The 70,787-nt window shown below is 51.8% G+C and overlaps 1 protein-coding gene and 1 long non-coding RNA gene across 7 annotated transcripts; one reads left to right on the plus strand and one right to left on the minus strand.

Moving 5' to 3' along the window:
• Positions 1-4,070: 4,070 nt before the first annotated feature.
• DNAJB5 (DnaJ heat shock protein family (Hsp40) member B5) lies at positions 4,071-33,916 on the minus strand. Of its 6 annotated transcripts, none has more exons than XM_073343329.2 (6): positions 33,810-33,866; positions 31,319-31,415; positions 29,925-30,249; positions 24,048-24,292; positions 16,272-16,870; positions 4,071-6,254 (listed from the first exon to the last, which is right to left on the minus strand). In XM_073343329.2, the coding sequence occupies exons 3-6, from the start codon at positions 29,990-29,992 to the stop codon at positions 6,021-6,023; spliced, it is 1,146 nt and encodes a 381-aa protein (XP_073199430.1). In that variant the 5' UTR covers positions 29,993-30,249; positions 31,319-31,415; positions 33,810-33,866; the 3' UTR covers positions 4,071-6,020. The 6 variants fall into 6 exon arrangements, with proteins under 6 accessions (XP_073199430.1, XP_073199431.1, XP_073199429.1 ...); XM_073343330.2 differs by lacking the exon at positions 33,810-33,866 and adding an exon at positions 31,858-32,042; XM_073343328.2 differs by lacking the exon at positions 33,810-33,866 and adding an exon at positions 31,858-32,042 and having other exon boundaries at positions 31,319-31,464.
• Positions 33,917-51,463: 17,547 nt separating this feature from the next.
• LOC140911998 (uncharacterized) lies at positions 51,464-52,554 on the plus strand. The gene is made up of 2 exons (XR_012159196.2): positions 51,464-51,585; positions 52,121-52,554. It is a non-coding gene; the product is annotated as an uncharacterized LOC140911998 (long non-coding RNA).
• The last annotated feature ends 18,233 nt before the right edge of the window (positions 52,555-70,787 follow it).

The raw sequence follows: 70,787 nt of genomic DNA on the forward strand, positions 1-70,787 counted from the left end.
TTGAGCCCAAGCCGCCTTCCGTCTGCACACAAAGCAGTCTGGTGCGGGTCAGCAAGCACTACGGACCCGGATCCCTGCTGGGGGCAGGGGGCAGAGCCCAAGTCAGACAGGCTGCGCCGTGCGAAGCGGACGCAGACCCAGACAGTGCGGACGCTCGAGCACGGGCTCGGAAACACTGAGTCCATACGCCTGGCTTGCACAGACCCGGTTTACAATGCCGTGTAGACGTACCCATAGCCTCTGTGGTGCTCAGCGCCCATCTGTACAGGGGGAGAAAGGCGCTGGAGAGATGCTCAGCCAGCCAAGGGGGCTGGATAAATACCCTGGGTAGATTCTGCTCTGTTTCCTCCCATCCCTTCCTGCTTGGCACCCAGGTATGTGCAGAGTTACCCTGCCCCACGGGCAGCTGAGGTCTCAGTAAAAGCTGGTGCCCAAGGAACTGGAGAGGTGAGTGGCCTGTGAGCTCCCTGGCTGAGGGGCTGGAGGCATTCGCTCTCACACTGGGGACCACACGGGAGCCGCCCACAGCGAGGCCAGAGCCGGGCTTTAGGGGCCACGCTGTGTCCCAGGGAACTAGGGTGACCAGACAGCAAATGTGAAAAATCAGGACGGGGGTGGGGGATAATAGGAGCCTATATTAGAAAAAGACCCAAAATTCGGGACTGTCCCTATAAAATCGGGACACCTGGTTGCCCTACAGGGAACAGAGCTCGCCAGGCAGCTGATGGGCAGGAGTCTGGGTTCCAGCAGCCGGAGCAGGGCACCATGTCAAAGGCAGTGCCAGCCCTTCACCCCCAGCCCATGTGCCCCACTTTGTGCTTCTGGCTGGGCCCCGTTGGCCAGACTGCCCCCCCCCAGTGACTGTCCTCTCTGTGGGCAGATCCCACCTGAAAACCCACTCCCCCTGCCCCGCAGCACTCCTCTCGGCTGGGGCTGGGGGGTGAAGCCTGGGGCGGAGCTGCATGGTGGTCTGGGGGACTGGAACAGAGCCAGCCCCGTGCACAGTGCCAGGTTTACACTGGCGCCATGGAGCCAGGCCCATGCTCAGAAGGGACCCCGGCCTGCTCTGCTTGCCCTGCACCCCAAGCCCCCGCTGGCTCCCCCCGCCCACCACTTGCTCCTCTCGGCCTGCCCGCCGACCAGCCGAGGGCTCCTCTCTGTCCCCGTCCCCGTCCCCATCCCCACCCCCACCCCCCTGCACCTCTCTGCCCCCTGGCCGGACCCCAGGGCACCTCCAAGCTCCGGGTAGTCTCTGCTTCCCACCGCCTGTGGGACCCCACCTGTCTCCCCGGCGCTGAGCTGCCTGGGACTGGGGCAGAAGCCCGGCCAGTCTGAGGTCCCAGCCAGTGGGGCGGACGACAGTGTGGGGGAGAGGGGGCTTGGCTGGGCCTCTCCAGGCAAGTGGGTCCTTAGGGAGCCCAGATGGGGCAGGCCCTGGCCTGACTGATTGTGCCACTCCCAAGAGGCCGGAGCGATTCCTGGCCCCGGGACCAACCCTGGCTGCGCTGCCGGCTCAGCCCGGCAGGGTCACCTCCCAGCAGGGCTGGGGAGTGCGGCCAGGAGGCAGAGCGTGCGGGAGAGGGTGTCGCGGCGTCCCCGGGCGATGCTCTGGATCTGCTCCCTACGAAGCCAGGCAGGACTCTGGGGAAGTCTCCTCTCTGTGAGCAGCCTGTCTTCAGGACACACAGGTCACACAGCTTCCCCCTTCCTGGGTCCGACCTCGGAGCATTCAGCCTCCTCTGCCCCTCCGTGCGCTTCCCACAGCGAGTCCGCCCAGGCGGGGTCCTGGGGAAGCCAGAGGGTCCTGCCCCACAACTCCGCAGTCAGACGGGACTCTCAGCCAGCCAGTAAAACAGAAGGTTTATTAGACGACAGGGACATGGTCTAACACAGAGCTTGTAGGTGCAGAGAACAGGACCCCTCAGCTGGGTCCATTTGGGGGGCAGTGAGTGTCACTGCACAAACACCCCCTCCCTTGACCCAGATTCCCGTGTTAAAGTGTGTTTGCCAGCAGCAGGAGAAACGCTTGGAGGGCAGAGCCTGCTCGCATTGCAGAGCTCCTGGTGCACATGCAGAGGCAGCCGGGCCAAGCCTGCGTGAGCCTGCCTCCCCCTGGGCCGGGTCACAGCGCCACTCAGGTGGGGGCCCTCTCAAACCGGGGCGGGGGAAACTGTCCCTTTGCCCTGCAGATGGGAAACGTTCACTTAAACGGGGACGGGGGTTTGGACCTCGCAACAGGACAGTCCCGACACCTGGGACTGGAGGGGGACCTGAAATTGCAGCTGGTCAGCAGCATCTCTGTCCGGGGGGCAAGGGGGTTAGTGGTTATGTCAGGGAACCAGGACTCCTGGGTTCCATTTGCAGCCCCGTTGCTGATTGGCTGCGTACCCTTGGGCAGATCATGTTCCCTCTCTACCTCCCCCATATTGTCCCGCGTGAAGGGGGCAGGAGTCTCTCATTCTTGTGCGCTGGCCGAGCCGGGCGCCAGGTGCCCTGGCACGTAGGCTGAGCTGCTGTGGGCACTGTGGGGGTCAGAGCCTGGGCTCCACGGCTTTGGGAGGTGCTATAGCGTTAGCACTCTCGGTCTACCGTCCGCACGCGCTGGGTTATCGGGGGTGTTACACGGGTCTGGCCCTAGCCCTTAAAATTCAGTTACACCACTACGACCCAGCTCGTGCACACAAGCCTCTTTCGGTCTTTTCAGCTCAGGATCAGGTAACGGCCTGTGAGATCGAGGCTCAGAGGAAGACGTTTGGCTAGAACAGTCTTGGGCAAAGCACGCTCCCTCGTGGGCTCCACGCAGTCTGCGGCCTTCTCTCCGCCCAGGGTCAGAACTCCGCTTGGGGCAGGGCTTTGCAGCGGGTGGTGGGAGACTGTTTTAGGTTGGGGCCGTTTCCTGTGTCCAGGGGCCGTGGATGCGGGTCTGGGCCTGTCACATGACCATGGCAAGGGGAAGTAAAGAATGACCAGAGGATAACCCAGAGACCAGCAGCCCCTGATCCGTCCTGCAGACCCACTGTGCTAGCATGGAAGAGTCTACGGTACGTTAGTTCGTTACAAGACCTCTGACCCTACTCGGCTCGGCAGAGCCATGGGATGGTGCCTTTGAAATCTGTCTGCCCTGCTGGATTTGGAGTGGGGGCAATCCTAGGGGAAGCCCGTTCTTTCACCCTTTGGACATCTGCAGACAGCAAGCCGCCCAGTCTTTCCCCTCCCCCACAGGACCAATGGCAGATTTCGATGCTCCTGGGCTCTGGCCCTTTCCAGAGATGGGACATCAGTGCTGGCAGAGTGATTTCATAGATTCCCAGGCCAGACAGGACCATTGTGACCATCTAGTCCGAGCATTTTAAGGGGGGGCTTCAGAGGAATGGGGGCTCCAGCTACACCACTGCTGCAGAGGCTGAAGAACGGGGCCTGTGTTTTGGTTTCAATCAAGGCTGATATTCAGGGGGAAGGTTCAAACCGGTAGTTTTTAGAACACTGGGTTCCAGGTCACCCTGTTTTACAGGCTGCAGCCCCTTCTGCTGCAATGCCTGGAGCGCACACAGAGCTCGCGGGGGTTGCCGCTGTCAGCCAAAGCCCCGCATCACCAACAGGTCGGGTGGCTGGAAACTTTGGCCAAGGGACAAACTTACTCCTGTGAAAAGGGCTGAGAGTTCCCCACTGTCCACGCAGGAAACCAGCTTGTAAAGGTCTCTGAGAACGCCCCTTCACACTGCACTTGGAGCGAGGAGCTGGACACGGGAGTCTCGCAGGCTGCCAAAAGCACCGGCAGAGCTTCAGAGAGACGGGATCAGGCTCAGAAGAGAGCAGGACAAGGAGCAATGGCCTGAAGCGAAGGAAGGACTAGACTAGACAGACTGAGCCCTTGTCAGTCAGAGGAGCAATCCCCAGTCTTATGCAGAGCTCCAGGGGCTGGTTTGCTCCCCTGGGAGGGGCAGGGAGCTGTCTCGGGCAGAACCCAGGGCTCAGCTGGGATGGGAGGTCACAGAGAGCTCGTGTGTGTGTCGAGAGCGCCAGGTCCGAGGGAACCCCTGCCCTGCCCCAGCCCTGACAGTGTGAGCAGGTTTATTTTTAAAATACTTTATTTTTCTCAATACTGACATTACAAAAAAAAGAAAAATACAAAAAAAAAACCCAAATAAACAAACCAACCAAACCCACTATAAAACATTCAGGATCTCATTGAAACTGAGAAAAACAAAGCAGCTCCCAGCCTGGACTGCCGCCCTGGGTTCCTCTCCCCCCATCAGCGTTATCTGAACAGCGTTTATGTTTTTCTAACCGAACACGTAACATGGGAGGGACAAGGCATCATTGTAACCATTCCAACGGGTTTATAAATGAAGCGCTGCGTGACAGTTTCCCCCTCTCCAGAACGATGTCTTTGCCCTGGATTCCATTCCCCCTACGCATTACATACTGTACATCTGTACATAGCGGACTGGGGTGTACATCCCACAGCAGAGTATCAACGGACACTCCAGAATACCTCAGTTAAAACCAAGTTAGCTTAAAGTCAGCTCAGACTTACCAACGCAGGATTCCAAAGGTGCTCTGAGAAGGCCTAGACACAGGGAATGAGCCCAGAGAAAACCTCTAATTTCACGTCCAGAGGACAACTAGGGCAATGGCCATTTGCTTTCATGGTGTCTGTGTGACTAGAAATGCTGTGCCTCTTTGGATCAGCTTCTGAACCGTCCCAAAAAGTAGGTTGTATGAAGAACCCGGCCCCAGAGACATTGGCAAGATAGGCTGACGTAGGTAAGAAATATAAAAATTCTCCCAATGGAAATCCAAGTTTAAAAAAATACAGCATTTAAAAAGAAAGCCACCCAAGCAGATGCCCTCCTGCTGCTCCCCGAAACACATCCTGAATTCCATCTGCCCTGAAGAAAAATATCTACATGCGCATTCTTCTTGCTGCTAAATCCCTACAGTGCAACTCAAACGCCAGCATAACAAACCTCGGCTCCACTCACACTTGGCTCTGCTTGTACACTAGACTTCGGCTACACACGGATTACGTTCTCACAGACATGATGTTCATATGGCTGAATTGATCCCCAGAAGAGTTGGGATGAACCACTCCAGAAAAAACCCTTATGGGGTTATAAATAAAAGCAGCAATTTAAACTCAACACACCTGAACAAGACAGCTCGCGCCCTGGGCCCCCTGCCCCTCCCTTCTCCTGACGTACGTTTTTGGCATGCCAGCATGCACAGCAACACCCTGATAGGACACTGGCCCAACTCCACTCCCACCTGTCTGACATGCTCTGAACCGATAAAGCCGGGACGCTGAAGTTTTAAGAAGGGTGCAGGAGGGGTGAAGGGTCTGAGACCAGGTGCCTTGCAGCTCAGTGTTTGCATTCAGCACGGAAGATAATCAGCTGTAATCCTGGCACCGCAGAACGGACCCCAGTAAACTATAGGTACTGTGGTTCCGTGTTAGAAATGGTTCCACTCGGGTGGCCATGGTCTGTACGAGCCGTGCCTTTGGTGTGCATGCTCAGAGAATTTGTTTGGATTCTTGGTACTAATGGAACCCAATAGCAGCAAGCTTCAGAAAGGTGAAGCTAAAGCTAACCCTTCCAAGTCCTATGTACACTGTGTGGAACCTCTACGCTTTCTGGGAGACACAAATTCATCCTCTAGCCAGGAAGTTGACTTCAAAGCGTGCAATGTGAAAACCACCACCGGATAAAATTCCCTGGGCGCGCAGCCCATGCCCATTTGCTTGGGCCAGGCAGAAAAGCTAAACCTCCAGGAAAAGGCGCCCAGCCCAGAGAGCCAGCACGAGTTAGCCAGGAGTTTGAGCTCCTGAATCCCACGCTGCTAGAGTATAACAGAGGCTGACAAAAGGCAGTCAAAAGGGCTGGGGCTAACAGGAGCGTGTGGAAAGGAGCGTGGGTTTTTTGCATTGGAGTGTGAATGGGCACCTCCGCTTTGTGCGGCTCAGATGCTGTGGCACGTGTGTTAGAAGGTATTGCTGCTTGCAGAACGTCCCCAGGGCTCTAGGAGCACGGCAGGTGCTGTTTGAGGATCTGTCTCGTCTGCGGAGCTATTTTGTCTGGGAAGCGGACTTTGAATTCTACAATCAAGTCTCCCCGTTGGGTGGGGACCTTTGGGAAGGGCAGCCCTTCCCCTCGCAGTCTTTTCACGGTGCCAGGCTTGATGATGTCATTGCAGGGCAGAGGGATCACCCTCCCGTCGAGAGTGGGAATGTTCACTGTACAGCCACACAAGGCCTGCAAGGAAGAAGAGCAAACAGTGAGACCGGCTGCAACTTGGAGTCTCTAGAAAAAGCCCATGTGTGTAAGAGCAGCCAAGGCTCAGAACCCACTCCTGGCTTGAGCAGTTCTGCTCCCTCACCCAGCAGACATGACACCAGCCCCTGGCCCTTCGCTGTTACCCATTTCACGTCTATTAGCAACACAGCAGCAACGCCATTATCATCTGGGGGATATACAAGAGTCTCCCCCGTGTGCACATCCTAGGTGTTCTACTGAGAACGCTCCAGAAAAGCACATGGCATGTGGGTTCAACCATGGCGGTGGTTTCATGGTGGCACCCACTCTTCAGTCCACTCAGGCCTTCAGAAGTGGGGCAAGTTTCTCTAGAACTCTACCCAGAGTGTGCAGGGCGCTCAGGACGGGCTGCATTTCATCTCTTACCCCATGTTTGTCTGAACCCGGAGAAACAGAGACCCCAAAGAGGAGGAAATCAGAGTAAGTGTCTCCCCAGCAGGACAACAGACTGCTGATGTGCCCTGCTGCTGCGGAGTGTGGCAGGGACTCTGGCTACACAGTGCAGTACAAATGTAAGTTTGGAAGCGGCTCATTATCAGATATAATCTCTCCCCCCACCCTGACTTTTCATAGGAATGGTGAATCACTGTACGTCCGTAGTCCCATTTGTACAGCAACACGAGCTAGATCACTGATCCCGAAGGACCAGACTACAAGTGTTGGGCTCAAGTCTGGTTGGAAAACATCCTGGCTGTCTCAGGCGTGGGTCGACTCTCCTCCTGCCCAGGGGCGGGCATGGCAGTGGCTGCATGCCACACTCCTGCCACTTGCTGTGCTGTGCGCACTTTGGCGTGAGCGTGCCGAGGATCCGCAGCACCTCTCGCTCCGCAACACGCACAGCGCAGCAGGGGCAGCAGCTGGCAGGAGTGAGGCACTGTCTGGTTCCCATGGGCACAAAGCATCAGTGCTGACTCGGGTTTGGCGGGAGGGGAGTGTCTGGTCAGAAAACGACTCTTGGGCTCAGGTCCAGTTCAGGTGTAAAAACAGGCCCAAGCAGACCTGTAGGAAGAACTTTGAGCAAGTGAGCTGTGGGGAGGTCTCCTCATTGCCTGCTACCACGGTCCATGGCGGACAATGCCTGAGTCGCTGGCCATTCCTAAGCTTGTCCTCCTAAAGGTATGCTCTACGAAGCTCCCCGGAATCTAGCCCTAGCCACCAGCCTGTGCCTTGCCCACACGGTGATTCTCAGACCAGACGTCTGAATCACCAATTGGGAATTTTTAATTACTGCACAGGGTGATTTCGGGCAACCACCCCAAAATGTCACGTCTTTCTTGGTAAGCAGGACCTGGTACCGTTAGCCACTATGTGGCTTGGTTTCAGCTAGGCCTGACTAAATCAGCCAATAGCTAGAGTGTTTCGAACATGAGCCATCTGGCTTGGAGAATGGAAGAACACTGCAGATGGAAAAGCGCATAGAAAGTACGTTCAGATCTATGCCTCAAGTAACATAACCAAGTAACATAACCAAGCATGCGCCCAGCTCTTGCAGACAGGAAACTGGGCAGGGTAACTGCAAATGCACAGAAGCAGCCAGTCACACACAAGCTGGGTTTTGACGAAATCAAGACCCAGTGTCTTTTTTTAGGAACCTCCTTACATGCAGCCTGACTTCCACCAAACTATAAAAGGCAACAGCCTCGGTGTGCAGGGACAAGTCACACGGGGCAGACGCAGCCCTGACACTTGGCGCTGGAATGGCCGGGGTGCGGCAGGCCAGGATAAAAGCACCTTGACAGAGCTGTGCATGCATGAAGCTTGCACTGAACCTGCCTACAATAATGCGGCCTACAGCCAGGTAGCGTTGGTCAGTCAGCCCCAGGAATGCTAAACTGCACCAATAAACCCCCAAATGCCGGGCTTGGCAATCTCAAATCCGTGATTCCATGTGCGTCCCAGGCAGAGCCCTCCAGCAGCAGAGCGCACGCCCCTGTGGGGCAGGCTAGTCTCCCAGCACAGAAGAGCGCTGAGGACCGTGAGGGGATCTGGACTGGAGTGGCCACCTCCGTACTTCCCTAGATTTTAAGGCCAGGAGGGACTACTGTAATTCACCTGGTCTGACCTCTTGCACAGAACTGGCCAGAAATCTCTAAATCAAGCCCTCCCCTTCTGGCTGAGCTAGAGCGTATCTTTTAGAAAGACATCCCACCTCCAGTTAGCGATTCCACCTGATGGAGAATCCACTGGGCAAGTTGCTCCAATGGGTCATTCCCCACACTGTTAACAGTCTAGCTGTAACTTCCAGCCACTGGTCCTGTTCTGCCTTTGGCTGCAAGATTAAAGAGCCGTCTGCCACCAGAAATCATATCCCCACCTAAGTGCCTACAGACTGTGATTAAGTCACCTCTTAGCCTTCTCTCAGCTAAACTAAACAGATCAAGCTTCTTTAGTCTCTCACTATGAGGCATGTTTTCCCGAATATCATTCTCTGGACAGGACTACAGTCCTACAGGCTCTATCAAATTAGGACCCCCCTCCCCACCCAGCAGGACGGAGTGCCGGCTAAAGCACCCTAGTGGGGTTGAACTGCAGCACCTCTTCCCCCTCTACCCTTCCCTGATCGCCCAGGAAAGGTAAGCAGCAACAGGGCAAGCTAAATTTAGACTATGGCCTTGTTGCTCAATCCCTGACGAAGTATCTGAATGTTTCTGCTGTTCACCAGCTGTCGCCCTTCCCAGAGCTCAGCATCTCTGCCCAGCGCACTGGATTTATCTACAGCACATGGGCCCTGGCACCTCTGCCAACAGCCTCCAAAAGGCTAGGAAAGCAAGAGCCAGGAATTCCTCAGCTGCCCACTCAGTGCTCGCAGCACAGACGCTTCCTGGAAGTTAAAGCTCTTGAAAGTTCTCTCCCTTCCTGCAGCAGGGAGATCCACTGATGGACGTGGGCAGGGAGTTGACTTAGAACTGTATCAACACACCTCTGCCCCCAGCTACTTGTACCCACTGCTTCCAACAGCCTGTGGCTGGAGCTCTACACGCAGCTCCCCTGTTGTGTTGAGGGAGGAGGGTCTAAGGTTCACGGTTCTCCTGGCTTCCTCTCTGCTCGCAATAAAGCCCACTCTCCTATAGGCTACACATGGCTGGCTCCCAGCATGGCTCTAGCTCCACGCAGGGTTTAAGGACAGACTTTGGGGTCGCAGAACCTAGAGGAAGTGCCCTGTCTGAGCATTAAGTTCCCCTTTCAGCAGGGTGGAAGTGGCTTTGCTGTACTGGCTCATTCAGGCATTGCCGCGTTCTATTTTGGTGCAGATCTGAACAAGTTTTGCCTCTTTAATAAAGGGAACCCATATAGCTGGACATGGGCTCCACCTCCCCCAAGCCAGGGCCTCACCGACTCAAGAGGGCCTGTGCAGAGCGGACAGGCACAGGGGGTGGGCTCTTCCAGGTTAGATTGCTGTGCTTTGCTTTTAGTGACTCTGTAGCACTGGGCTGTACGGACCAGTGAGGAAACCGGCAGCCAGCCCCTTGAAAAGGGGGATGCTGTGGGCCAGTTTGTAGGGAACTCTTTGGCTGATGGTGCCTATTTTGGAGGTGTGGGGAGAGGATACTCAGGATGCCACTCAAGTCTTGCATCCTCTGGAAGAGGCTGGGATCCACACTGCTCCTGGCTGCTGGGATAGGCACTCGAGAGTCACAAGGTGCATTTTCCCTCTGTCCCACAAGCCCTTGAGCATACATCTCTGCAGCACTTGCAGCCAGGGCTGCTCAGAGGCCAAACTGTAGGGCCAGCCCAGCAATGACTAACCCCACCCCAGCTATGCTCAGAGCCCAGAGGAAGAGAGAGCGCCTCCCTGCAGCTGAGCTAGCTAAGCTCCTCCCCAGGTCTCCATCAGCTCAAGCCATGTGTAAACCACACACAGGGATGGACCGATCCTGGTCCCTGTGAACTAGCTTATTGCTACTCTGTAACCAACAACTGCTCTCCGCACTGCTGTGGATCTGCCTGTGCCCCAGCAGGTTTCCCAGGGAGTCAAGGAGGAAATGAAACAGTCACACAGCCTCTCAGGTTAAATCCGGGCAGCATTCCCCTTCGAGCTTCTGCACAGGGGCGGCTTGGTATGGCCAAATGTGGGAAGTCACTAACTTGCGGGTACGCTGCTAGCCAAGCTGGCAGGGCTGGTGTTTGCTGGCTGCTCGTCCCATTTCCTACCTCGGTTGTTTGGCTGGAAAGGTGACCTTACTGGCTTTGAGTGCGGGGGGTCTTGCTCCCACAATGGCAGCGTGACAGGGAGGGCTGCAGTTCAGTGCTGGGCCTCTGCTCCGAGAGGGCACTTCTCCACCTGCAGAACGAGCGCTGGGCTTGTGCAGCTTCACTGGGAGCAAGCAACTATGCAGAGGCTCCACTGAGGAACAAGAAGCCCCCCAGCAATGCGACCAGTAAATGCCAGAGCACAGAGCTGTAGCCCTCCTGCTGCACGTCTGCGGAGGCAAAGAGAAAGACCTCCTGGGATGTCAGCACCAAATCCAAGCCCTGCCTACTGGGGGTGGCACTGCATGGCAGCAGCAAGGCACCCTGCAGTAACAGGCCACAGGGCTTGGCAATGCAGCGTGAAACTCCTTGTGTCCTTAAATCACCCCGGCAGTTCTGCTGCACACGTGGGCTGGGATGTTGCCTCGCTTTTTCAAGGGAAAAACGTCACCATTAGTGAATGAGATGCGAAGCGATGCTCCGAGAAGGGCCAACGCTGCTGGGGGATGAAGAACTTAATAAAGCCTTAGTATGTGTGCTGCTCACAGGAGAGGTTCTCATGAACCCCATCTCCCTCCAGCCCCTGGGAGCAGGGCTTGGAGCAGACACCTACACTGAACGCAGGCTCTAACAGGTGCAGTCGTGTGAGGCCTCTACGATTTGCTGGCCCTGCCCGCTGGCTTTCAGGGCAGGTAAGTGCCCACTACTACCCTCCAGAGCAAAAGCAGCAAAGACAAGATTTGCTATGTCTAAGGCAAACAACATGGCCTCTCCTTCCTTACCCCTTTCTTTGGGAAAATCTTTCATGCCACTTTCAGACATCACAGTACAGGGCACAAGGAAGAATCTATATCCCCCATTCAGATATCCTTTAATGCCATCTGGGGAGGCTGTCATAGACACAAGTGGCTGCAATTCCCCCTGGTCATTAGCAAAATACCCTTTGCTTCTCCACCCAGGGGAATGCAGGTCCAGCAGCATTGCAAGGGCCCACCCCTGCTCCCTTTAGGGGACAGAAGAAAACAAGAGCTCTGATGCCAGAGGCAGCTCACATTCACTGAATCATTTTCGCTTCTTTGGAAGCGGGCCGAGAATGTGAGCAGTCAGGCTGCGGAGGGCGGGCTCTCCAGTGGCTGGAGATAGAATGGAAATGAGGAACCATGGGCTCTATTCCCAGCTCTGCCCGACACCACAAACACGTCAGTCAAACCAGCCGTAAAATGGGTACATTTCCCTGCCACCCGGGACTAGGAGCTTAGTGCTGACAATGCAGCCCGAGAGTCTCCAGGTGCGTTGCCAAGCCGTGTTACTCGGAGACCTCTAAAGCTGCTCTAGCAGCCTTACTTTTCTGAGAGAGCCAAACCAGCCCATGCTCTGAACCGGGTACTGACCAGCCCCAGCACCGCAGGTTCAGACACCGAGAGCAATGAAAGGCAGACAGTCTGTAGCAATGAGGTGGAAGCCTGGCTGTGTCTAGAATCCCATTCACAATGCTGCAGTTCAGCAGCTGTCAGCACTTCTGTGATGATGAACGGTGATCTTCCAGGGTTTAGAACTCGCTGCATTCCAGGAGGAGATTGGCTCCCTTCTCCAGGCTGAGGGAACCAGGTTAGTTTTGCTCACTCTTCCCCACTTTCTGCATGCAGCTGGTGCATTTTGGTCCCTTCCTGACAATCCCACCCCTAAGTCCTCACCACATCCTTGCCCTGAGGTGCAGCGCACCTGGAGCTCCCATTAGCTTCAGCGGGAGCTGCGTGCTCATCACCCTCTGAAAATCAGGCCAAGTCGGCTTTCAACAGATTGGTTATTAGCAGTTTTAACTAACTCCTCCTTCCTCACCTGAGCTCATGCATCAGCTCCGCTGAGTGGAGCCTGCAGATCTCACAGTTGTTTGCAAAGAGGTCAAGTCAAATTTTAAAAAGTTAAAGTCTGTCTGAAATTTCTGTTACAAGTAACACTTAATGGCCATATAAATAGAAGTGAAATGAAATATAAACTCTTTACTTTCTAGAAGATACAGCAACAGGGGGTGGAGTCAGAAACCTACTACACGGAAAACATGATGGCGAAGCACACAACTTGGCAGAGGGCTCAATGGCAGGCAGAGTAACCAAAACTATAATCAACTAATTTTTAAGATGATTAGATTTTAAGCAGACGGTGTCCCTTTACTACTGTTGGGAGAGGCAACAGAGTAAACTGACACACTGATTTCACTATGGCATCTACAAGACTATTTGAAAAAAATTCCCGCCCACAAATATCTTGAACCCTTTCCCCATCAAGTTTGAAACTGATTGGAGAAATAACGTATCAAAATTAAAACTTTAGCGTCACCTGCAGACTGACATGTGTGAATGGCGTTAATGATTTCAAAGGACTCAGTTTGAATTTGGCCCCAAATTTATGTATTTTAGAATCAGCTTTCAGAGAGCTCAATAGGCCAAGAGAAGTGCTCCTGGAACATTTATGTTTAATTCCAAGGGATGTGATTTAAAAGAAGACCGACAGCCCTCTCCTGTGCTTGTCGCTCACACATGGCACTGCAGCACTGAGTTAGTGCATGAGAATCTGAAAGTGTAAACTGACATGCTTGTTAGCACAACAAAGCATTCAAAAATGCAAGAAAGAAGGCAGCAGACCTAGTGACACTACAGTGGATTTTTAACATTTCCTTAGTACAGATGGTTCCCTCCCCTACTCTAGCCCTTCACACCAGTGAAACCAGGCAAGAAATTGGCAACACTAACTATGGAAAACAATCCCCTGGACTGGATGAACTGTAGTGGAATGACCAACCCCCACACTGCCTTCACTGAGATGACAGACAGAACTGATATCTATGCCCACCACTCTGAAAGGTTAGGGACTGCACTGGCAACTTGCCAGGAACCAAGGGGACACCACATTTGCATATGATTTGATATATGAGAGCAGTTCATTTTTATTATGATGGTGCAGCCCACTGACAGGAGTCCCAGCATGCAATGCTCCACCTTAATTCAAGCCGCCAAACTACTCTTCACCCTGGAACCTTTTGTCTCCACAGTCCACATCTCCACATTAAAGAGGGGGCCCCAAGTGACATTTGCCCTCATGGATTAAATCCCAGAAAGTTTTATGGCTGAATGCTGTGCCAAGCTATAAATGTAGGGATTTACCTAATTTAACTATGGGCCTTATTCTGCTCCCAGTACAGCCAATGAGTTTTGCCTTTGACTTCAATGGGGACAGGACAAGGCCGCAAGACAAACAGGGAAGTCACTGAGTGCCTCACTAGGTCTGTGAACAGCAGATGCCACTAAAACTAGGATCTTAGCTGAAGCATTCACAGGGAGGCTGCTTCCGAGTGTAAATGGTAAGTTTCTGGTGGGGCTGGTTTAACTCAGACTTGTGAAGTTACCTTCAGGCAGCAGTATCACAGGTAAATCCTGGCTCCCCCCAATAGCAGGTTTGCTTCTTCCTCTCTCTGCCTCCCACTGAGCCGCTCACATAATGTTAAGAATGGACAGTTTTCTGCTGCCCACGTGTCTCTGGGGAAGCCCTCTCAGATGTGTCTCCCGCTAGGCTGCTCCTGTTGGGCCATGCCAGGTGGCAGCGAGCACCCAGCGCTGGCTTGCTCGCCATGGACAGACGTGAGTGACTGGAACGATCAACACAGAGTTCAATGGTACCTGGGCTCGTACAGGGGAAGTATCTCACTTCTGCACCCCCTCCCCGGGTTTGATCACTAGTTTTATCATGTGATAGCGACACAGGATGGTTGTCAAAGTCTGATGGGTCAGCTGATCATGTCTGACCTGAGGCCTGGGAGGGCGAGGGTACTGAGGAGGGGCGTATCTGATGAAGAATTAAGTACGTGGCTCGCTGCCAGTTTTAAACTAAAGGGTTTGAATCAGTCCTGTCACAATGGGGAGGTTTCCCTCATGGGCTGCAGGAGCCTGGGACAGCAGGATAGGAGTCTGCCAGAGTTGCTCCCAGCACAGGATGGATCCCACCCAACCACCCAGGGCAACCCACGAGATACTGAGAACCAACGACTAGTTACGGCTCCCTGATTCTCCACCCTAGCTTTGATTAGAGTAGGTTAGAAACCAGGGATACCTGGAGACCATGGGACAGCTGGAGCACATGATGCTCCAGCCCCACTCCACCTCCCCTCTGCAGCAGGGCTGCAAGGAAGGAGGCATAGCAACTAGCTATGCCCTCTCTAAGGCCACTGAGGACTCTTGGGTGATTTTCTGCCTTTGTGTTGCAGTGCTCAGGTAAAGGGAGCAGAACAGGTGCAGATTCTCTGTGTTTTGTATTGATGGTGCCACTCCCCACCACACACATCCTCAGCCGGAAACATGAAACTGACAGAAGATGCTGGAGGAACATGGACCAATATCAGAAGGACCCACTGAGGTCTGGTGTGTGACAGGCATCTTTGTGAGGAAGGCACTGAGGAAGCATCTGAGATATGGCAACAGCGCTGCCTCTCCCAGGTATTGCTGGCTACAGAAAACAGAGCTGCACACTTCAAAAGTAAACTTCGGCTTCCAGTGTCTCCAACGTACCTTTAGAAGAGTGTCCCCTAGAACACCCAGCTCTGAATGGTCACAGTGTGGCTGGGAAGTGGCGCTCCATTCAAATGCATGAGGGAAAGTGACACCCTGGTAGTGGGATGCCCATGGGAAAGTTCCCTCAAGCTTTTAGAGGAAGGGGAGCCATCCAGATATATCCTGACTCAAGGGCACACACTGAGACGTTTGTACCCAAGATCTAATCCGCAGAGCTTTTTTCTATAAAATGCATTTGCGTACGTGGACTAAATCGGTCTTTAAAAAAATCCGCCCACCAAGACAGACAACCTCTACAATCTGAAGTGAATGGTAAATTGCAGCTGCTAGCAATTTAAATTTTAAATGTACCTGCCAGCTGGGAATTATTAAAAAGAAGTTAGACAGCAGTACCATCAAACATGCATCTCATGAATGTGGGTTACCCTTATCTTCCTTTCCACTCCTGCCTCATGCTGCTTGTTGCTCTGACTCCTGAAGTCCCCTCTAATGTTCCATTGCAAACTCCATGGGCCAGAGACCATAACTTACTTGTTCTGCAAAGCACAAAACTACCTTCATATGCTGCTTGAATAAAGAATGCAATGCACGCAGCCCAGGAGGGAGAGAACAGAAAGGCACAGCTGGCACAGGCTCAAGCAAGGCGTAGTGAGGACTAGGGTGCCATGCAAACTGTCCCCGTCCGGCCACGCCAACAAACCTGCAACCTCACTGGGACCAACCCACCGCCCCAGCCACAGTCAGCCTGGTATATAAGTGCAGAACACGGATGTCAAAGAGTGACAAGCTGTGGTGTTTGGGGCAACACCAAGAAATGGGGCTGAACAGGCACAAGCCACCGGATTAGTTTCTCTTTTGAGCTGATGCAGGGTCTGAGCTCTTTTCCAGACATGAACATCCCATATTAACGGTGAAGCTTGGCACACAAGCAGGGGGAAAAGGGTAATTAGAGCAGTTAAAACAGTATCAGTTGGACCTAGAGACTGAAGTACTGAGGTTGTGTAATTCCTGAAAACAGGAAGGTCTGTAAAGCAAAGGGAGAACACTCCACTCTGTAGATCTCTCTTGCTTTGGCTTATTACACCCTATGTGACCTTCTAATCCCATACAAGTTAATCGCCCTTCTCATCTGTTCTGTTCAAACTAGCAAACTCATCTCCAAGGAGCACAGCGGGGGGGGGGGGGGGAGCTCCCACTGACCCACCTCTTTAAGACTGATCATAGCCATGTAGACCACGTTTGTGCCATCTCGCTTGAAATGCGTGTGAGGCTTGTCCTTGAGAACGAAGACGATATCGGCAGGGATGTTGTCTGGCGTGGCATCTCCTTCTTTGGGAAAGGTGATTTTGGTTCCTTCTTTCCACCCCCTTTTAATGACAATGTTCAATATCTTATCCTCGGTCCTTGTGGTTCTCCCGTCAGGGTTCAGCCGCCGGCGGGTGATTTTCATCCTTTTGGTAGAGCCGTGGTAGATTTCTTCCAGGGAGACCCTGAGCTCGTGGATGATGGGTGGGTCCTGGACCTTTCTTCTTGTGTGGAGAGGCTCCGGGTGCCGTCGATGGACTCCATTGATGCCGTTGAAGCCGAACCGTCCAAAGGCGCTGAAAGGGTCATCGTCGTCATCGATATCCATGTCTTCCTGATCGAACCCATTGAATGCCCGGGAGCGACTGCTGGCAAAGAAGATGTCGAAGGGATTGGAGCCGCCGAAGAAAGAAGCAAAGGTGGCGTGTGGGTCTCCGTGGAAGGTGTAGTGGAAAGTGTTGCCGGAGCCGCCAGAGGAACCGCCTCCAGTTTTGAGCCCTAGAACACAGCAAGGAAAGGACAACGTTAACAAAATCCATTGCAGAAGAAGGTTGTTCCCTTCTAGTCCTGCCGGACGCACAGGGAATGCAGACAGAGCAACAGCTGGGCCACCCTGACTAGACTTTTGTTGTTTTTTTCTAATATGCAGCATGGGAACCAAAGGTGGAATTCAGTCTTGGTGTTGCAAGCTCCTTTCTACCACTCTCTAGGCAGCAGGATCCCACACAGCCTCTCACATCCCTCCTTCACCCCCAACCTGGCCACAGTCTGCGTCCTTTTTCCACTGGAGAAACTAGCTAGCAGTTATCTTCTGAGCAAAGCTGAGCAAACTTATCTTCCCGAGCTAGAAGGTGGGGGTTCTTGGCGTGCTGCTGCCCGCAGGCACCAGTTACCGGCCAATGGGAGCCGCGGAGTTGGCGCTCGGGGCAGGGGCAGCGTGTGGAGACAACCCCCCACCCCCGGGGCCAAAGGGACGTGCCGACTGCTTCCAGGAGTGGCGCAGAGCAAGGGTGGGCAGGAAGCTGCCTTAGCCCTGCTGCGCTGCTGGTGTTGGCGGCAGCGGTGGCCCCCGGGCCCTTTTAAATAGCTGGGGGTGGCAGGCAGGGCTGGGAGACACTATGAGGGAGGTGCACGGAGGCAGCAGGCGGGGCCAGGGAAGAGACCTGGCCCCGAACATTGGTGGAGCTAGGCCCCCGGGCCCTGAATATTCCTGGAGCACAGGCACCATGGGCCCATATAACTCGCTGCCCCTGCATGCAAGGCTCCTAAGCATAATCTTCCTGTGTTCCTTCCTGCTGTACTGCAGAAAGCAATTCGGTCTCTGTAAATCTGTTAAATTTCACAGCATGGCAACTGCTGGAGTCCAACGACGATATGGACTAGGCAGTTGATGGCTCTTTCAGACTAATTTAGTGACACAAATTAGAAGTCCAAGTTCCGACAAAGGCAGGCCTGAATACTCTCTTTATGTCAGCAGTACATTACCCCCTGAACACCCCGTTCATGCTGTGATCTATTGCATCTCCCAAGGCGTCTGAACTGCACCATGGACTCATGGCCCAGCAGTGGCATACTTTGCAATTTATGAAAGGCTTTGAACTCAGTGAGCAATTGTGGAGTCAGGGCTTTTTCACACAGACTGATGGGAGGTCAGCATTTATACACTAACTAGCCTCTCCACCACAAATGAGCGTGCGAGTGAGAAACACACTACACTCTCAGATGAAAGGGGCTAACATGAGGGCCACAAAGTACTTTGCAATCGAAGTCATGGCTCAACAACCTGAGATATTAGTATCAGGTCTTGTTGATGATGGGAGTCAAGTTTGAGGGGGGATGATGGCTTTTTGTTTTTAAAAAATACTCGCTTTCCCCTGCACCATGACCAGCCCAGGTCAGTCAGTGGAGTGGCGCTCAGGAGCAGAACCCAGAGATAAGAACAGCAGCAAATAAGTTGGATATTTATTTCTTTTGGTAACTAGCAAAAGATCTTAAACTAGGGCTTCTCTCAGGCCCCACCCAGCCCAGAAGCCTGCTCCTACTTGATTCTGCTCAGACACCGTACGTTTATATCTGTCCACAGCAAACCCCTGGAAGTTCCTACACAGCCAGGGTGTGAGGCAGACAGCCCCTCTCAAAAGTGTATCTACAATAAAAACACAAAGAGGATCACTAAGGTGCCCAGCAGGTCACGCAGGGCTGGGGGCAGACTTCTTCCAGTGTCCCCCTCACATGCCACATGCTTTGGGACGTTGTGTCACATGCTTTTGATTGGAGGGGTCAAGAAGGGGTCTAACCAAGCCCAGCTCAGTGTCTATTTTCAGCTCTCCACTTACAAAATAGTGCTATTTCTGAAAAGCTGACGTCCTGTGCCAACCCCTCCAGTCAGAGCGAGCAGCAGGAGATGCAAGCCAGGCAAAAGCAGGACAAACTTCTTGTTCTTTTCTCTCGGTCTTGACGGATGAGTTTGCCTTGGGATGCAGAGGTCTTTTGTTGGCTTGAACAAAATACACATAAGCGAAGGCTCCCCGTCTGCCAGCCACACACCTTAAGCCTCCACAACACTGTGCAAAGGGGACTTAGGCTTGGAAGCACATGTAAGACCAGTACATATACTGAAACTGATCTGCATCAAATTTAATCTAGTCTGCAAATATTCTTTTCTTTTGCCCAAGGCCTTGTGGGGGTGAGGGGTGGTGTGCTGTCTGAGCCCCCTTGCCCAGTCCCGCAAAAGCCCAGCATCACAGCAGGTCTCCTTCTACCCGTGCTAGCCTGTTGGGGCTGATCTAGTGTCCCAAACCTGGCAAAGAACGGAACTGGAGGTCCGCCCCCAGTGCTTTCAAGTAGGTGGTTAGACAGACACCCCCCCTCCCACATCAGAACATCTACGTGATCCTCCGGCAACAGCTAATGCTGCATTTGTGTCACAGCAACACTCAGACATCAGCAGTTTGATTCTGCTGTGGAACGGAGCAGAAGGCACGAGCTGGGCTCACGTGAGCAAAGAGAGGCTGTCTCTGTGCACGAGAAGGTACTGGCAACCACCAGCAGGGCACATTGCGACTCGGGGCTTCTTTCTAGGTCTGCCTCCCTCCAGGGCACGCTACTGCAAAGGCGCTAAACTACTGCTAACCCTTCTCTCAAGGCTTCTAGAAAGGGAGGCGTCCAGTTACCAGTGTGGGTGAGTTCTGCACATGACCTGTCTGGCCATACAAGGCATGTATCTAGCCCGCGTCACTGCTGTATGGGAGCACCTCACAACCCACTGAGGGGGGCAGGGCTGTCTCCCCTATTGCACAAATGAGGGGCTGAGGCAGAGAGAGACTAAGGACTTGCCCAAGGTCACACAGGATGCCTCACACAGAAGCCTTGAGAGATGGGTTAGCGTGTTTGGTGCCGTTACAGGGACCCATGTCTCCCAGTCCCAGGCTAGAATCCTTCCTACTGAACCAACCTTCCTCTCATCCCACATAAACTCCTCAAACAGGATGCAAGGGGTATGGCTGGGCGTGGGGTCAATTTCACCAACTATGGCCAGATGACAAGCCCCTTCTTCCTTGGAGGGAAGAGAGTTTCAGTGTTTGAATTCCACCCCAGGATTCAAACCCCCTGTGAGAGGGTTCCCAGTCCACGTGTTGCTTTGTGAATGGTTTAATTTCGTTTAGAAACAGCTGGTCAGTTTCCTCTGGATTCTTCCCTCCACACTCAAAGAAACAAAGCCATTAATTTCCTCTTGCCTCCCCTTCTGGCCAGGAGCAGCCATGCTTTGCCTGGATGCCACCCGCCAGTTTGAGGTGCCAGCAATGGAAGAACCCTTGACAGGCTCTTTTGAACAGAGGCTGCTTAGTCACTGAGGCTGATTTGATTTTTGACATTGCCATTAATTACTTAGTTGCTCCTGCAGGGCAAGTTGTCCCTTCCCAAACCACTGAGAAGCAGCACGGTTTGGATTTCATGGTCCGCCACAAATGGAAGAGATCGGAAGAGTCTGTGTTAGCACCCACTAAAGGCTCCTAACAGAGGAGAGCAATGAGAGACTTGTTTGCACAGCCCATGGCATGTGACAGTGGTGAAGCCCAGAATGTTTCCATTGGCCCTAGCAGTATAAACTGGGAAGCAGACGGAAATCATGGGAAAATGCCTAGCCTGATCCTACTTCTGCACCCGAGCCTTTAGGACAAGGTGGGGGAAGAGCTGAGGCCTTATTATCCCTAACCCTCAAAGGCCAGTTACTACCTGCTGTGTCACCACCCCCCGCCGGAACTCAGCTGTGCATGTGTGGGAGTCACGTGGCGCCGGCTAGTAGAATTCTATCCAGACCACAGTCAAAGAGATGAAACACTGATAAAGGGGAGGGAGACCAGTGCTACAGCACAGATCTTAGCTCCTGAACGGGGCTGTGGGGAGTCCCTTCTGTCCAGCTCAGCACCATGAAAGTTCATAGGGTAAGGAGCCACTGACACCAAGAATAAACTCAAGTTCTCAGTTACAGTTGGCATTTGAGCCTCACAGTTGTGGGGGCAGCGATTTCTGGAGGGTGATTCCATGGGATACGCTGGCAGCATCAGCGTCCAATGGGAGAAAATGAAACCGGCTGCCAACCCCACTGAATATTGGCAAAATACAGAATGTGGAACCCAAAAGGGGAGACAAAGGATCAGACGCTGCCCATGCTGTTCCTCCCCTGACCCCACAGGGACCATCATCTGCTGGCGTGGCCAAGGGCAGAGCCTAGGCCCTAGCACTGTGTATTTATTCTGACTGCTAATCCAGCACTGAAGCAGTCTGGCATGAGTAGGGCTCTACCAAATTCACAGTCCACTTTGGTCAATTTCCCAGTGCGAAGATTTTGAAAATAATAAATTCTATGATTTCAGCCACTTAAATCTGAAATGTCACGGTGTGGTGATTGTAGGGGTCCTGACCCAAAAAGGAGTTGTGGGGCGGGGGGGTCCACAAGGTTACTGTGGGGGGGGGGTCGCGGGACTGCTACCCTTACTTCTGCGCTGCTGCCCCTGCCTTCAGAGCTGAGCAGCTGGAGAGCGACAGCTGCTGGCGGGGAGCCCAGCTCTGAAGGCAGAGCCCTGCCAGCTGCAGCGCAGAAGTAAGGGTGGCCTGGTCTGGTATCACCACCCTTATTTCTGCGCTGCTGCTGGGGGGTGCTGCCTTCAAAGCTGGGCACCCAGCTAACAGCTGCTGCTCTCCGGCAGCCCAGCTCTGAATTCAGCACAGAAGTAAGGGTGGCCATACCCCAACGCCCCTAAAATAACCTGGTGACCTCCCAGCAACTCCTTTTTGGGTCAGGACCCCCAATTCGAGAAACACTGGTCTCCCCTGTGAAATCTGTATACTATAGGGTAAATGCCCACATTTCACCGTCTGTAACACGTTTTTCATGGCCATGAATTTGGTAGGGCCCTAGGCCTGAGGAACGTGCCCTGGGATGGCGCACTAAGCTGGACTCTATGCAGACAGGCTGTCTTTGAACCCCATTCCCTTCACAGAAGGGCACCTGCTGGCAGGAATGGGCTTGGAGAGGCTCTGAATGGGGACAATGCAGACAGGGTGCATGAAGTGAACACATTTCTTCAGCGGCAGTTTAGATCCCCTGTTCAGTTTTACATCAACCTCAGGTTTGCCTGGAGCTGGGCTTCTTCAAGGACCAAGCAATGTTTAAGAAAGCTCCACCATCTCCTGGCAGCAGGGGAGAAAACTGGGATATCCACAGACCTGGGGAAGCAGCAGTGTGCAGGGAGATGAAAGTTGAGGTCACTGCAAAGCCCACAGGTGACCCACCTTCCTGGTCAGACCAAGCCATGAGGTGAGAAACTGCTGACATTTAGCATCCAACATGCTTTAAAGCATCTATAAACAACACAGTTACTGCAGCTTTTACCTGTCAATCTAAACAGGGCAGCACAGGAGCGAGGGAGAGTCAGGACTATTAAATCTCAGCCAGTCATTCCCTCAGGGCCCTGGGAGGTTCTTCTCCAGTGTCCTTTTTCTAGAGCTTAATACAGTGCTTCGTGATGGCACTCTCCCTTCTCCCGTGGGGAGCCTCTCTCACCCTCAATTCAGCTGTGTTTGCCTTTCAATTTAATCCCCCCATTCCTAGTTACACCCCAACAGAAATAAAAGTCTTGTTCTGATGAATCCTCCCAGAGGGTTTGTTTTTTCACTGGAGGCAGGTGATTCTGATTTTAGACAGCAGAGGACTGCTGCAGTTCAGACAGTCCATCGCAGCAGCGACATACTTAACTGGCTCAGTCACGGGCAAGTGATTTTAAGAGTGAGAACTTCCAGGATGGAGATTTTCTAAAACTTTTGTGGGCCTCTCTTACTTGCTTAGATAAACCAGAAAAATTAGCAACCCCAGCTCTCAATAAAGCTTCCAAGCCACGCACTGGGAATTACAGCAGCCCCACCTTCTGGGCAGCACGCGGAGGCACTAAGTGAGAGCGCCTTCCTGTCACCATTTCCCAAAGACGCTCTTCAGTTCTCTTCACATGTTGCTGGTGTGCCTAGTTCTCCCATACCCAGAGGGAGAGGATTGAGACTCTTGCCACTAATCATTCAAACAGCATCACGCTAAGAACAGAGACTTTGGTTGCTAACTGTAGAGAGATCCCTTTCTGCTCCCGAGGGCACAAAGGTATCTTTGACCCCTGCATATTTATGGTGATGCCTCAGAAAAGCTGATGCACCTACTCATTAAGCCTCTTGGGAGAATACATCTTGCTACCTGAGCAGCCTGTTTACACCAGACCTTCTGCTCTTTTAAGTGCTAAACTCTTTTGCTGATTAATGCAAATGCTATTCTCTGCTCTCTTCATCCTCAGCAAATAGGGCTGCAGAAGCTTTCATATTCTACTAATAAGGCTGTGCGTGGTGGAACAGCTCCCTACTCCATGCCAACAGGGAGACAACAGCAGCGACTTCATTTCAAAACAAGAATCTATTACTTAAATTGGGAAAGGCTTTGAAACATGTAGGTCAGTACATACCAGCAAGAACAAGAGGAAAAAAGAGTGGAACTAGTGCATAAGTAACACTACTGCACAGACACACTAAGCCCCAGTGAAAGGAAAAAGGGGGAAGAGAGTGTTTGTAGCTAGAGAATCTGTGTGAAGGAAAGAGTTAGTAGAGAGTTATTCTGCAGCCCATATCTGATCGAGGATATGAACACCTTTCATATCCTCGTGATTCAGCCTTCAGAATAATGGGGTGAAAAGCGAATAAGTGCCCATTTTGTTCATGAAACTATCAGAGTGAGCGGCAATGACTGCCTTGATTTAGCTCCCCGTACATCCTTCTTCCTTATCTAACTGGCATCTTTGTCTGATGAGGGCAGGGAGCGCCAGGTGGTGCCCAGGAGTTGGGATTGCATGCTGAAGACTGGCTTTGATTGGACACAGAATAATTAGTCAAGAACTGGGTCAAGCGATTCTCTTTGGCTCTTAGGAGAGACGGCATCGTCTGGGTGTTTGTTCTTCCCAGCTTGGGTAGTAGTAACCCTGTTTGAGAGGCAGGAATGAGTCATGGGGATAATTCCGGACATGCCACTCACGCCGGTGAAGGTTAGCTACCTTTTTTTAACGTATAAACGCTTTCTTGCTTACAGCAGCACACTGAAACCCCACACGCCACCAAGCCATTTGCCATCCCAGCCCCTTACCTTCTTCCCCATATTGATCATAGACAGCCCTTTTCTTGGGATCACTCAGGACATCATATGCCTCTGCAATCTCCTTGAACTTCTCCTCTGCACTGGGGTCTTTGTTTTTATCAGGGTGATACTTCAGGGCCATTTTCCGATAAGCTTTCTTGATCTCATCTTCATTTGCTCCAGACTGGAGCCCCAAGGTCTTGTAATAATCTTTTCCCATGACTGCAACGTTGCCTCCGGTCGAGTCTTTATTCCTGAAAGGAGATAGACAGCGCTCTGTAATGCATGTATTGCACGACAGCTTTAGGGGAACCGGCAAATCTCCTGCTCCCCCACACCACAGACTTACCCCAGACCAACTTCAGGTTCCCATCACAGCCACGGTCAGCTCTCCATAACCTTTGCCCAATTTACATCTTACACATTTTCTGTTAAGGGACCAATTCAAGACCCTGCAACACATTTCACCATGTCTAGTGGTCAAAGCAGGGCATTGGAAAACAGGCCCCTGGGGACTATTTCCCACTCCTTTAGCCTTTCTGTGCCTCAATTTCCCAACCTGTAAAATAGGAATTATGCTGCTCCCTCTCTGTGACGTGCATTGAAATTTATGGATACAAAGTGCTATGCCAGTGCACAGTACTGTTATATGGCTGATGTGACAAATAATGTCACATGAGGCTGTAACCTGAGCGGCAGTTCTGCCCACTTGTGAATGGGCGTGGGTGCATGGGGGAGGAAAGTCTAGGGTGGCCAGACAGCAAGTGTGAAAAATCGGGACAGGAGGTGGGGGGGTAATAGGTGCCTACAGAAGAAAAAGCCTCAAATATTGGGATGGTCCCTATAAAAATCGGGACATCTGATCACCCTAGGAAAGTCTAAACTCAGCAGCCCCTCTCCCAAGGGCAGCAACCTCACATGGCTTCACCGGCGAGGTCCCCCGCTTGCCTGGGTCCTCCAGGGAAGGAAGAAACCAGGACCGTAAATTTCTAATGCAAAAAACAAGCAGAACTTTAACAAAAAAGCCAAACCAATTTGAGGGGACCCTTTTGCCCCAGTGATAGGGAGAAGTTGGAGCCAAAGGGGCTTGCGTGCTGCGCAGTTCACCTTAAAGGAACCTGAAACATTTTGTTCTGCAAAGTGATTGGCGTTCATCTGGGGATAAGTGCTTCTCACCACGCAAGAGCTATAATTTGTATGTAAAGAAGACAACGGATGAAGCTGTTAGACAGAAATATCTTGTGATGATGGGAAGATATTTATAAAGTGTTTTCTAGCCTAGCTTAGACTATGTTAAAGAGTCTGAAACTAACGAATTATGTGGCAATAAGTTAGAAATATCAGTAGCCTGAGGCATGGCTAAGTCTCGTATCCTGACACAGTGCAATGAAGTCAGCCACAAATAATAAACTCACTGGATTCACTTTCTCCATGGCATGGGACAGCCTGAAAGGCAGGGAGATGGGCAGGCCTGCCCTAAGGCATAGGACACCTAGCTGGCACGGAACCCAGGAAAGGGACTGGGGCAGACAATGGCATTCCACAGGCACCATGCTGAAGCCTGAAAGCTGTCAGAGTCATGGAGGATCGGGAGAACAGCTGGAGATGTACACATGCTCAGAGATCTAGGGCAGGAGTTATAGCAAAGGCTCAGCAAAGTTTACATTTCTCAGATGTCTCTTCCCAATGTCCTGCTTCCTAAAGAGGCACATTCAGGGCCTGAGTGAGGAAGGTGAGCAAGAAGGATGTTTGTGCAGAACTGATTTCATTGGTAATTGGAAATAATTACCCCATATGCAGCAGTAGCAATTGCTGGAAGCACACCCAGAATCTCAGGCCTGCACACAAGTAGCGTAGGAGTTCTATTGTTAGAGATATAAGAAGGCCTCTGGGGGCGTAAAGAGCATCCCACAGCATTCTCCCAGCCTCGCTTCTAAATGCCAGCACGTTTCTGTACCCATACACCCGCAAAGCATTCCAGCTTCCGTGCCAGCCTGCGTTTCAAAACCCACACGCACATTACCAGATTCTCTCTCCCTTGCCCACAATACTGGTCTGCTGGCTCCTAATACAAGGGGAGAAACATGACGGGACTGGAATGCCACCGAGTGATATTGAGCTGAAAGCTTGTTTTCCTAGGTACCCAGGTGCTAATGTCTCTGACACACAGCCTTTCCTCTTCATGTACACACACAAACACTTGTCTGGGCTCTCTGCATCTTGCGATTAGACTACCATGACATCCTCTTTGCTGGCTTTGATAAACGCCATCTTCTCCCGCTCACATCAATTTAAAATGCTGCCGCCATGATAATTTTCTTCGCTCCTCTCTTTGACCTTATTACCTCTCTCTTTGCATCCCTCTGTTGGCTCCCGTCTCTATCCTGCCAACAGAAAGTATTTGCCCGCGCTTTCAAGGCCCTTCATGGCCTATCCCCAGCCTACCCATCGTCTCTTATTCACTAGTGAGATGTTGACTCCTGCCTCCTATTGGCCAGTGATGCCGGCCTTCATCACTCACTTCCCAGTCTTCAAACAAGCACCTTCGTGCTTTCTCCCACGCTGCACCTCACACCGGTAGGCACTCCCCATACAGATCCCCACAGCTATCTCATGGTCCTCCTTCACGCGCTCCTTTGCCGTGACACCTGTGACAAACCTGACAATTAGGCAGCTGGGGTGCTAAGACCATGCCTGTCCTGCTGACCAATACCGGGTACAGCTACACTTCCAGGTGGAGATGTGTGACGTTACTGATCCTAATCTGGGACTGTATAGATCATCGTTGCAACCAAAGTCCTGTAGTGGCACCAAATCTTGTATAAAGGGGGTCAAATGAGGTGTCTAAGATGAGGTTATGGTTTGCTGGTTATGATTATGCTATCTGTTTGCATGAATCATTTTTGTATTTAAAGATATAAGTATTGGCTCTAGACTGTCTGTATTTCAAACTTGTGCTGTGCTTCTGCGGGACACCCCAGACAAGTTGGTGTCAGCTCTGCCTAGCCTGCTGGATGGCCCATTAAGGACCATCAGCTACACACCTGACCCCTTGAGAGAAGGCAGACACGCCTTGTGACTCAGCAAGGTATGCAGGGACCTGCCTATGGACCCAACCCTGAGGTGTTTCCAGGCCACGGGATGGGCAGCTTGTCTTTGGGACAAAGAAAGAAAGACCACATGGCAAGAGACTGTAAAAGCTGCTGCAGCTCCTCCATCTGGTCTTCAGTCCTACTTCTTACCTCTGGAGGGACTTTGCTACCCTGAAGCTTTGAACCAAGGACTGATGACCCATCCCAGCTGTGGATGTTCTCCAGGTTCTTTGAACCTGCCGTTTATTCCATCACTGCTGCAAGCCTGAACCAAGAACTTTGCCATTACTGTATGCAATTCAGCTCTCATCTGTATCTTTTTCCTTTTATGAATAAACCTTTAGATTTTAGATTCTAAAGGATTGGCAACAGTGTGATTTGTGGGTAAGATCTGATTTGTATAGTGACCTGGGTCTGGGGCTTGGTCCTTTGGGATCGAAAGAACCTTTTTTCTTTTACTGGGGTATTTGGTTTTATCCCACTGGCTAACCACAAGTCACACAAGCAATTCCCTTACACACCCCAGTTTCCCAGTATCTCCAGCAGTGCCACTCGTTATGGGGACAAATGGTTATGAAAACCAAAGTCCTCTCTCTCTGGCTGGTTGGGTTTGCCTTGGTGTGCATAGAAACCCCAGCCTGGGGCTGTAACTGCCCTGCTTGAAGCAGTTTGTCCTGAATTGGCACTCTCGGTTGGGTCCCGCCAGAACCAGCATCATTACAAGATTAAGTAGATGTTAATCTCCGGCTTAAGGAGATGTTTCGGTGCTCGCTGTGATTGAGCTAGGAGGCTAAAAAAATAGCAGTGTAACAGCGATGGCAGGAGCACCGGGAGGGGTTAGCCACCCCGAGTGCATACCGCCCAAGACGGTAGGTCTGTACTTGGGGTGGCTAACCCTCCAGCCACAGCAGGTACATGTCTATTTTTAGGGTGACCATGTTTCTTCAAACTGGAATTTACGCCTCCAGCTCACAGTGTATACAGACATCCCCTTGTCTTCTTGCTTCCTTGTGCTTCTTCATCCACTTGTTCATATCCATCCTCCCATCATACACTTATATTGTGATGATGGCCAGGGACCATCCTTTTATTGTGTCTGTACTATGCTTAGTACAATGGGGTCTCGGTCTGCGACTGAGGCTTCCAGGCACTATCGCAATACAAATAAATAAAACAGACAGGCCAATGGTCATCTAGCTCAATATTCTGACAGTGGGCCATGTCAGATGCTTCAGAGGAAGACAAACCTCCCATCATGCACCTAACCAAGCAAGAGCAAGCAACATAGAAAGAGGCAAATTTCTTCCTGACCCCTGAAGCATGATGAACCTATGCCCTGAACCATGAAGATGGAAAGCCTTGAATGTTATCCCCATTACTGTAACTGCAGATGCTATTAGTTTCTAACTGATCTGTTTTAGTACTCTCACCTCCGGATCAGTGGAACACAAAAGTGCAGGACTTTGGCTCCTACCCAATGCAGACAGTCCAACCTTGGGGAGGGAATTACCCTGCCAAAAAAGACTGATTCTTTCTGCCTGTCTCTGGCAGAAGTTAAAGATTCTAGATACACTTTTACAAGAGAAAAGGACAGTTCCAGTGTCCAGTCCTAGAGGCCTGGCCAATATTCTCTCTCTCAAAGACTCCGGTTTCCACAAACGTGTACTTGCCCACACGGTTACTGCACCACAGTCCTAGGCTATCTAACAGTTAAGAAAGGCTGCCTATTAAAGCCAGCTTCTATTCTGCTCCTACAACGCTGCCACTGTCAGCTCCTGGGAGGGGTAGGAAGCATAGGGGAAGGACTTGTAGGTTATGCAAGAACCTCATTTGATAGGTAATCGCCATGTTCTAGTCACATTGTGGCTGCCTTCCTAAATGCCCTTCATCAGGTTGGGGGAAGAGGAAAAAGAAGAAAACGTGCAGTAGCTTTTGAAGCCGTAAAGTCTTTTGTCTGACGACTGCCCAAGCTCAGAGAGGCTTTTTCAAGCAGGGCATCTGAGAAAAAGCAGCATGCAGAGATTTCCCCAGAAAGGCGCCCAGAACAGGGGCAGTTATATGGCCAGTCTCAGAGAGCATCACAAAAACTTGCAGGTCATTCAGTGGGTTAGCCACATTTCTGACGCAACACTGCATGTGTGCACTGATAAAACACGATGCTGACCCTCTATTAGCTCCCCTCCCACCCTCCCAGAATCAGCTGTCTATTTCCACAACTCTTCTGTCAGATTCTGCTGGATCACACTTTCTAGATTCCCATTTAACTGTGAATCAGCCGGGAGGCACTCTGGGCCAAGATTTTCAAAATGGACTAGTGATTTCAGTGCCTGAAATTTCGGGTCCCAGCTGAGACACTGTAAGGTGGACTGAATTCCAGAAATTACTGAACACTAACCCTTGAAAATCAGGGACTTTTCAGGAGCTTCAAGTTGGTGACCCAAAAACGGAGATGCCTCATATAACTAGCCACTTTTGAAAACCTTAGTCCTGGCCTCTAGCATGGCATCAGATAGTGCTATTTCTGGGGTCAGTGAGACAGCTGAATATTAATCATTTGATATAATCATCCTGCTATGTTCATGGAAAGCAGCAATCCTGTATAAATGGAGGTCATAAGATTTTCCATCTCTAACGTCCAATTCTGTGGTCATGACATGATGACACTGACGTCAGAAGACCATTCACAAGACAAAGATGGGTGCTGATGGAGAGCTCTTTGGTTTATAACGCATTTGTCTTCATTAATGAGCATTTATGGAAAATACACAAGCAAGAGACAAGTAAACTGACTTACCGAAACTTTAGAAACATATTCAATGTCCAAGCACTCATTTTTAAAGGCTCTAACTTTATTTTAAACATCAAACTGGCAACAAATTCTTCAACCCTTGGTGCTAACAGTTACCAAGACTTCTTCTGGTCTGGAATGGGTGCCGGTACGGGATGGAAAGAAGAGAATTACTTCCTCAGAGCATAAGCAACTGCAAAGGCACTCAGTTCTGCAGTTGCTATTCTGACAGCATGGAAGAGATTCCTCAATAAAGAATGAGGCATTTCCTGTTCAGCCGAACGGCTCTGGACCTCCGCTGACCTTCGCTCTGAGACCAGCCATCACAGGTCTAAAATGGGAAGGATGGAAGGGTTGACTGCTGGAAACAGAACTTCCAAGTGAGCTGAGCGGTTCAGAAAGCAGCCCCCATGCGTGATGAAAAAGCTTTCCTTTGTGTGCTTTCTAGCAGCCTTAAGCAATCCCCTCCCCGTTACAGAACGGGGAAGAAACCATTCAATGAAGTCACTTGACAAGCAGTAATTCTCCCTAATTGGTTTCTTGCTGCTTGCTTAGACTGAAAGAGCACTGGTCCGTATAATTCAGGCTGCAATTCATCATGCACAATTCCCAGAGTAAGACCCTTTTATTAGTCGGCTCGGACGTCCTTGTCATTTATAAACGTGGTGTCAGAAAGGATGAGGTGGCTCTGGAACTGCAGAGTTGGTTAGTTACCTTTATCTTCTCTAACACAGCCACCTACTGCAGTTAAGCAGGTAAGAGGGTGGATGTAGTTAGAGCGGGGAATACACTGTCCCCTGGCTTCACCAAAAATTAATTGTTTGACGTCTCAATTGTGTCAGTGGCACTTTATTCCACGGACAAACCAGAGACAGAGAAAACTAGGACAGTGACACTTTCTAAGTCAGAAAAAAGTAACAGTGACCATTTTGGACCTTCCTGTCCTCCCCTTTAAGATCCCAGGCTCAGTGTATGCCTGTTTCCCTAGCGGCCAGCACGCTGTATTCACTGCTCTGCCCCTTCTCCCCCCGAGCAGAAAGGGGTTTATGAACACTGCATTTTCAAACAGAGGAACTCTCCCAAATGCAGACGCATTTCCAATGCTCCCATCCCTGCGGCATCTGATGGATGCCACTTTCAGACTGGATATCACAGAACTTCTTAGAAATCACCTTCATGCATATGTTTATTGCTCTCACTGCAGGTCACCAGTAACACTGAGTTTCTTCACAGTCATTCAGGATCTCTCAGATAAAAGACCAACAGCAGGATAACAAACCGTGTTCTCAACAAAAAAGAAAGGTAGTTCTGATTGCACAGTATATCACTCATTTAAAAGAGACAGTTCGGGCTCACTGCACAGTAACATAGCACTACCAGAGCACGGCTTCATGCCTCACCTGAGAAAATACTGCATCTGAAATTAAGTCACAGCCATCAGCAAGTCCCTTACTTTCTTCCATTGTTAACTCCACGCTTGTAACATGCACTCAAGTACTGGAGGTCACAGGCGGAGTACATTTAGATATAAAATGCCCAGAGAGATCTGCGAGTTAGCAAAACAAAAAAACAAACAAACAAACAAACAAAAACTCCCCATTCCCCAAACAATGTACGATGTTCTGTCCCCTTCAAACAATCTAACATAAACTGCTGAATTCTAGAGAAACCCAGACCAGCCAGCTCTTTAGAACTCGGGACAATTTCCTGCTCAGTGAACGACTGTTATTTCATTAAAACAAAAAGGACACCGATTACACACAGATCAGCGAGGCAGGATACGGAAAGACCTAGATGCACCTAAGGAATCTAAGACAGGCAACAGAAAGGCAGACCCGAACTGACACAAGGGTTTGCAACTAAACAAAAGTTTCTTCATCTTAAAACTCAGACATAAATGAGAGCCTCTAAATCAGAGAAGTATTAAGTCAGAAGATACCTCTCCATGCGACTCCAGAAGAGCAGAATTGCTGGCATGTCAGCCGAACAGAGTCACCTGCAGCCCGCCCGATCCCAGCCAAGACCAAGTTTGGTAAGGCTGACAAGACAGCCTTAGTGAGACTTTACCAGGGCAGGGAGAGCTGCCAGCCTGGAGTAACCATCCAGAAATGTCATGACTACACCAAGTGAATCATCACTAGTTCCCACACAGCGCAGCCCCCAAAGCCCCCCCCCCCCCCCGCTAGTCAGTCCCCCCGCATGGAACCACTGCTGGAACACAGGGTCCAGGGACCTGAGAGTGGTAACGAGTTAACCCTTCCCCTGCCAGAGCCTCCCACACAACCAGGGGCAGCATGTCACCAGCAGCAGCCACACCCGCCCGGGGGAGTAGGTTGGGGGAGACGGGGCAACACTCTGCCACCGTCGCAATGGTTATGTGAAGGGAACAGGATGTTACAACACTCAGACCTGTGCTGCCCCTCCCCCAGTGTGTGTGTGTGTGGGGGGCCCTGACACTCAGCCCCGTACCCCTCTCCCGGGTGCGCATGCGGGGGGGGCCCTGACACTCAGCCCCGTGCCCCTCTCCCGGGTGCCCACGCGGGGGGGGGGGCCCTGACACTCAGCCCCGTGCCCCTCTCCCGGGTGCCCACGCGGGGGGGGGGCCCTGACACTCAGCCCCGTGCCCCTCCCCCGGGTGCCCACGCGGGGGGGGGGCCCTGACACTCAGCCCCGTGCCCCTCCCCCGGGTGCCCACGCGGGGGGGGGGCCCTGACACTCAGCCCCGTGCCCCTCCCCCGGGTGCCCACGCGGGGGGGGGGCCCTGACACTCAGCCCCGTGCCCCTCCCCCGGGTGCCCACGCGGGGGGGGGGCCCTGACACTCAGCCCCGTGCCCCTCCCCCGGGTGCCCACGCGGGGGGGGGGCCCTGACACTCAGCCCCGTGCCCCTCCCCCGGGTGCCCACGCGGGGGGGGGGCCCTGACACTCAGCCCCGTGCCCCTCCCCCGGGTGCCCACGCGGGGGGGGGGCCCTGACACTCAGCCCCGTGCCCCTCCCCCAGTGTGTGTGTGTGGGGGGGCCCTGACACTCAGCCCCGTGCCCCTCCCCCGGGTGCGCGTGGGGAGGGGGGGGCCCTGACACTCAGCCCCGTGCCCCTCCCCCGGGTGCGCGTGGGGAGGGGGCCCTGACACTCAGCCCCGTGCCCCTCCCCCGGGTGCCCACGCGGGGGGGGGGCCCTGACACTCAGCCCCGTGCCCCTCCCCCGGGTGCCCACGCGGGGGGGGGGCCCTGACACTCAGCCCCGTGCCCCTCCCCCGGGTGCCCACGCGGGGGGGGGGGCCCTGACACTCAGCCCCGTGCCCCTCCCCCGGGTGCCCACGCGGGGGGGGGGGCCCTGACACTCAGCCCCGTGCCCCTCCCCCGGGTGCCCACGCGGGGGGGGGGGCCCTGACACTCAGCCCCGTGCCCCTCCCCCGGGTGCCCACGCGGGGGGGGGGCCCTGACACTCAGCCCCGTGCCCCTCCCCCGGGTGCGCGTGGGGAGGGGGCCCTGACACTCAGCCCCGTGCCCCTCCCCCGGGTGCCCACGCGGGGGGGGGCCCTGACACTCAGCCCCGTGCCCCTCCCCCAGTGTGTGTGTGTGGGGGGGCCCTGACACTCAGCCCCGTGCCCCTCCCCCGGGTGCGCGTGGGGAGGGGGGGGCCCTGACACTCAGCCCCGTGCCCCTCCCCCGGGTGCGCGTGGGGAGGGGGCCCCCCTGACACTCAGCCCCGTGCCCCTCCCCCGGGTGCGCGTGGGGAGGGGGGGGCCCTGACACTCAGCCCCCCCTCCCCCGGATGCGCACGCGGGGGGGCCCCCCTGACACTCAGCCCCCCCCTTCCCGGGTGCGCGCGGGGGGGGACCCCCGACCCCCCGCTCCCCAGCGGTCTCGGCGGTGGCCCCCCCCGCACTCACCGCTCTCGCCGTCCCAGGCAGCCGCGCACACTGAGGCTCCGCCAGCCACCTCCCCCCGAGCCAGCCGGGCCGTGACGTGAGGGGGAGCCCGCCCCCGCATAGCAACCCGCCGGCCCACCCACAAGCCCACGGCCGGCCCTCGAAATCCCATTGGCCACTGCGGCTGCCAATCCCGACATCCGCCTACTCTCATTGGTCTGGCCGGGGGGGCGGCTCCCAGGCGTGCTGCCGTAGGAAACGGCCCGGAGTGTCTGCCACTTCCCAGGTGCGAGTGGTTCATTTCCCTATCGATCACACGCTAGTGCCCGCCTCCCACCCCCTCTCATTGGTCGGAGAAACCCAGCGCCGCCCATAGCGGCTTATTATTGGTCCATCTGACTCCGTCACAACGCGCCCTGCGCTTTCTCATTGGCTCCTCTAACATGCAGCCAAGTGGAATCCCTGGGGAATCTTCTGGAAGTCCTGTGACATCACTAGAGAGGGACCCTGTGACATCACTGAGGGGAGCCTGTGACATCACTAGAGAGGGACCCTGTGACATCACTGGGGGGAGCCTGTGACATCACTAGAGAGGGAGGGGGCCCCCTGGGGGTTATCACTTGTGGGGGGGGGGGGAGCTGCAGCCCTGTGGGGGTTGGGGGGCCGGGGAGAGGGAGGTGGCAGCTGCATCGGGGGCTGCACCTGCTGAGGGCTGGGTGCCAGGAGCCTCCCCCTGCGGAGTGGCCCCGACACCCTCTGCGGCCCGGAAAGCCCCACTCAGGGCCCCCCAGTCGCCAGATTAAAAAAACTAATGCATCTGCGGGTGCTGATTGGCCGCCTGGTTTCTGAGCCGTTTCCTCGTTTTTCTCCACCACCGGCAGGGCCGGCGTGTGACTCTTTTAACAATGAGAGCTGTGATTGTCGCGTGATAACGGGAGTCCAGGAGCAGGGACTTTAAAGAAAATACCAGATATTGCCAGACTCATTAAAATCATGAGCGTTGGCAACACTGCCATGGCCCTATGTGGGACTGGGTTGCTGAGATCATTTACCGTCCCAGTCATGCTGCTTCAAACCCACGCTTGGCCTTTAACATCTCCACCCTTCTCTGCTAATCCACCCTCGTTCTTTGCTGCTTTGGCCACCTCCCTTCCGTCTGCCGCCACAGCTGGACCTTGTGCTGGATCTGGCCACATTGCCAGCTCTCACCATTTTATTTGTATCAGAGAGTCGTTTGATTTGGAGCCTCACAATATTTGATATTTTACATAAAGCTCCAGGTCCCAGAGACGTGATTACATGAGAACCTCGGCTAATATTTAAAACCAGAGTAAGTTTCTAGCTCTCCTGGTTGTTGGGTAAAGCTTGAAAATGTGACCCAAGTGCAAACTAACATTTGGGATTGGCACTGCTGCCCTCTGCACAAGGCAAATTTCACCTGCATAGGCTGACTGTGGCCATGTATGGCATGATGAGCTTTTAAAAAATAGCAAATTCTTAGTTTTTTTTTTGCTCGAAGAAGCACAAAGGATTCTGGGGTGTGGGATCAGAGTCAAAGTCAAGTAATTCCAGAGTTGCAGCTGAAACGAGATTGAGGAAGATCGCCTCAAGCACTGGGATGAGGACCAGGGTCGACAACTTTGCTCCTCAGGAACAGTGGAATTTTCTCCCACAAGGATAAGACTTGTGTGTGCAGGAGACAGAGCGTCCTCGGGGGCTGGACAGAGCCTGGAACAAACACCCACAGGTACTAAGGAGCCTCACAAACCGTTTTCTACTCCCAGTGCAAGGTGAACTTCTTCAGCCTGCCTCAACTGGCTTAATCACAGAACAGCACATACCTATTAAAAACCCAGCGGCCTATGAAACCAAATCACTCACTACACACACAATCTCCCTCTGGGGAGATGATGAGAGGGTGAACCAGGTTAGTTAGTCACATTGCTTAATGCCTCATGGGAAGGCACTCAAATACTATGGTACTGAAGGTGTGATAAGAACAGAACCTAGGAGTAAATGTGTGAGCATCAGATCTCTTGGGCCATTGTTATAATCCACTCTCTGACCCCCTCTGACTGCGAGCAAGTAAATCACTTAAGTCACACTTTTCAAAAATAGCCAGGAACATTGTATTTGTATTTGGGCGTCCAACATGAGACAGAGATTCTGAGCCTCTGTAGTTCCCATTGCCTTCAGCTGCAGCATCTCTGAACTTCAAGTCTGAGTGTCTTGAGTCAGACACCCCAGTCCTCTAACTGCATGCACATGTGCAGACTCCCTATGCCTTCATGGTACCCCACTAACTTCAGTCCATAGTCTGCCCATGTAGAGCTCATTGCAGGATTGGGGCCTTAGTGGAAGACAAGACATAACAGATGGGTGAATCATAGAATCATAGGGTTAGAAGGGACCACAAGGGTCATCTAGTCTAATTCCCTGCCAAGGTACAGGACTTGTGTCTAAACCATCCAAGACAGATGGCTATCCAGCCTTTTTATAAAAACCTCCAGGGAAGGAGCTTTCATGACCTGCCTCGGCAGTTTGTTTAACTGTCCTACTGTTCTTACTGTTAGGAAGTTTTTCCTGAGATTTAATCTAAATCTGCTGTGCTGTAGTTGAACCCATTGCCTCTTGTCCTGCCCTCTGTGGCAAGAGAGAACAACGTTTCTTCATCTTTCTCATGGCAGCCTTTCAAGTATTTGAAGGCAGATCCCATGTCTCCCCTTAATCTCCTCTTTTCCAAACTAAACATACCCAGTTCCTTCAGTCTTTGCTCCTATGGCTTGCACTCCATCCCTTTGATCATCCTTGTCACTCCTTTCCAGTTTCCTTTCCAGTTTCTCTACATCCTTTCTCTACATTGGTGGCCAAAGTTGGCCACAGTACTCCAGCTGAGGCCTAAACAGTGCAGAGTAGAGTGGTACTGTCACCTCCCGTGACTTGCATGCTATGCCTTTGTTAAAGCAACTTAAAACTACATTTACTTTGTCTTGCAATGGTATTGCATTGTTGACTAATGTTGCAGTTGTGATTCACCACAACTCCCAGATCCTTCTCAGCAGTACTGCTGCCAAGCCAGTTATCCCCGTGTTTGTGCATTTGGTTTCTCTTCCCTAAGTGTAGCACCTTACATTTGTCCTTGTTGAATTTCATTTGATCTATAGCCCAGTTCTCCATTTTATCAAGATCCCTTTGAATTTTAGCTTTGTCCTCCAAAGTGTTGGCAACCCCCCCAGCTTTGTGTCATTTGCAAATTGGATCAGTATGCTCTATATACCTACATCCAGGTCATTAATAAAGATGTTAAACAACACTGGACCCAAAACAGATCCCTGTGGAACCCGACTTGAGATCTCCCGCCAATACGACATCATTCCATTAATAGTTACTCTTTGAATCACTTGATGATTCCCTGTTCTGTTCATTCCCTCTGGGGCACCTGGCATTGGCCACTGTCGGAAAACAGGATACTGGGCTAGATGGACCTTTGGTCTGACCCAGCGTGGCCGCTCTCATGTTCTTAGTTTGCAGTTGTTTAACCAATTACGCATCCACTTAATGTAGCTCTACCGAGCCCACGTTTTTTCAGAAACAAACAAACGGGGAGCAGCAGGATGCAGGACAGGGTAACAGCCAAACAAATGTGTGTTTCACGGACTAGCTGAGTGCACAGGTTCGTAGGTGTAATAAGCAGTTCAGTAGCAGTAATCACTGTTTGCCACCCTGCTTGGTCATTCATTCCCTACCCCAGCCCTCCAAGACATTTACGTTCTTTCCCCGAGGCGGTGGGAGGGCCTCGTGGGGACTTGTACAAGTCCCATGGGAACGGTACCACCCCTGGGTCCTGTGGAAACTGAATCTCAGCTTCCATTACAAAAGGATAGTATGTTTCTAGGCATCTGCCTTGCAAATTGCTTTAAAACTGTGAAAGCGACGCAAACCTATTGGAGCCATTGGGCTCCCCTGCCGCAGGAGTCGGGCTGGGAGGGTTGGGGGAGCTACATAAAATTGTGATTAGCATTATTTAATTCTGTTCCAGCAGCGCCTAAAGGCTCCAGCTGAGACCAGGACCCCGGGGGCCTCAGAGCTGCGCAAGCATAGTGTGCGGCAGTCTCTGTCCCAGAAAGTGTAAATCTAAATAGCCAAGATGCAGCAGGGGAGGAGAAGTGCCTTGTCCAAGGTCCCCCAGCAGGTAGGTATCAGGGCAGGGGATAGAACCCAGGACTCTTGACTCCCGGCCCCGTGTCCTAGATGTAATGAGCTCCCTCCCCACTCAAGGTCTTTGTGTGTAATGTAGAGTGTCAGTGAAGATCTCCTATGCTGGGAGAGCTTCTCCCGTCGTCGGCAGAGTTAACCCATCCCTGGGAGGAGTGGCAGCTGTGTCGACGGGAGAAGCCCTTCCATCGACATAGCGCTGTCGACACAGGTGGGTCTAACTGTGTCGCTCAGGGGGGTGGATTTTTCACACCCCTGTGGGATGTAGTAGGACCAATGTAAGTTTATAGCATAGACCTGCCCTGAGAGTTAAACTGTTCCTCCTCTTGTAAAACTGCAGTAAGGGAAACTCCTTCCTTGAGTTGCCCAGCAGGCTTCTGGGTGCACTACATTGTCCCTGCAACCTTCCCTGCCAGCCTCTCCAGAATTGTGAGGGGAGAGGATACGGGCCCAGATGCTGTTGCACTAGATGGGAATCTTCTAGTCAGGGCAGGTGTCTCTTCCTGCAGGTGCCTACCTGCCCAGCCTGGACTCTAGAGAGCTGGTAGTGGCAGGCAGCCTAGACCCCTGTTTTCCCTGCATTAGAGGAGACCACCAGCATTCCTGGGAGAACTGCCCATCTCAAGAACCAAAGGCTACCTAGTCCTGGACCAGAATGCATCTGGTTCCCGCCTACCAGCCACCCCCTATCCAGAGACTGTGGGATGACTTACCTGCAACCACTACTGCTTCTATGAGGAACAGCTCCAGGCAGAGCTTCCTAGCGGAATCTCAGTGATACACTAAGGAGGGAAGTAGAACATGCTTATACAGTGTATGTTATCTCTCCCATGAGGGGGCTAATCTGTAGAGGATGATAGCCTACTACTGCAGCTAGCTGATGGAGTTACTTCCTTAGCTCAAGTAGTTGTGATCTGTGTTCTGGTACTGAAGCTCCAGGATTCAATCCTTTCTGGAGTCCTGTTGCGGTGAACTGATTATAAGTCACACTTGGCTAGAGGACATGGAAGGACCGATGGATTTGGGAGAGGGACGTGATGGATATTTTGGAGGAAAGGGAACATAGCATATGTCACTGACCAAGATGGACAGTTTCTGGGGAAGACCCTTGTTAAAACCTTGGTAGCACCTCATTGCATTCCCCAAATGGATCTAAGTCAGGTCTTCTCACTGCAACATCATTTCCCCATACTAATTTCCCCCTACTGTTACTCACACCTTCTTGTCAACTGTTTGAAATGGGCCACCCTCATTACCACTACAAAAGTTATTTTTCCTTCCTTGGTATTCTACTGTTAATTGAATTGTCTCGTTAGACTGACCCCCCCACTTGGTAAGGCAACTCCCTTTCATTTACTATGTATATATACCTGCTACTGTATTTTCCACTCCATGCACCTGATGAAGTGGGTTCTAGCCCACAAAAGCTTATGCCAAATAAATTTGTTAGTCTCTAGGGTGTCACAAGGACTCCTCGTTGTTTTTATTGAGCCTAGGGTTAGTTGTTGCAAGGATGGATACAATGCCAGGAAATGTTTCTTAATGAACTCAAGAAACAAGACAAACCTGCCGGTCCTGTTCTTCATTGGCACTGCTTGACAAAGGAGTGTTGTCTTGGGCAGGTGGTGTCAAAACGGGAGAGGAGGCAGCTTCTCACATGCCTTGGGTTTGGCAAGATGCTGAGAAAGGTCAAAGAGATGATTCTGCAACAGCATAAAGCATTGAAAACCTGGTACAAACATAATCAATCCAGCTCGATCAATGAGACACTTTCCATTTGCTTCAGCAGGAGTTGGACCAGGACCACAAACTGAGAACAAGGAACAATCGGTAGAGGAAGCCCTGGGAATGAACCCTTCCCTTTTTCAATGCCCAGGGACAAATCCTAGGCTGCTGCCAAGGAAGGTCGTGATCACTTGGGATGAAATTGAGCCCTGTGCAGAGGGCTAACATGAATAGGCAGCATGTAAACCCCACTTCACTTAACCCCGTAGGCCTTGCACTAGCCCTCTGCGCTGGGAGGAATTTCATGCATTAGTGAGCAGATCTGGGACTGGAACAAACTGGAGCTGGGGGTCACGGCATATTATTTCTGATGTTATTTCTTGCGCTGTATGGCTGTAAGAACTGCCTCCTGGTGGGAGGGCTGCTGCCAGCGCTCATCATTGTATTGCGACTCTTGCGATATTTGGTGTTTGTCTTCAACCTGAGCATCAGGTGCTGACAGGGGGAGCTCAGTTTTCATTAAAACCCAAAGCTATCTAGCCCTCATCATTGCTGAGAAGCATTTCAAAAAATGGGTGCAGGAAGATAAAAACAAGCCAGAATTTATTTAAAAAACAAACAAACCTTCATGGGTTTTAAGCCCAACTCATGATTTTGGGGGCCCTGACTCATGATTCTGGGTGTTTGGGGTTGGCACCACTGCATTTATTCAAGTTAAGACAGTGCATTTTATAGCTGCAGTGTCGTGATTTTAAACAGGTGTTTGTTTATTCCTGGACAATCAGCTTATAAGAAAGAGGTTTACATTTGGATGTTGTATTTAGGGTGCCACTTCTTAATTTCTAGCTGGTTATTTTTTCCCTGTGACAATCTCAAAGTGAGTTTAAAAATGTCCTTATAGCAGTCTTGTGAAGTAGGTATGATCTCCAATTTATAGATGGGGAAACCAAGGCAGTGAAGTGATTTGCCTAAGGTCACACAAGGAGCCGATAGCAAAGTCAAGAATAAAACCCAGATCTCCTGATTTCCAGTCCCATACTTTAGCCATAATACCATCCTTCCGCTCCTTTTTCAGAAGGACTGCGGCAGGTGCGACAGATATGACAGTACAAAAGAACAGAAGAATGGCCATACTGGATCAGACCAATGGCCCATCTTGCCCAGTATCCTGTCATAGAATCATAGAATCATAGAATATCAGGGTTGGAAGGGACCTCAGGAGGTCATCTAGTCCAACCCCCTGCTCAAAGCAGGACCAATCCCCAACTAAATCATCCCAGCCAGGGCTTTGTCAAGCCTGACCTTAAAAATATCTAAGGAAGGAGATTCCACCACCTCCCTAGGTAACGCATTCCAGTGTTTCACCACCCTCCTAGTGAAAAAGTTTTTCCTAATATGCAACCTAAACCTTCCCCACTGCAACTTGTCTTCCAACAGTGACCAATGCCAGGTGTTTCAGAGGGAATGAACAAAACAGGAAATCATCGAGTGATCCATCCCGTATCCTCTAATACCCTGGGCAGACCTTACTGAATTAAATTAAACCTTATTGAATTGGGTTCAATATTTTTGGAGTCCACTGTATTAAAATCCAGAGGTCTGTGTGTTGTTGAGGGCTTGTATGTATTTCCAGGGGGAGAGTAAATAGGGGAGCAACAGGGGGGTGATCAGTCAAATGCACTCAGTGTGACATTGCATTCCATATTCCTTGTGAAAATATGCTTATGATATGAATATGACATAACTGAGAGGTACTTTATGCCAGATGGATCATGTGAGATATCATTGGAAAGGTTATGATTTACTGAATGTGATCATCCTATTTGTATGCATGTGTCATTTCTGTATCTAAAGCTAGGAATATTGACTATGTATCTGCAAAAAACAATGAGGAGTGCTTGTGGCACCTTAGAGACTAACAAATTTATTTGGGCATAAGCTTTCGGGGCTAGAACCCACTTCATCGGATGCATGGAGTGAAAATACAGGAGCAGGTATAAATACATGAAAGGATGGGGGGTTGCTTTACCAAGTGTGAGGTCAGTCTAACGAGATAAATCATTAACAGTAGGATATCAAGGGAGGAAAAATAACTTTTGAAGTGGTAAGAGAGTGGCCCATTACAGACAGTTGACAAGAAGGTGTGAGTAACAGTAGGAAGAAATTAGTATTGGGGAAATTAAATTTAGGTTTTGTAATGAAAAACCTAATGGCTTGTAGTCCACACAAGGATGGACTACAAGCCATCAGGAATAGCATCGCCGATACCATCACAGCAAACTTGGTGGCTGAACTTTGTGACTTTGTCCTTAACGCATAACTATTTCACATTTGGGGACAATGTATACCTTCAGGTCAGCGGCACTGCTATGGGTACCCGCATGGCCACACAGTATGCCAACATTTTTATGGCTGACTTAGAACAACACTTCCTCAGCTCTCATCCACTTACACCCCTACTCTACTTGCGCTATATTGATGACATCTTCATCATCTGGACCCATGGGAAGGAGGCCCTCGAGGAATTCCACCGAGATTTCAACAATTTCCACCCTACCATCAACCTTAGCCTGGACCAGTCCACACAAGAGGTCCACTTCCTAGATACTACACTGCTAATAAGTGATGGTCACATAAACACCACCCTATACCTGAAACCTACTGACCGCTATACTTACCTACATGCCTCCAGACCACATCACACAATCCATTGTCTACAGCCAAGCTCTAAGATACAACTGCATTTTCTCCGATCTCTCAGACAGAGACAAACACCTACAGAATCTCTATCAAGCGTTCTTACAACTGCAGTACCCACCTGGTGAAGTGAAGAAACAGATTGACAGAGCCAGAACGGTACCGAAAAGTCACCTACTACAAGACAGGCCCAACAAAGAAAGTAACAGAACACCACTAGCCGTCACCTTCAGCCCCCAACTAAAACCTCTCCAGCGCATCATCAAGGATCTACAACCTGTCCTGAAGGATGATCCCTCACTCTCACAGATCTTGGGAGACAGGCCAGTCCTTGCCTACAGGTGTGATCTATGCCATCATGTGCCAGCAATGCCCCTCTGCCATGTACATTGGCCAAACCGGACAGTCTCTACGCAAAAGAATAAATGGACACAAATCAGACATCATACAAAAGCCAGTAGGAGAACATTTCAATCTCCTTGGACATTCAATAATGGATTTAAAAGTAGCCATCCTGCAACAAAAAAACTTCAAAAACGGACTGCCAAGAGAAACTGCAGAGCTACAATTCATTTGCAAATTTAACACCATTAATTTGGGCTTGAATAGAGCCTGGGAGTGGCTGGCTCACTACAAAAGCAATTTTCCCTCTCTTGGTATTAACACCTCCTCATCACTTATTGGGAGTGGACCACATCCACCCTGACTGAATTGGCCTTGCCAACACTGGTTCTCCACTTGTAAGGTAACTCCCCTCCCTTCTCTTCATGTGCCAATATATCTGTGCCTGTATCTGTAATTTTCACCCCATGCATCTGAAGAAGTGGGTTTTTTACCCACGAAAGCTTATGCCCTAATAAATCTGTTAGTCTTTAAAGTGCCACCGGACTCCTTGTTGTTTTTGTGGATACAGAATAACATGGCTACGCCTTTGAAACTTTCCACTGTGAGGGAAGGGTGCGGGGTGTCAAGTTTGGGAAACAAAGGATTCCTGCCTTATGTGAATCCTATTGAAGGTGGGGAGGAAGGCAAACAGGACTCCTGCTCTCCATGGCCTGTCTACCCAAGAAGAAAGACTGCAAAAGGGAGGGCAAGGGGGGAGTCCAGACTGAGATGGGTCCAGTCTGAAAAGGAATATATCTGGAACACTGAGCCACAGAAGCTTTGCAAACTACCTGTAACAATATCTAGGGGAAGAAATACTATTTGTAACCAGTTTCTATAGTGAAACTAGCTTAGTTTGCGTATTTGATTTCATTTGCTTTGTAATGTGCTTTGTTTTGTTTGTTACCCCTTTTACCACTTAAAATCTGCCTTTTAGAGTTAATAAAATTTGTTTTGTTTATTATTAAACCCAGTTTCTGTAATTTCTAACTGGGGCGGGCAAGAAGGTGCTTCAGAGGGAATGAACAGAACAGGGCAATTATCAAGTGATCCATCCCCTGTCATCCAGTCCCAGCTTCTGGCAAGCAGAGGCTAGGGACACCCAGAGCAGGGGGTTGCATCCCTGCCCATCCTAGCTAATAGCCATTGATGGACCTGTCCACCGTGAAGTTATCTAATTCTTTTTTGAACCCTGTTATAGTCTTGGCCTTCACAACATCCCCTGGCAACGAGTTCCACAGGTTGACTGTGCGTTGTGTTAAGAAGTATTTCCTTTTGTTTCTTTTAAACCTGCTGCCTATTCATTTCATTGGGTGTCCCCAGTGATTGTGTTGTGTGAAGGGGTAATTAACACTTCCTTATTCACTTGCTTCACATCAGTCAAGATTTTATAGACCTCTGTCATATCTGCTCTTAGTTGTCCTTCTTCCAAGCTGAAAAGTCCCAGTCTTATTAATCTCTCCTCATACAAAAGCTGTTTCATACCCCTGATCGTTTTTGTTTCCCTTTTCTGAACCTTTTCCAACGCCAATGTATCTTTATTGCCATGGGGCAATCACATCTGCACTCAGTATTCAAGATGTGGGTGTACCCTGGATTTATATAGTAGCAATATGATATTTTCTGCCTTGTTCTCTATCCCTTTTCTAATGATTCCCAACATTATGTTCACTTTTTTGACGGCTGCTGCACATTGAGTGGATGTTTACAGAGAACTTTCCACAATGACTCCAAGAGCATTCTTGAGTGGTAACAGCTCATTTAGACCCCATCATTTTGTATATAGAGTTGGGATTATGGTTTCTAATGTGCATCACTTTGCGTTTATCGACATTGAATTTCATCTGCCATTTTGTTGTCCAGTCACCCAGTTTGTAAGTCCTTGTAACTCTTCACAGTCTGTTTTGGACTTAACTATCTTGAGTGATTTTGTATCGTCTCCAAATTTTGCCACCTCACTGTTTACCCCTTTTTCCAGCTCATTGATACTTATGTTGAACAGCAGGGGTCCTAGTACAGATCCTTGGGGGACCTTGCTATTTACCTCTCTCCATTTTGAAAACTGACCATTTGTTCCTACCCTTTGTTTCCTGCCTTTTAACCAGTTAAACACCTGGGAGAGTTAAACACCGTGCAATGTTCATTCAGTGCAATGTTCCAGGATCACGGACAGTGAGTACATTTCTTCCTGGACTTTCCTTCGTTTATAGTCCGTTGCCTTTCAGTCAGTGAAAGAGAGGCAGCCTGCACGCTCGAGGGAGAGCACAGCATGGAATGACAATGCAGCTGCATTCACATACAATGCCTATAGTTCTCACTGACTTTTGATTCTGAAACAATGCAAACAAGGATCTCCACCCTGGCCCAAGTAAATGGGCTGTAGTACTCAGCTTCTCGGAGCGGTGGGAGGGAATTCTAGTGGGGATCCAGGGGACTCCTGAGAACAGACAAAAGCCTGGGAGGGATGCATTGGAACAGGACAGGCCTGGTAAATATGGCAGCTGAGAGGTCTGGTTATTGAAGGGCATGCTTCCAAACATGCAGGTGTAAGCTACTGCCCTTCTGGCTACACTCCGCCACCCCTTACTCTCAGCTTCGGAAACTCCTAGTCTTCTCCATATCAGACTATGGAAACATGCCCTCTCTGTGGTAAAGGCACAATGAGATTTCTGCTGTCAGCAGTTATGATCCCATAAAGACGAGAGGCCACAGATTAAGCCTTCCATTTCCTTTGCGTTTGCTAAGACTTTAAAAGTTCGTCTATACTGCAAATCCCCCCCGCCCCGGCAGCAGCGAGTGTCAGAGCCTAGGTCTACTGAGTCGGGCTGGCGGGACTCTCCTTGCGGAGCTAAAAATAGCAGTTCTGAGACCCTCCCCCACCCCTCGCTGCGTTTCAGAACCCAGCTCCCACCTCCGTGAGAGTGTCTACACTGCTACTTTTAGCCCCGTGAACCCGAGTCAGGTGACCCGTGCTCTGCAGGGTTTTTTTCTGCAGTGTAGATGTAAGCCTAAGAGACGAAATCCTGGCTCTTAGCCTGAAACGTGGTAGGAATTCGGCTCCCACCAGCCCTTCGTAGTTTTCAATTTTCCCTGGTGAAATCACTTCTCATGTAAAGGGCTAGTTGGTGCATAGCTCAAGGCTACCTCCTACCCAGGAAGCATCAACAAAGTGTCTTCTCAAGTCGTTATTTGTTACCAGCCGAGGACTTTCCCCTTTCCCTTGTCTTTTGTATGGAAGCCAAGGGACTAATGAGCAAAAACACTGATCCAAATTCATCTCTGCTATAATCCCCCAGAAATCGACAAGGGATGGATTTGGCCCATTAACTTTTAGCATTTGGGCAAGTAGCCTCCGTATGTTTCTGTCCGAGCATTCGTACCAGCACAGAAGCATAGAATTGTAGGACTGGAAGGGACCTCGAGAGGTCCTCTAGTCCAGCACAAGTCCTCTCATTGACTTCTTTAGCTGCTGAATTGTCACTCCGCATCTCCTGGCACGAGAGACAATGCCCTTTGGAACCCATGCCAACACCATCCCACCCATCATTCCAGGAGGGTGTGTGTGGAGTCACTCACTTGAGGACAAAAAGAAAAGGAGGACTTGTGGCACCTTAGAAACTAACCAATTTATTTGAGCATAAGCTTGCGTGAGCTACAGCTCACTTCATCGGATGCATACTGTGGAAAATACAGAAGATGTTTGTTTTTATACACACAAATCATGGAAAAATGGGTGTTTATCACTACAAAAGGTTTTCTCTCCCCCCACCCCACTCTCCTGCTGGTAATAGCTTATCTAAAGTGATCACTCTCCTTACAGCGTGTATGATAATCAAGGTGGACCATTTCCAGCACAAATCCAGGGTTCCCCCCCCCCGCAACACCCCCTCCCCCCAAACAAACCCACTCTCCTGTTGGTAATAGCTTATCTAAAGTGATCACTCTCCTTACAATGACAGGTTTCAGAGGAACAGCCGTGTTAGTCTGTATTCGCAAAAAGAAAAGGAGGACTTGTGGCACCTTAGAGACTAACCAATTTATTTGAGCATGAGCTTTCGTGAGCTGATGATGAAGTGAGCTGTAGCTCACGAAAGCTCATGCTCAAATAAATTGGTTAGTCTCTAAGGTGCCACAAGTACTCCTTCTCCTTACAATGTGTATGATAATTAAGGTGGGCCATTTCCAGCACAAATCCAGGGTTTAACAAGAATGTCTGAGGAAGGGGGAGGGGGGGTTAGGAAAACAAGGGGAAATAGGTTACCTTGCATAATGACTTAGCCACTGCCAGTCTCTATTCAAGCCTAAGTTAATTGTATCCAATTTGCAAATGAATTCCAATTCAGCAGTCTCTCACTGGAGTCTGGATTTGAAGTTTTTCTGTTGTAATATCGCAACTTTCATGTCTGTAATCGCGTGACCAGAGAGATTGAAGTGTTCTCCGACTGGTTTATGAATGTTATAATTCTTGACATCTGATTTGTGTCCATTTATTCTTTTATGTAGAGACTGTCCAGTTTGCCCAATGTACATGGCAGAGGGGCATTGCTGGCACATGATGGCCTATATCACATTGGTAGATGTGCAGGTGAACAGCAGGATTGTCTGGCCATGTAGACTCCCTCCTCAGACCCTACGCTACCAGCACTCCCAGCTACCTTTGAGACACCACTGACTTCCTGAGGAAACTATAATCCATTGGTGATCTTCCTGATAACACCATCCTGGCCACTATGGATGTAGAAGCCCTCTACACCAACATTCCACACAAAGATGGACTACAAGCCGTCAAGAACACTATCCCCGATAATGTCACGGCTAACCTGGTGGCTGAACTTTGTGACTTTGTCCTTACCCATAACTATTTTACATTTGGGGACAATGTATATCTTCAAATCAGCAGCACTGCTATGGGTACTCGCATGGCCCCACAGTATGCCAACATTTTTATGGCTGACTTAGAACAATGCTTCCTCAGCTCTCGTCCCCTAATGCCCCTACTCTACTTACGCTATATTGATGACATCTTCATCATCTGGACCCATGGAAAAGAAGCTCTTGAGGAATTCCACCATGATTTCAACAATTTCCGTCCCACCATCAACCTCAGCCTGGTCCAGTCCACACAAGAGATCCACTTCCTGGACACTACAGTGCTAATAAACAATGGTCACATAAACACCACCCTATACCGGAAACTTACTGACTGCTATTCCTACCTACATGCCTCCAGCTTTCACCCTGACCATGCCACACGATCCATTGTCTACAGCCAAGCTCTGCGATACAACCACATTTGCTCCAACCTCTCAGACAGAGACAAACACCTACAAGATCTCTATCAAGTGTTCTTACAACTACAATACCCACCTGCGGAAGTGAAGAAACAGATTGATAGAGCCAGAAGAGTACCCAGAAATCACCTACTACAGGACAGGCCCAACAAAGAAAATAACAGAACGCCACTAGCCGTCACCTTCAACCCCCAACTAAAACCCCTCCAACACATTATCAAGGATCTACAACCTATCCTGAAGGATGACCCAACACTCTCACAAATCTTGGGAGACAGGCCAGTCCTTCCTTACAGACAGCCCCACAACCTGAAGCAAATACTCACCAGCAACCACATACCACACAACAGAACCACTAACCCAGGAACCTATCCTTGCAACAAAGCCCGTTGCCAACTGTGCCCACATATCTATTCAGGGGACACCATCTCAGGGCCTAATCACATCAGCCACACTATCAGAGGCTCGTTCACCTGCACATCCACCTATGTGATCTATGCCATCATGTGCCAGCAATGCCCCTCTGCCATGTACATTGGGCAAACTGGACAGTCTCTACGTAAAAGAATAAATGGACACAAATCAGATGTCAAGAATTATAACATTCATAAACCAGTCGGAGAACACTTCAATCTCTCTGGTCACGCGAATACAGACATGAAAGTTGCGACATTACAACAGAAAAACTTCAAATCCAGACTCCAGCGAGAGACTGCTGAATTGGAATTCATCTGCAAATTGGATACAATTAACTTAGGCTTGAATAACGACTGGGAGTGGCTAAGTCATTATGCAAGGTAACCTATTTCCCCTTAAAAAGAAAAGGAGGACTTGTGGCACCTTAGAGACTAACCAATTTATTTGAGCATGAGCTTTAAGGTGCCACAAGTCCTCCTTTTCTTTTTGCGAATACAGACTAACACGGCTGTTACTCTGAAACCTATTTCCCCTTGTTTTCCTAACCCCCCCCCTCCCTTCCTCAGACGTTCTTGTTAAACCCTGGATTTGTGCTGGAAATGGCCCACCTTGATTATCATACACATTGTAAGGAGAGTGGTCACTTTAGATGAGCTATTACCAGCAGGAGAGTGGGGTGGGGGGAGAGAAAACCTTTTGTAGTGATAAACACCCATTTTTTCATGATTTGTGTGTATAAAAACAAACATCTTCTGTATTTTCCACGGTATGCATCCGGTGAAGTGAGCTGTAGCTCACGAAAGCTGATGTTCAAATAAATTGGTTAGTCTCTAAGGTGCCACAAGTACTCCTTTTCTTGTTGCGGATACAGACTAACACGGCTGTTACTCTGAAACCTGTCACTTGAGGACATCGCTACTGCGCTATGCCTAGTTCTCAGCCAGCCTGGGGAGCAAGGAGTCCACACTAGGTCTGCAACCCAGCTTTCTGCCTATGAACTGGGGCAGGCTGCAGGGGTTAGTAACCTGGCCTGGGACTCCTTTGTTGTCATTAGTACTCTAGAGAGCCTAGCCCAGCCTAGCCTAGCTCGGGGCTCTATTGCGTGTGGCCGTGTTTCAGGAGTGCTGTGCCGATGCTCTGAGCAGCCCACTGGGTCTTTTCGGGTGACCGGCGCGGTGGGAGGGAAGCTGTCATTTGCCCTAATGATGGTGATTAGTTTGTACTGACAAAGCTGGACGATCACTCCTTCCATCAGCGTTGCCGGCTGAGGCGAGGACAGCCCACTGCCGCTCTGCTCCAGCTCGGTACTGTGCACCTGCGGGGGCGGCATTAATGAGCTGGATCCTCACTTCAACCCGAACGCTTCCTTCCCCGGCGGTGCTTCTGCTGCCAGCTGGTCTGTTTTTTTTCTTTCTGCCTCTATTATACAACAGCTCCCAGACACTGACAGCCGCACAAGCCTTTCTGCACTCGGCCCCAGCTGGCCTTTTCAGCTCACTGTGACGAGCCGGTCGTGGCCTTTGCTTCTTTATCCTCATCCTCGTCTCACCAGATTGTTTAGCTACTAAGATGCAAGACCTAGATGGCTTCAAATGAAAATCCTGGTTCTGAACTCCGCTCCCCCGATTTGGGGAAAGCTCTGATCCAGATCTGGATTTCTTATTACTTCTTTGCATTCCAGTAGCACTTAGAAGCCCCATCTTGGATCAGAGTCCCATAGACATGCCTAGTGAGAGATGGGGCCTGCAAATCTGCAATCTCAGCAGACAAGACAGACAAAGGCGTGGAGCCGAGGAAGTGTTAGTATCCCTATTTACAGATGTTAACACCTGGAGATTAAGTGACATGGGGAATTGGCAGCAGAGGACAGAATTAAACCCAAAGCTCCGCAATTCTAGTCCAGAGCCTGAACCGCACAACTATGCCCCCTTGGTCCCATTTCCACCCCTGGCGAGAGGGGATGGATGTCAGTCAGTTTTGGGGGTTGGCAGTAGGGTGACCAGACAGCAAGTGTGAAAAATCAGGACAGGGGATGGGTGGGGAAGGGGGCAATAGGAGCCTATATAAGACAAAGCCTCAAATATCGGGACTGTCCCTATAAAATAGGGACATCTGGTCACCGTCGGGTCAGAGGGGGTAACTCTGGAGGCAGCCCAGTGCAATGCTGAGCATTGCCATGAACCATCCCACACCCTTGGGTGACGTTCACCTTGGGATGCAGGGGCCAGCACAGGATTCTCAGTGTCATTCTCTCTCTCTTGTCACAAGCTTCTCTAACCCGTGACTAACGCAGAGTTCTCCCAGGGATCAGAGGAGCACCAGGAGTTAGGGCTGAGGTTTAAAGTGGGCAGGGCTGCCTGGGATTGCAGGCCAGGGCTAGGAAAGAGAGTGCTCTGAGAGGAGTCTCTGCTGTATTAGTTACAGGCCTCTCTAAGGGGCTCCTCATCGTAGTGTTTAGATGCGCTACAAAATCCAGATGCCCAGCCAGGTTTGATCTGCAAATAGGGAGCATGGCATGAACCAGCCCCAGCTTGGCCGAGCTTCCTGAGCCTTGCTGGTGCTTCTCATAACCCAGCACTCCTTGCAGGGCTGCCCAAGTGAGAGCGAGGTGAATAGTTTGCCCTGCGCTAGCTGACTGCAGTGCAGGTGCCAGGTGCATGGGAAGGAAGGGCCTCACCAGGAGACGGAGGGGCATGAGCGTCTTGGGCTGCACATCAATCTCCAGGGTTTATTTCACTTTGAATACTGGTGCTCGAGCGCTCTGATTTGACCCCGTGGCCCCGTGCCAGTCTGAGATCAGTGGCACATTCCCTGTGACTTGTTGGCTACTGTGGGTCCATCCCAGGCTGCTTTCTCAGCAGCCGATGCCAACACCCACCTCCCTCTGACTGGCACAGCCTGAAGGTGACGTCACAGCTCAGGGAAGGCACCAGCCGGCAGTGAGAGAACTGAAATTGCCTGCTGGCGCATTGAACAATTATCCCAAGGGACCGCACAGCGAGGTTTCCAGCTCCCCCTCACCCCCGCTGTGGGGGAGAATGGATGAGTTCGGTTCCCCGCTAGTGGAAGTGAGTCAGTGTCACCCACCCACGCAGGATCCTTTCTGTGCCTGTTGCCTGAGGGGCCCCGTGGTGCTGGGGTTTTGTTGCCTCACTCCTCACATAGCCTCACGGCTCAGAAGGGGTATAATTAAGGACGATCTAATTTAGATTTAGCACAAACTCCCCTGAACCTTCTTTGGGCCCCTGCCTGTCAGCACGGCCATTGCCAGCGAGAGCAGCTGGGTGTCTCTCTGTGCTGCTCTATTCAGAGTCCTCACCATGCGCTTTGAGGGCTGTCATCCAGTGTCAGGATCAAACCACAGAGTCAACCTGTGGAGGAGGCAGAAGGAGGAGATGCAACAGGAAAACAGATAGTGACTCGGCGCTTGATCTTGGGAGCCTCGAGGATACGGGACTTGATTAATCAAGAATTAAAAAAGGGATAATATAACTGTGACGAAGCAGGGGGTTTTCTTGTTGTTTTCAATGGTTTGCATGCAGAAGGGGTGGGACTCAGTTTCCCTGGGTGTTACTGGTTTAACGAGGGAGTTTGTTGTTACAGATGGCCAGCGAACGGTCTGGAGAATGGAGACCCCAGCGACTGGTGACCTGGTGACTGGGAGGCCCAGCTCGGGAGTCACAGCCAGTTCTGGCCAGTGAGAGGACAATGGGCTGCGGACCCCGGTGACCTGATCAGCCGGTTCCAGACAGAGGGGAACAAAGGACAGATGAGAGGAGAGGCTGAGAGGAGAGGAGACCCAGGTGACCTGTTTACCTGGGACAGAAGACAAAGGACAGAGGTGGGGCTTGGGGGACGGTGATATCAGATGCCCAGCTGGAAGTGGGGGAGTTCTGGGCTGGCAGGGGAGAGCAGCCAGAGCGCACCTGGATGCAGGACAGACCTAGATGTGCTGTGCGGAGGGAGACCAGGCCTGAGGCCTGGAGAGTTTCCTGTGCTGGGTTCAGACGCTCAATAAACCCTCCTGTTTTACACTGGCTGAGAGTTGCTTTGGTTTAGAGAACAGGGTGGCATTATTCCCTCTGGGAGCAGAGGCCCCAGGGGTCCAGAGCGAGTGGACTCCCTAAGGAGGCCCATGGTGAGAGAAGGCTGAAGGCTCAGAGAGGTGCGGTTCCAGGTGGTGGAGCGGACCCCCGAGAAGGGCTGTTGCACTGAAGGGGGTTCCTCCCAGGGACCATACAGAGCTGAGAGTGAGCACGAGTCTTGGGAGTCCGTGACAATAATTAATGCCAATCAACATGGGTTTATGGAAAATAGATCCTGTCAAACGAACGGGATAACTTGTAATTGCATCAAAACAATGTTTGGCTGATAAAGGTAATAGTGCTGACATAATGTACTTCTGTATGTCCTTTGACTTGGACCACATGGCATTTTGGTTAAAAAACTAGAATGATACAAAATTAACATGGCACTCATTACATGGATTAAAAACTGGATAACTGGTAGGTCTCAAAATGTAACTCTTGATGAGGAATCATTATTGGGCAGGGGTGGTTCTAATAAGGTCTCACAGGGAACAGTTCTTGGCCCTTCGCTGTTTAACATTTTTATCAATGACCTGGAAGAAAACATAAAATCATCGCTGATAAAGTTTGCAGACAACACAGACATTGGGGGAGGGGAAATAATTAAGAGGACAGGTCTCTGATACAGAGTGGAGTGGATAATTTCAGAAAAGCAGACTTTGACTCCCTCAGGGAACTGATGGGGGAAAGGAGTCCAGGCGAGCTGGCTGTATTTTTAAAAAGCCTTATTGAAGGCGCAGGAACAAACCATCCCAATGTGCAAAAAGAATAGTAAATATGGCAGGTGACCAGCTTGGCTTAACAAAGAAATCTTCCATGAGCTTAAACACAAAAAGGAAGCTTACAAGAAGTGGAAACTTGGACAGATGACTAGCGAGGAGTATAAAAATATTGCTTGAGCATGCAGGGGTGTAATCAGGAAGGCCAAAACACAACCGGAGTTGCAGCTAGCAAGGGATGTGAAGGGGAACAAGAAGGATTTCTACAGCTATGTTAGCAACAAGAAGAAAGTCAAGGAAAGTGGGGGCCCCTTACTGAATGGGGGAGGCAACCTAGTGACAGAGGATGTGGAAAAAGCTGAAGTACTCAGTGCTTTTTTTGCCTCTGTCTTCACAGACAAGGTCAGCTCCCAGACTGCTGCGCTGGGCAGCACAGCATGGGGAGGAGGTGAGCAGCCCCCAGTGGTGAAAGAACAGGTCAAGGACTATTTAGAAAAGCTGGACATGCACAAGTCCATGGATCCAGATCTAATGCTTCCGAGGGTGCTGAGGGAGTTGGCTGATGTGATTGCAGAGCCAGTGGCCATTATCTTTGAAAACTCGTGACGATTGGGGGAGGTCCCGGACAATTGGGAAAAGCCAAATATAGTGCCCATCTTTAAAAAAGGGAAGAAGGAGACCCTGGGGAACTACAGCCTCACCTCAGTCCCTGGAAAAATCATGGAGCAGGTCCTCACGAAACCATTTTGAAGCACTTGGAGGAGAGGAAGGTGATCAGGAACAGTCAACATGGATTCACCAAGGGCTCAAGTCATGCCTGACCAACCTGATTGGCTTGTATGATGAGATAACTGGCTCTGTGGATATGGGGCAAGCAGTGGATGTGATATATCTTGACTTTAGCAAAGCTTTTGGTACAGTCTCCCGCAGTATTCTTGCCAGCAAGTTAAAAAAGTATGGATTGGATGAATGGACTATAAGGTGGACAGAAAGGTGGCTAGATTGTCAGGCTCAATGGGTAGCGATCAACGGCTCCATGTCTAGTTGGCAGCCGGTATCAAAGAAATCTGATGAGGTTCAACAAAGACAAGTGCAGAGTCCTGGACTTAGGAGGGAAGAATCCCACGCACTGCTACAGACTGGGGACCGATTGGCTAAGCAGCAGTTCTGCAGAAAAGGACCTGGGCATTACAGTGGATGAGAAGCTGGTGTGACAAAGTTCCTGCTCTACCTTGGTGGGTCTTGCACTTATTGGCGGATTTGCTCACCTTGGAGCTTCATGGCAGCCCTCAGTTTGGCCGTTTTCATGAACCCACAGTCCAGGTCAACTCCTCCTGTGTCTGACCAGGGGTTGGGAGGTTTGGGGGGAACCCGGGCCTGCCCTCTACTATGGGTTCCAGCCCAGGGCCCTGTGGCATGCAGCTGTCTAGAGTGCCTCCTGGAACAGCTGTGTGACAGCTACAACTCCCTGGGCTACTTCCCCATGGCCTCCTCCCAACACCTTCTTTATCCTCACCATAGGACCTTCCTCCTGGTGTCTGATAACGCTTGTACTCCTCAGTCCTCCAACAGTCCGCGTTCTCACTCTCCGCTCCTAGTGCCTCTTGCTCCCAGCTCCTCACACGCACACCACAAACTGAAGTGAGCTCCTTCTTAAACCCAGGTGCCCTGATTAGCCTGCCTTAATTGATTCTAGCAGCTTCTTGATTGGCTGCAGGTGTTCTAATCAGCCTGTCTGTTTTAATTGTCTCCAGAAGGTTCCTGATTGTTCTGGAACCTTCCCTGTTACCTTTCCCAGGGAAAAGGGACCTACTTAACCTAGGGCTAATATATCTGCCTTCTATTACTCTCCTGTAGCTATCTGGCCCGACCCTATTACACTGGATATGAGTCAGCAGTGTGTCCTTGTTGCCAAGAAGGCTAACAGCATATTGGGCTACATTAGTAGGATCATTACGAGCAGATCGAGCGAAGTGATTATTCCCCCACATTCAGCACTGGTGAGGACACATCTGGAGTATTGCGTCCAGTTTTGGGCTCCCAACTACAGAAGGGATGTGGACAAATTGGAGAGTCCAGCGGAGGGCAACGAAAGCGATCAGGGGACTGGAGCACATGACTTACAAGGAGAGGCTGAGGGAACTTGGCTTGTTTAGTTTGCAGAAGAAAAGTTTGAGGGGGGATTTGATTGCAGCCTTCAACTACCTGAAGGGGAGTTCCAAAGAGGAGGGAGCTGGGCTGTTCTCAGTGGTGTCAGATGACAGAACTAGGAGCAATGGTCTCAAGTTGCAGTGGGGGAGGTCTAGGTTGGATATTAGGAAAAACTATTTCACTAGGAGGCTGGTGAAGCACTGGAATAGGTTCCGTAGGGAGGTGGTGGAATCTCTATCCTTAGAGGTTTTTAAGGTCCGGCTTGACAAAGCCCTGGCTGGGATGATTTAGTTGGTGCTGGTCCTGCTTTGAGCAGGGGGTTGGACTAGATGACCTCCTGAGGTCCCTTCCAACCCGAATCTTCTATGATTCTATGATTTGGTAGGTTGGGTGCTAGCAAACAATATATGTTTTAATACAGCTACATGTAAATGTATACATCTAGGAAGCTGGGAGACTTGCTCCTGGGAAGCAGTGATTCTGAAAATATTTGAGAATCTTGGCAGATAATCAGCTGAACATGAGCTCCCAGTGTGACACTGGCCAAAAGAGCTGATGCAATTCTTCAAGGCATGAAGCGGGGAATCTCCAGTAGGAGTAGAGAGGTTGGTTTATCTTTGTATGTGGCACTGGTGTGATCACTGCTGGAATCCTGTGTCCAGTTCTGGTGCCCACCATTCAGGAAGGATGTTGATAAATTGGAGAGGGTTCAGAGAAGAGCCACGAGAAAGATTAAAGGATTTGAAAATATGAAACTACTGCTTACAGAATTAAATGGGGGCCTTCAGAACATGGTTTCCATTGGGAGGTTCTACTCTGAAGTCTGGGTGGCCAGGTGAGGCAGTGATGTGACACTGAGAGTTCGTCTCCACTGCAGCGGGCAGTGAGGCTCCCAGCCTGGACAGAGGGACGCAAACGAGCGGGTCTGGAGCTAGCATGCTAAAAGAAGCAGTGTGGAGGTTGTGGCTCGGGCGCAGACTCAGTCTAGTCACCAGAGCCCAGATCCAGGGGTGGGGTGAGCTTGGGAACCTGAGTTGCCCTGTGGACGCTACTATTCTTACCGCGCGCGCAGGAGCCCCGCTAGCAGGAATCTGTGTGCCTGGGCTGGAAGGCAAGCTCCCTGCTGCAGTGTAGACGTAGCTGAAGGACCAGCTCTGATTTGTAATTGGCGAGGGCGGGCTCTGACTCCTGTTTAGGCACTTTTGTCAAATGGCTTTTATCTAAAATCGAGGGGACTCAGGCTGCACATGAGACCCTGTCCCATACTAGCCCACTCGGCCAGGCTGCCTCCTGTATAACTGTAGAGGGTTTGGGGGAGACAGTTAGCAGGGGAGAAGGCTCTGGGTACGCAGGAGGAGAGGTGGATGGCCTAGACGGTCAGAGAGAGGTTTCTGAGGACAGAGAAGCCTATTAGCACGTACAAAGGGCTAATGGCTGGGTTTGGAACAGTAGCTGCTGCTGCTATGAGCTGAATAGCGAATTCTGCCTGAATTATTCTTGAACAAAAGGCCAACACCACTCCCCAGCTCAATCACGCTCATTACAAAAGCATTCGCTTATTGCAGCTTAGCCTGCTTGGGGGGCGAAAACACAGCTATAAGTCCTGTTCTGCTTGCCAGTTGCGGGGTCACATCTGCAGCAGCGCCAGAAGCTAATCACCCCATAATCAGACTCCACCACATGGGGAATCTAACTGGCAGTGTTCAGAGCTGAACTCTTCTCAGGCCAACAGAAAAGGAGGGTTGAGCCCCTGTCACTCAGAATCCAGTTTCCCTAAGAAGTGAAATAAGGTCTCAGGATTGACCTCAGATGATATCAAAGTCCTGAGTTATTGCTGGTCTCCGTTCAGATAAGACACCAGCAAGGTGGCGTCAGCTGGCGGATGGTCCAGTCCCTTCCCAGCAGGGATGGACAGCAGAAGGCTGGCCACGGTATCTGAGCAGGACTTTGCTTAGTAGCTGAGTCTGCCTTCGTGTCTGCTGCGTAGTTGGGAGATGCAAGCACAGAGCTAAAGTGGGTTACAGAGGGCCATTGAGTAATGAGGACACAGATAGGCAAGGGCCGTGAGAGTGGCCAGGGACAACTAAGGATGGAGACAATTCTGAGGGCTCTGAGCGAGAGAAGCTCAAGCCGCTTCCTCCGAACAGGACAATCTCTCAGTGGACATGCCCTGGCCCAGGCAGGCCCCAAGCTCCCAGATGCTGACAGCATCTGGGATGAGATTGGGCAGGAGTGAGACACAAAGGGTTTGCCTGAACTCCGACGTCTCTCCTATGGAGCCCATGGAGCTCTACAGCATGGTGTGTGGAAGAGAGCAGTTCACAGTAGCTGCACGGACCGACAGGCCCCTGGTGCTCCAGAGAAAGATGGAAAAACTCCCTAATGCAGCTGGGCAATTGTGCAGTGCTGCCCCTGGGGGAAGAGGGATCCCTTCCTAACCCCTGCGCTGCGCCCACTAGTGGATGCCTTAAAACCACTGTAACGATGCTGGTTCTGGTGGGACCCAACTCAGAGTATCAGTTCAGGACAAATTGCTTCAAGCAGGACAGTTACAGTCCAAGGCTGGGGTTTTTCCACCTCTAAGGCAAACCAAACCAGCCAGACAGAGAGGACTTTGGTTTTATCCTACTGGCTAACCACAAGTCACACAAACAATTCCCTTAGACACTCCAGTTTCCCAGTATCCCCACCAGGGCCACTCGTTATGGGGACAAATGGTTATGAAAACCAATACCCCAATAAAAGAACAAAGGTTCCCTCGATCCCAAAGGACCAAGCCCCAGACCCAGGTCAATATACAAATTAGATCTTACCCACAAATCACACTGTTGCCAATCCTTTAGAATCTAAAATCTAAAGGTTTATTCATAAAAGGAAAAAGATATCGATGAGAGCTAGAATTGGTTAAATGGAGTCAGTTACATACAGTAATGGCAAAGTTCTTGGTTCAGGCTTGTAGCAGTGATGGAATAAGCTGCAGGTTCAAATCAAGTCTCTGGAGAACATCCCCAGCTGGGATGGGTCATCAGTCCTTTGTGCAGAGCTTCCGTTATGTAGCAAAGTCCCTCCAGAGGTAAGAAGCAGGATGGAAGACAAGATGGAGGAACTGCAGAAGCTTTTTATAGTCTCTTGCCATGTGGTCTCTGCTTTCTTTGTCCCAAAGACAAGCTGTCCAGCACATGGCCTGGAAAAACCTCAGAGTTCTGTCCATAGGCAGGTCCTTGCATGCCTTGCTAAGTCCCAAGGCATGTCTGCCTTCTCTCAATGGGTCAATTGTACAGCTGATGGTCCTTAATGTACCATCAAGCAGGCTAGACCTACAGATAGTATAGAGCCAATGTTCATAACTTCAACTACAAAAATGATACACACATACAGACAGCATAATCTTAACCAGCAAACCATAACCTTGTCTGAGACACCTTATTTGACCCCCTTTATACAAGATTTGGTGCCACGACAGGACCTTGGTTGCAACCATGTTCTCTGTGGTCCCAGTTCAAGTCAATAATGTGACAACCGCTTCAGAACTTTTCTCCTCCTGCAGCACTAGAGATCACAGATGTGTATCCCCACCCACCACATGCCTGTGGGGGAGACCATCTAGGATAGTAATGAGCAGTTTCTTCGGCATGGCAGGGTAACAATCCACAGCCATCTTCCCCCATCACCCACCCATCCAGGGAGCAGTCAGGAAGTATGCTTCGTGTGTGTGACCATGCCTCCCTCCAGTGGCTGGCTTCAGAGGGGATAAAAGCCTGCTACTTAGAGTGGAAGAAGTGACTCTTGTAGCTCGAGTGGCAGAGGCCCGTGCTTTGGTGCCGAAGAGCTCAAGCACTGGCAACGCTGGTTTTGAGTGTCTGCAGCCATAAGCATCTCGGGGAGCAGCGGCAGGCAGGCAGGCTGGTACTCACTGCTGAGGGAAGGGCTGGGGCTGTCCAGACAACAGCTAGATAAAGTAGCGGCTGCAGAATGAGCTCTGTTCCCCTGCTTTGCTTGGCTTTCACCCAGGCACGAGGGCTGAGTGCCAACTGCAAAAGCTCCCATTAGGGCCGGACAGCTGCAGTGGCAACAATGAGATGAAAGTGCACTCCGCTGCCGGGAGGGTTTGCCTGCAGAGTAGCTGTGTCGGGTGCCCCTGGAGTGACCCCACATTTGTACCTGTCTTTCTGGACCCTTCAGTGGAGCTGCCCTGGCTCAGGGTACTGCTAACAGAGGGGCACCTTCTGGGCCTGTCTGCTCAGCGAGGGGAAGGGGAACAAGCGGCCAGTATCTCTTGGAGGCGTATGGGCGATAGTGCTATGCACATGGCATGCCAGCTGTCATGCCTGTAACGTGACTCCCTTCGGCGGGGAGACTGCCAGCTGAGGGGGTGGTGGGTGGAGATGGGATGTTTTCACAGGCACCTCATGGTGGCTTAAAAAAAGAAATTGTTCTAGGAAAAGAAATTAGCTGAATCTGCTTGTTCCCCCAGCTTCTCCGGAACCCAAACAGAGTTATTTAAGGGCACTCTACCACGATCTCGACGCTTCAAAGAGCGCGAAAGCTGCCCTGGGGAGGGGGATTGTGTGTAGGGCTTTTCTTTCCTGCTTTCTTTTGTCCATTCATATGTTTGTTGGTTCATTCCTTCGTTCACTTGTGCTTTTGTTTGTTGGTTCTTTGCTTCAGTGGTAAGTGTGGACTACGATTGTGTGTTGGGTATATGTGTGTGGGCCTAGAGTGTGTGCACTGTATGCATGTGTGTCTCAAGGCCGTGTGTGCATTCAGTTCTCCAGTGTCTCATTTGTGGGTGTGTTTTTGTGCTCTGTCTCAGGAGTGGGTGAGAAGGGAGAAGAAGGTAGCAGCAGGCCAGGTCTTACTCATACAAAATGCAGGTGTCTGTTTTCAGGCCACGATCTTCTGAGCAGCTGCACTAGATGGAACCAATATCTCCATGACCAGATCTAATTCTATCCAGTAGCGGGCAGCAGTGCACATCCGTATTCACCCCCTAGACATACACCCAGGCATGCACCTCCCCCCCACACCTCTACTATACATATACATACATACACGTGTGCACACATATGCCAGAGAGGGAAAGGAACTGATGCGCATGAGATTGTGACTGATTCATTCTGGCTCACAAAGGGCAGTGGGCCACGTACTTACAATTCCAAGAACATCCTCCTCTTTTGACTTCAAGATCAGGGAAGGGACCAGTCCTTCCCCAGTCCAGATCTCCCTTCCAGTAGCCGGACCAGAGAGGGAGGCAGCCTGTAGCCCATTTCATCCTTTTCTGGCTTGAGGTCCTAAACTAATGCCACCCACCCACCTCCTGGGCGTGGGGTTCTGTCCCATCTAGTGGCACCGAGACCACTTAGAGAGAGAAAGTGATTAACCAGTCAGCTCGACAGCCTTAGGCAAGGGCCAGTTGGCTTTTAGCTCATGCAGTAGAGGCTCATGCGACCCCAGGTTCAATCCAGCCTGCCGATGACTGGGGTCTGTCAGTGTTACACTAAAAAAGCCAATTGCTGGAGGCTGTCAGCGACGGGTGTAAGAGTCCAATCCTCTGCAGCATCTTCAGGAGAAACTTTAGGAAAAACTTTTTCACTAGGAGGGTGGTGAAACACTGGAATGTGTTACCTAGGGAGGTGGTAGAATCTCCTTCCTTAGAAGTTTTTAAGGTCAGGCTTGACAAAGCCCTGGCTGGGATGATTTAATTGGGGATTGGTCCTGCTTTGAGCAGGGGGTTGGACTAGATGACCTCCTGAGGTCCCTTCCAACCCTGATATTCTATGATTCTATGATTCATGAGGCTATGGGTTGATGAGGGAGCCAGAGCCTTTGAATCTGTGTCCTGCTGTCTGGTCCCAGGCTACCCTTGTTTTTGCCCTGGTCAAACACCACCACACACTGCTGAAGGCTGCTGTAAGTGGGCATCCAGCCAGCAACCTACCCCGGCTAGATTCCTGCAACCAGTTCTGAGTCCATTGCCAGGACCCTGATCACCGCCTCAGACACCACTGAGGGGAGGTGGAGGTAGGATTCACTGAGAGAAGGGGGAGAGATACTGGGGGGGAGGGGGAGGAGGGGATTCACTGACGGGAGGTGGAGGGATATCTGAGGTGGGATTCCTTAAAGGGAGGTGGAGGGACACCTGGCAGGGTGGGGGATTCACTGAGGGGAGGTGGAGGGATACTGTCACGGAGTCCCCGGGCGATGCTCTGGAACTGCTCCCCATGAAGCCAGGCAGGACTCTGGGGCAGTTGCCTTTCTGGGAGCAGCCTGTCTGCGGGACACACAGCTCACCCGGCTTCCACCTTCCTGGGTCTGACCTCAGAGCATTCAGCCTCCTCTGCCCCTCCGTGCGCTTCCCACAGCGAGTCTGCCCAGGTGGGGCTCCTGGGGAAGCCAGAGGGTCCTGCCCCCCAACTTCGCAGTCAGACGTGACTCTCAGCCAGCCAGTAAAACAGAGGTTTTATTAGACGACAGGAACATGGTCTAACACAGAGCTTGCAGGTGCAGAGAACAGGACCCCTCAGCTGGGTCCATTTTGGGGGGCAGTGAGCCAGACAACCCCGTCTGCCCTTCACTCCATGTCCCAGCCAGCCCCAAACTGAAACTCCCCCCAGCCCCTCCTCCTCTGGGCTTTGTCCCTTTCCCGGGCCAGGAGGTCACCTGATTCCTTTGTTCTCCAACCCTTTAGCTCTCACCTTGCAGGGGGGAAGGGCCCAGGCCATCAGTTGCCAGGAAACAGGGTGTCGGCCATTCTGTGTGTCCAGACCCCTGCCCACACCTGCCCTCTAGGGCTCTGCAACGATCCTACACCCTTATCCCCCCACCTAGATACTTAAGAACTGCCTAGGGGAAACTGAGGCACCCCCACACTATTCACAGGAAACATTAAGAACAGTCCCGCTTCGTCACAGATACCTGGGGGGATTCACTGAGTGGAGGTGGATGGACACCTGGGGGGATTCATTGAGGGGAGGTGGAGGGACACCTGGCAGGGAGGGGGATTCACTGAGGGGAGGTGGAGGGACACTTGGGGGATCCACTGAGGGGAGGTGGAGAGACACTTGGGGGATTCACTGAGGGGAGGTGGAGGGACACCTGGCAGGGAGGGGGATTCACTGTGGGGAGGTGGAGGGATACTGGGGGGATTCACTGAGGGGAGGTGGATGGACACCTGGGGGGATTCATTGAGGGGAGGTGGAGGGACACCTGGCAGGGAGGGGGATTCACTGAGGGGAGGTGGAGGGATACCTGGGGGGGGGGGGATTCACTGAGGGGAGGTGGAGGGACACTTGGGGGATTCACTGAGGGGAGGTGGATGGACACCTGGGGGGATTCATTGAGGGGAGGTGGAGGGACACCTGGCAGGGAGGGGGATTCACTGAGGGGAGGTGGAGGGATACTGGGGGGATTCACTGAGGGGAGGTGGAGGGACACTTGGGGGATTCACTGAGGGGAGGTGGAGGGACACTTGGCAGAAATCGCAGAGGGGAGGGAGACATGGTGGGATTCCCTGAGGGCCATGGCTGTGGGAATGATCTCTTGCCATCTGTGCTGAGGGCATGTAGATGGTGCAGAAGCTGTGGTGGGCCCAGGCCCCCCCGCTGGAGATGCTAGACACGGCCTCAGGGCTGCCAGCCCCTCCTGCCCATGCACACTGCCATGTGGCTACACTAATCTTAGCTCGGTACCTGCTAGTGTGGGGATGCCACAATCACACCCTACTTGTACAGCCGACATCCGCACAGACAGAGTGATGCCCTGGCTGGGCCAGGCCCTCGCACTGTGCTCCCCATGGGAGCTGGTGCCAGTTCTTGTGCTCAGTTCCCTTCGTCCTACTGAGGTCGATGGGGCCTGGGAGCGCTGGGGAGGCGGCTGCACCCAGAGGCTGAGGCGTAGCACTGGTAGGATCCATGTGGCACGGGCATCCCTCCGTTCTTCAGGTGAGGGAGCACAATGGGATACACGAGCGTGGGGCAGTTGGTGAGCTGCGGAGACACAAGCTGCTGAGCAGGGACACGGAAATATCAGGCCGGGGCTAGTGCTTTTCAGGCCAGCTTCCATCTTGTACTTCAGGGCAACTCGCTTATGGGTCTGTTTGCCCCAGCCCCAAACAACCCCCTCAGCAAGCAAAGGAGCAGAAAGACAGGTCCCCGGACAGCCATGGCCCTTCTCTTCCAGGGGCCCCTGGGTGACAGGAAAACAATCCCTTTCTTGACACGTTTTCAGGACATGATGTGTTCTCTTGCCTGCTTTCGTGCCGTAAACTCCCCTGGAGCCCACTCCCGCACCATGGGCTGCGGATTGGATGTTATATAAGGCACCCCAGCGTTGGAACGGGTCTCCGCTCTGCGTCTGCACTGGATTCCCAGCTCAGCCTGCTTTTGTGGGCAGGATGAGGTGGCTGAACAGATGGTGGGAGATCCATGAAAAGCTCCGTGGCTGTCAAGAGACCCTGGAGGGCTGGAGATGGGGGTCCTGCAGCTAACAACAGGAGTGGGTTCATGGATGGGTGCGTGTCTGCACGTGTGTGTGTGTGTGTGTGCATGTCTGTGAGTGTGTGCACATCCACGGAGAGGTGTTTCTGCGTGAACACATGCAGAGGGGCGGCCACAGGAAGTTTGCTGTGTCCAGGGATTTGTTACAGTGATGTTATCTATGGCCGCGTTTTCCCCACTGGCGGAACGTGTGCATGTCTGGGAGTGTGTACATGCCTGACGGTGTGTGCATGGTTAGAGAGGGCCTTTCTGAACAGATCACGGCATGAGGGAATTAACTGCAGAGGCACTGGCCGTAACACAGCGTTTCTGACTAGAAGAATGAGTGTGCAAGTGTGAGTGCAAGGACATGTTGTGACGAAGTGAGAATTTTTCATAATATTTTATATTAATAGTGTGCATGCCTCGGTTTCCCCTATGTGCTGCATGGGTAACTAGGTGGGGGGGGGGGGAAGGTTGTTTATCTTTGCAGAGATCCAGGTGTGACTGAAGCCTGGCTGTCTAAGGCCTGGGCCCCACCCCCATGGAGAGTCCTAGAAGACAATGGCCACTCCAGCTGCCAGGACATTTGGTGCCTAGCAACTAAGGACCACCAACCCTCCATAGGAAGCCAGGGGGGTCTGACCAGGTGGGAAACAAAGGACTGAGGAAGGGCCAGTGGGGTTGTTAAGTGTGGGGCTGTTGGAACAAGAAGCTGGCGGGTGCTGGGACTAAAGAGAAGTCAGAGGGCTCTGGGCTCTGGGACTGAACCAAATGGACCATGTTGTAACTTTCTGTTTTCTATCTTAACTAAGGACTTTCTACTCTGTGTCCCAGACAGCTAATACCTCTCCTGCTGCTGCCCCACTGGCGGGGAGTCGCTGCAGAGTCAGGAGGTCGGGGGGGCATTGCTCCCTTTGGGGGTGCACGTCTCCCTCCGGTGTCCAGCTCAGGTGGACTCGCAGCCCGGAGCTCACTGTGTGAAGCAGGGGGGCTGAAGGCGCCAAGGTTGGGTTCCAGGAGGCTGTGAAGCCAGGCGGCTTATACTAGTGAGAGTGTGACCCTAAGGATGCCGAAGGGGTCCTCCCAGGGACTGTTACAGAGCCATTGAAGAGCACTGGACCTGTGGATCTGTGACACTCGTGTCAGAGGGTGTGTGTTTGTGTGAGTGTATGTGGAGAGAGGGGATTTTGCATTTTGGGCATCAGGAGAAGGTCACAAAGTCAGAGAATTCGCCACAACAAAATGGTGTTTTTCTATCAGAGGAGTGGCTGAATGCGTGTGTACATGCATCTGAGGGTATGTGTTTGTGTGTGTTTGCATGTGTGTGTGCCTGTGTTGAGGGGGCTTCCGGAGAAGATTAAAGAATGAGGAAATTCAGCAATAACTGTATCCCATTTCTCCACTGGAGGAAGGTGTTTTTCTGAGCGAGTGGGTGCTCGTCTGCGTATGTGAGTGGGTGCGTGTTTGCGTGTGCATGTGGGTGGGGAGGGGGCTTTGGGAGATATCTGCCACGTCAGGAAATTCACTGCAGAGTCTGCCTCGCCTCCACAATGCTCTCTTCCTCGTCTAGTTGGTGCATTGTACAGAGCTGTCTTCTGTAATTTCCGGCTCCCCCACCCAGATCTCCTCCCCCAGGGAGAAAAGCTGGACAGCAGCAAACCGTGCCGGATGGATGAAGTCCATTCCATCTGCAAGGTGGGGAGCAGGGCAGACTGAAAACACTCCCCCTCCCCAGGAATAGCCGTGGCTCGCTTCTTCCCCATCAGAAACGTGCCATGCCAGGCGCTGTCAGTGCTGAAGGGTACAGTACGTACCAGCATCCCTGCCTCTCGCAGTCTGTACAGTCAACAGCTCAGTGAATTACTGTGGGCCCCACTGTGAGAGCATGACTGCTGGCTGCATAGCCAGGCTCAGGCACTTCAACCAGGCCCCACTAGACCTGGGGAAGTGGCTGAACGGGCAGTGGCCGCAGAATCAAGTGCAGGTTGCAGGCGGAAAAGTGCCCCTGTGATTGACATCTTGGGGCTTTCTAACAGTTTCTTCGCATCAGCAAAGAGCTGGTTGGGAATTTCTCTCAGGGATGATTTCACAACAGAAAACGCCCGTTGCACACAATCACATTTTTCTGGGGGACAAAGTTGATTGTGCTGAAAATATTTGTTTGTTGGGGAAACCAAATGCTGGTGTCCCTGGAAGGCTCTCGTCAAGCTCACTCTGTGTCCACAAGCGGGCAGGTTGAAATGTCCCGTTTCATGTCTCCTGAGGGAGCGTTTTGCTGGCAACCCCTTCCTGGGAAAAAGTCACTTTTTTGACTTTTCATCCTAATTCAAGAGGCAAATCCCCACGCCCCGTCTCCCCCAACACAAGGGTTTTCACAGGAAGGGATTACCAGTTTCTGGCCAGCTGTAGTGGCTTGATGAGGCCAGCATATCCCGACAATCAGGCCATGTTATTCCTGCCTCATGGGCTGACAAAGCTCTGGCCTGCAATCAGAAGTGGCAGTCGTGGAGGGGATGGACACGGCAGAGGAGACTCCAGCTCTTGTGTCCGACTGTAAGGGAGCAGGGTGTGCCTCGATTACTGAACTCAGCCGAACTGACTCTGAAGATGCTCCCAGGGGAGCTGGGGAGAAGGGCCCCAGGCTGGCCAGGAGTCTTGGTCAGAGGAGATTTTCTATCCTGTCACGTGACATTCAGCATCTGCTGGTTTTCTGAACGGGTCGGTTTGAATCTCAGAGCTGGCAGGATTGTGGGTGCATGTGTGAGCTTTAGGAGATGAGGCTGAATTGGCAGTTTTAAACCTATGGGGCCCAGCACAATGCCACCTGCCCAAAATTGACAGACACTCCTCGCCGTGCTGGGCTCAGCACTCGCTCCAGCCAGTGTGGCCCACAGCGACCCAATACCGGCTGCATTAGCCATGTCCTGCGCAGCACCCGCACATCTCAACAACCTGCCACACGCATTTCTTCCACCGTTGTAGGGCACAACACTCGCACTACCCACGTCCCTGGCCAAACCAACACCGTCACTACCAGCTACCTGTACCCACCCCTGCTGACACAGGCTGCATGGCCATCTCTTCTCTATATCCCCTTCCAGAGGGGCAAGCTGGAGGGGTGAAAGGAACTCCGATGGAGTGTAGGCATGGATGTGTGTGTGTGTACAAGGAAAGCCCAACTTCAAGCTGCCTGGACTTCCCTGAGGATACATAGGGTAAGAAGAGGGGCCAGGCCCTAGGGCTTATTCTAAGGGGGCAGGTGCCAGGAAGGAGTTGGGGAAGCTGCATCCCCAGCTGTGCAGGCAACCTCAGCGCCTGGTCACCAGACTTTTGTGAGCCTGGGCTGAGGTTCAGCAATTGGCCCCACCCAGCCCAAGGCTCAGGCCGCGAGGGTTTGCAGATCCACATGGGGAGTTTGCACGGGTCTTGGGCTGGGCTCCGAGCTCGGCATGTGGCTGAGGACAGTGACTGTCCCATGCATTCTCACGGGGACGTGGAATCCTACCCAGTAAGAGGTGACCCTGTAAGAGCTGATTACACTGGGTGCCCCCGGTAGGTGGGCCCCCCCAGATGGCTTGGCTACACGGTGACCTGCCGCACGGTTTTCTTTCCATCTAAAGGAGTTTTCACTGGTGACTTTAGTGCCAGGACTGAGGCCCCACCTGGTAGAGGGAAGCAGCTTTTTGTCCATACCAACCCAGGGCTGATTCCAGCCAATGAGGCTGAGGTAGATGAGTCTGTGTCCCCGTCCCAATTCCATGAGCCACGCCATCCACCCCCTGCGACAGCTCACTGATAGCCGTGACCTGCTAGTGGACGTCTGCCACGCAGCAGCTGTAGACAGGCCCGGGACAAGGCAGTCAATAGGGATCCGCCAGGAAGGGCAATGGAAAAGCCAGCGGTAGCCAGTGCCAGGAGGTGAGACGGCAGGGACCCAAGCTGGGGCCTATGGGGAATCTTACTGGGGATGGCAACCATCTAGACTTGGCGCAACAGATGCCTGCAGGTGCATCTTAAAGTTTGAAGCGAATGTCTGGCATTTTCCCTCTCCATTAGCAGTAGCTGTTGCCATGGCACCCCAGCCGTTGCCATGGCACCCCAGCCGTTGCCATGCTACGCTGAGTGTGTCAGACCAGGATGTTAGGTTAATGTGCTTTCTACTGGTTGAGACCTTCCGACATGTCACCTAATTGCTCTGGACTGGTGATCGCAGGCCTGGTGCACTGCCTGGCCATCGCTCAGCCTGCTTGGCCTGGTGGCTCCTGGAGCCATGTGCTGTGCTGATGACTCTAAGGAAGGGAGAACTGAGCTGCTGGCAAAAGCACCCCAAGCAAGCACCCTCAGAGGACACAGCAGCTCCCCTGCTGCTGGTGATCCCTGGACGGAGGTGCTGCCCTTGGCTGGGAAGAGCAAAGGGTTGGTAGAAACTGCCCACAAGGCCAGCTGTAGCCCCAGCTCCCTGTGCAGCCCGCAGCGTCACACCCCTTGTTTTCAGCCAGGTTTTAAAAAATCCAGTGACGTTGGGTGCTTGTGGTCCTAGCTGCAGCCGGGCGCGAGTGTTTGGTCCTTAACCTCACCTCATTCGGCCTTTGTTCTGCGTCACGTCCCTGGTGATCTCAGAGCTGCTCTCCTAAACAGAGAACGCTTCATTCACACTGTTGGGGCCGGGGGTTGGGCAATTCACCCCCTGGATGAAGCTATGGAGTGGGCTAGCTGCCTTCCATTCAGGCTAGTGGAGGGAACCATTTAATGCCCCTTTGTTTAACTATAGCTGAAACAACGGAAAACCACCCCCCAAGGAGGAGACCATGTGCAAGCCCAGACGGTGGCTGGGCCATGCCGTCCAAGGGGTTCCCTGGAGGTCTGAGAACAAACGCAAGGGTGGGCAATTGATTAGATTATGGCCGTGCGGCTCAGTATGTGAGTGGGAGAGACGGGCGAGAGGCTGCAGAAAGGCAGGCAGACGTGACAGGCAGAACAAGCTCTGGGAATGAAGCCCTGAGAAGAAGCGTAGAGGGAGCTTTTTGGGCTGCGTGCTGGCTTAGAAGGGCTTGGAGCTGCTAGTGAAGAAACTCTCTCTGGCTGTTTGGTTCCTGCTGTGTTCAGGGAAGGGGACTCTGTACAAAGAACCACCCCACTCCTGCAACAATTGTGCCCAGTAATGAAAACAGCCTGCAGACCCCCAAGACTGGCTAACCGCTGGAGTCTAAAAGTGGGTAACCATACCACTGGAAAGCAGCTTGGCCTCCAGCTTCCAAATCAGACAGAGCAGCCACCTCCTCCTCTAGCCGTCTGAGATTTCAGGGGCTAAAATCAGGCCGGGGCTCACGAGGGGAGAAGAACCTCCCCACTAAACAGAATCAGAATGGGGCTATTTTAAAGGCCACTCATTTGCCCCCAGCCAGGGTTAGAAGCTCTTTGGTGGCATGCTCCCAGCCTGGTGAACGGTCCCCCGCCGTGATCCTGGAGCACTACTGGAGTGAAACGTTCGGCAGCATGCGAGCTGCTGCCCAGGCGGACACGGCCCCGGATGAGATAACGAGAGGGGTTGAAATGAGCCAAACCAGCTCCAAGAGATCATGTCTGTTGATGCGGCAGCTGGCTCCCAAGAAGGACAGACTCTCCGCGACTCACCTCCAGGCCCAGGGTGGGGAGGGGGCTGAGTTAAATCTAACCTGTCACTAGCTGTGATGTCCAGCAGCTCGTCTCACCCTTGCTGCACTGAGCCCTCAAGGGAAGTCACAGAAACGGGGGGCTGAGGGGCCAGACCGAGCACATAGGGGAGGGTCTGGACTTGCCAGCCCACAGCTGGACTAGGCGGAGTGCACACACATGGCTGGCTGGCTGGCTGCTAGCAGCTGCTGGAACCCTGACGGTTGGAGTCAATTCACAAAAGTACCTGGAGATTTCCAACAAACTTCAGTGACCCCTGACACCCTGGTGCCCTGGCCACTGTCTGTGGGGTGCTGTGCGCACGGAGAGGGGCAGTGCATGGAGAGGGGCAGTGCACGGAGAGGGGCATCTGCTCTGATCCTCTCCAGGGCAGGCGTCATTGTCTGCTCTGTGCACAGGGACGCACTGTCACCAGGAAGGCAGGTGACAGCAAAGTCCTGCTCACCAGCAGAGTCTGGAAATCGGGAGGGACTGACGGGAATGTGGACTCCAGTTGCTCTGGAATGACAATAATAGATCCCAGAGCCACAGGAGCTAAGTGGGCAGGTCTGTTTGCTCAGCCCGGGGGAGGGCTGAACCCTGGCCTATTGGTGGGATTCCCGATGTTCTGTCCAACCCAGGCATGAGGTCCCAGGCAGGGGGGCTCCCAGCAGCTCCCAGGGGACGTGATTCCACAGTCTCATACACCTGCAGATGGGAGATTCGGGGCCCAGTTCTCTCTTGCCTGGCAGCCGGTGTCGTCATTTCATACCTGTGCGAAGGGAGTGCCAAGTGGGAGTAAAGTGCTGCCAAACGAGGTTTCTGGAGCCTCCAGCTTCCCTTTATTCGTTCCATCCGTCCCGCTTCCACCCCCATGCTCCAGCCTACAGAATTCCTCCCCTGCCTGGCTGTTTACACACTCCCTGGCTGCAGGCTGCTAGCATGTCCCCTTCCCCTTAGTCATCGCTTAGCCAGGCTACACCAATATAGCTCTTTGCATCTGCTTACAGCTCAGTCTCTCCAGCCCCGGCTGCTCATCTCGGAATCTCTTGGTGGAGGTGCCCGGAGCTGAACACAAAGGGCCTGATTCTGTTACACAAACACCCCTTTACACCACTCTGGCAACATAAAGGGCCTTCAAGGGCAGTGGAAACAGCTCCCTGACCCCCTCCCCAGCTGGGAT

The sequence above is a fragment of the Lepidochelys kempii genome, chromosome 5 (genome assembly GCF_965140285.1).
Source record: "Lepidochelys kempii isolate rLepKem1 chromosome 5, rLepKem1.hap1, whole genome shotgun sequence".
In the NCBI taxonomy this organism is placed as follows: domain Eukaryota; kingdom Metazoa; phylum Chordata; order Testudines; family Cheloniidae; genus Lepidochelys; species Lepidochelys kempii.

What these genes read in the sequence shown, in the direction of transcription:
- DNAJB5 (XM_073343329.2), bottom strand. Translation starts at nt 29,992, where the DNA reads ATGTTTAAAATAAAGTTAGAGCCTTTAAAAATGAGTGCTTGGACATTG. An exon ending in TGATCAATATGGGGAAGAAG is followed by an intron (nt 16,871 to 24,047) that starts GTAAGGGGCTGG and finishes GCTGTGTTCTAG; the next exon opens with GGCTCAAAACTGGAGGCGGT. An exon ending in CTATGATCAGTCTTAAAGAG is followed by an intron (nt 6,255 to 16,271) that starts GTGGGTCAGTGG and finishes TCTTCCTTGCAG; the next exon opens with GCCTTGTGTGGCTGTACAGT.